Genomic DNA, 72,089 nt, shown 5'->3' on the forward strand with positions numbered 1-72,089 from the left:
CCCTTTTCAATTCTGAAAAGGGGGCAGGCCACAAACAGCCAATCAGATTTATTTATTTAGTTATTTTATTTATTTATTGTATTTATAAAGCGCCAACATATTACGCAGCGCTTAACATATTACGCAGAATTGTTTAATTTCAGTGGGAAATTGCAACTTATTGATGCCAAGGACCTCAAAGCTCATAAACTTGGTCATTGAGTGACTGTATGTCTAGGTTACAAATAGTGGGTGGAGCCAAAAACAACTAACTTTTTAGGAAAATATAAACTGCAGGCATTCTTACACTGTTAATGGCAGGGTTCTCAAACTTGACACAGTTGGTCACTGAGTGACTGGGATTGATATTCAGAAATGTGGGTGGAGCCTACAGCAGCCAATCAAAATTCATCTATTGATTTTCATACAGAATATTTACATTGCTACCATTCTTACACTGTTAATGCCAGAGACCTCAAACCTAAAACAGTCATTGGGTGACTGGGGTCCAAATTCACTAAAGGGGGTGGAGCCATAAACAGCCAATCAGATTTTTTCGATTGATTTCAGCCATTCAGTTATTGGCAGGGTTTTCAAACTTTACACAGTTGGTCACTGGATGACTGGGATTAATACTCAGGAAAGTGGGTGGAGCCTACAACAGCCAATCAAAACTCACCTATTGATTGTTAAGGGGAGTAGTTACATTGCTGCTGACAGAGGCCTTAAACCTGGTACAGTCAATCACTGGGAGACTGGGGTTTAAATTCTGAAAAGGGAGTGGGCCACAAACAGCCAATCAGATTTGTTTAACTTCAATGGGAAATTGCAACTTATTGATGCCAAGGACCCCTAAGCTCATAAACTTGGTCATTGAGTGACTGTAAGTTACATGGGAAAATATAAACTGCAGCCATTCTTACTCTGTTAATGACAGGGTTCTCAAACTTACTGACTGGGATTAATGTTCAGAAAAGTAGGTGGAGCCTACAATAGCCAATCAAAATTCACCTATCGATTTTCAAGGGGAATATTGAAACTGCTGCCATTCTTACACTGTTAATGGCAGAGGCCTCAAACCTGCTACAGTCAGTCATTAAGTGACTGGGGTTCAAAATCACTAAAGGGGTGGAGCCACAAACAGCCAATCAGATTTATTTGCTGGATAAAATGCTTCCATTCACACCATTTTGATGCCAGGGACCTGAAAGTTCACAAACTTGGTCATTGTGTGTCAAGATTACAAAAAGTGGGTGGAGTCAAAAACAGATTTCCCTGGGAAAACGTAAACTGCAGCCCTTCTTCACTGTTAATGGAAGGGTTCTCAAACTTTGCATAGTTGGTTACTGGGTAACTGGGATTAATATTCAGAAAAGGGGGTTGAGCCTAAAAAAGCTAATCAAAATTCACCTGTTTTTTTTTAAGGGGAATATTGAAATTGCTGCCATGCTTGCCCTGTTAATGGCACAAGCCTCAAACCTGGTACAGTTGGTCATTGGGTCACTGAGGTTCAAATCAGCAAAGGGGGCGGAGCAACAGCCAATCAGATTTGTTTCATTTCACTGGGAAAATACACATTTTTGATGTCAAGGATCCCAAAGCTCACAAAATTGGTCATTGAGTGACTGTGTGTCCAGGGTACAAAAAAGTGGGTGGAGCCAAAACCACATTTTACTCAGAAAATATAAACTGCAGCCATTCTTACACTGTTAATGGCAAGGTTCTCAAACTTTGCCCAGATGATCACTGGGTGACTGATTAATATTCAGGGAAGAGGGTGGAGTCTATAATTGCCAATCAAAATTCATTTGTTGATTTTCAAGGGGGATATTTGCATTTCTGCCATTTTTACACTGTTAATAGCAGATGTCTCAAACCTGCTACAGTTGGTCATTGGTTGACTGAGGTTCAAATTCTGGAGAGGGGCGGAGCCCCAAACATCTGATTTGTTTGCTTTCTATATACAAATTATTGATGTCAACGACCCCAAAGCTCACAAACTTGGTCATTGAGTGTGTGTGTGGTAGGGTTTGGAAAAGTTAGCGGAGCCAACACCAGCCATTTACATACCCGGGACATTTACATAACGCTGGGTCATTAGCTAGTATATATATATATATATATATATATATATATATATATATATATATATATATATATATATATATATATACAGAGAGAGAGAGAGAGAGAGAGAGAGGGAGGTAGTGTAACTATCTATGAGTATGCAACTGGTAAAACCTGCCGTGTAATTATAGGTCACATGACATGATAGCTTTTACATAGAAATCTAACACACTCCTACGCCATCCAGTGCTGCAAGTTGTGAACTCACACACACAAGTCTACATACTGTATAAGTTTCTATTTTCAAACAAAAGGTATATGCAAAAATTCCTCTCTGCCCCCCCCCCCCCTACTGCCGCACTATAGCCCCCTTCCCCCCGCAATTTGCGATAATATTTGTTGTTATCTCATCAGAGGATAATAGAAGGAGAGGGATTCCCTGCTCAAACGCCCACTAGGGGCATTCCTGTAGGCTTTCCAGAGCTGCCATTGGGCAGCTCTCTCTCACTGGCCATGCCCCTGCTGCTCCCCCGCCTCCCTGCAAGAAGAGATCTCTCTCCTTCCAGCATTGTGACGCAGAGGTCACAAAAGGGAAAGTGGGCCCTAGCAGGCCAACGGAGCGGCGGAGAGTGGCATGGTGGCTACCTGATCCGCTCTGCCCCTCAGATCAGGTAGCCTAGGGTTTTTTTTTTTAATTATATGAGCCCACCTTGGGATCTCTTTAAGTGAGCAACTGTGGCTTCTGACAATGCATCACTACTGAATATGCACATTTTATCTTTTTGCCCCTAAAGCCAGGCTTACATCCAGAACCGCTGGTGTATAGCAAGCCTAAAGCAGAGCTCTCCAATACTGTCCTCAAGCTCCACCAACCAAGCGTGTTTAGCGGGAAACCACAAACATACACAGGTGATGTAATAAGTGTCTCAGCAGAGCTGATTACCTACCTCCAGGGGGGTAACTAGAAATCACTGACCCCCCTGCAAAACTTTGGATGGGGCCCCCCTCCCCCCCCCCTCGCTTTCTGCACAGGTAATCTGAGCACCAATGCATGGTGTGCAGAAAACACATACTTAAAACCGACAGACGAGTGTGCTCCCAGCCTCAGCTTATTACTCACTCTGTCCATCTCTGATGGAGCAGAACTGGCTCTGCAGACTTCTCCAGCATCACTACGGGACACAGCACTTGGGGAGGGTAGAGAGGGTGGGGGCTGGGCGATGTACACAAGAGCCTGATGCACACTGAATAGAGACTGTCTAGAAATCTTTGTCTACAAAACTTTGTATGATTCCTTATCAGTGGCTGAACAGATGAAGTCATTAGAACAATTGTGCAGCGAGCAGAAAGTGTTTTCTCTTCGTGCCCTTAGTTGTCAGTCTCTCAGGACAGGGAAAAGAAACTTCACCCCCTCACGGGGTACCCTGAGGCTTCTGGGCCCCTCTGCAGTTGCATCCCTTGCAGGGTCTATTGTTACGCCCCTGCCTACCTCTGTGGATTTCCACAAAACATGCACTGTCGGCGGGCCTTGAGGACAATGTTGGGGAACACTGCTTAAAGCCTATAAATCTTACAGAGCCTACATTTTTTACAGAGCCTACAAGTCTACATAATGAGTAAAGAACTACTGCAGGAAAACAAATAAGAAAAAGGGAAAAGTACATAAAACAAGAAAAAAAAACAGAAAGGGGAAAAAAATGACATAGTAGAAAATGGCCTAAACGAATTGAGCAGTCAAGTGTGTATAGTGATGCAAGTCATGGGAAGCCAGTTATAATTATACCTATACTGAATCACATCTCCGCACCTCTGTATCTAATGGACTGCCATGCCACTGGAACAGTTCAAAGTCAAAAAGACAGTGCTAGAGATGGCCAATAGAGATGCTAATAATTTAGGATTGATGCAAATGTTATTCAAATTAATGTAGCTTGGAAACTGCCCTTTCGAATGCAGTTTGATCGATCAGTTCCTAAAGTGGTCTGAAACTCAGCATTACCTCTTTACTCTAAGAAAATTATTTACAGCCTTAAACCTACTACCACAAAAAATTGTAGCAGAACAGCATTCAAACAAGTTAAACACAGCACTTTGTTCTGCGGTGGAAAGCTCCTTCAGCTTATGATTGGCATCTGAAGAGGAGATTACGTTATCTTTTGTTTACATTCCTCTGTAGTTACATTCCTAGCTGTGCTTAAAAGGAGCTGCCTCTGCTTCTAGCATGCACACGGTTCAGAAATAATCACTAGAATATTTTTTTGATATATAATAAAAGCAGCTATAAAATAAAATGCAATGGCAGCTTTCAGAGCAGATAAACTGTACTTTGTAACTTGTAATGTGTAAACAGACAATAATACTTTTGCACAAAAGCAAATATGGTAACTGTATGAGTAATAAAAAGTAGGAAAACACATGTTTATTGACTGTTATGTCAGAGTTTCAGACCACTTTTAATGCATTCATTTAAATTAGGCCCACTAGCTCCAAATTTGGCTCCATTTTGGCTCCGTTGCCCTTACATGAAAAGTACAGCCTCTTAATTTCAAACGCTGAAGGTTGGCATACAAATTGCATCAACTTAGAATTATTTGCAGCCCATTGACCATCCCTAGACAGTAGTAAGAAAAGGCCTAACTTGCGTTAAGTGGTGCGTTACCATAGCAATGCATGCGTTACCCAGGTAACGTGGTTTGCATTAATAGCATACTCCCTTGGCATTGGTACCAGTAAAACTGCCATGAGCTCACTGCACAAGGCAGTTTTACTGGAATGTGGGCCTAGCTAACTATGACCAAAAACGTGATCCTGAGGATAACGTGTTGCTGTTTTCCACTCTGATTGGCCAGACGTTGCTGGAAATGTCTTTCTGATTTCAGTTGTAACTAGCAGTGGCATATCACAAATGGACCAGCCAGGGCCTGACTTCCAGAAGGACATGTAGTTCTTGGTAGCATGTGTTGCTTCAATTTTTGTGCCTGAAAATGTATATCTATGCCCTATACTACTCAAAATCGGAATTCAAATGAATTAAGTCTAATGACCTCACCTGTGACCACGGGATAGGGGGGGGTAACTTACCCAGAAGTGTTCGGGACGTCGGTGTTTCATTATGCATCATAGGTGTAATGAAAGCCGTTTTCCAAGACTCACTTCCGCGTTTCCTTCTTCTGGCTTGAAAGAGGAAGCGCAGAAATGAGTCATGCAACGAGGCTTTCATGACGCCTATGATGCATAATGAAGCGCCAATGTCCCGAAGACTTCTGGGTAAGTTAACCCCCCCATCCTGTGGTCACAGGTGAGGTCATTAGACTTCATTTGAATTCTTATTTTGAGTAGTAAACTACTCGAAAGCCCATCCCTGTCTATGCCAAACTCCAGTATGCAGGGGCGTAACTAGAGGGGAGCAGCCACTGTGACCGCAGGGGGCCCAGAGCTGTAAGGGAGCCCCAACTAACACTTCACTCCCTCTGATAAAGAGGTCCATCCTTCAGATTAGCTGTTTCGTAGCTACACTTGTTATGGGTATGAGGATTACCATGGCCACACTTTTATGACCCTTACGAGATTACGAGATGCACCACCAGGTTGTGAGGGTCACCAGGGGTAGGCAAGAGAAAAGGTGTGAACAGTGGGAGAGTTTTGCTGGGGTCCTCGTGATTTGTAGGTATGCCCCACATTTGGATTTTGAGTCTTTTCACTTCTTAAAGTGATATCTAACAATTTTTTTTCTTTTTTAAGACAGGGCTGCAAGAACGCATTGTGGTTCTCCATGTAGGATCATGCACAAATATGTAAAGGCGCATACACACACCTGATTTCTTCAAACGACGGGTCTTCAGACCTGCCCTCGGGGCGGCCGTTCTGATGACAGTTCCCCTGTCTGTACAGTCTGTCGGCAGGCTGATAAGGCTAGTTTTGACTGATCCGCTCGGATGGAATGGAAAAATGGAAATCGAAAAAAGAAAAGAAAAACGAGCGGAGGATAAGGCTTACTGCAGCCTTTCCTAGTTGCACAGTGGCTGTGTTATCTCTGTTATATGATCTAATCTTCTCTCCTCTGTCGGCTCTGCTGGGCTCAGGCAGTCAGGCTGGAATGTGCTGTGCTGCTTGTGATTGGATAGAAGCTATACACACCCTCTCCAGGCCCCCTGCAGTCTCTGTATGACTCACACACTGAGCTACTCTCAGCGTATCACTTGCTATGTCTTTTGTTTGTAAACACTGCATAAAAATGGCAATTACAAGCCAGGATTGCAGCAGGGAGTGGCAGAAACAGCACAGAGGGGCCCAGGAGAACATAATGAATAGAATGGTATGCTTTTTATTGTAAGAATTTTAGAGTACAGATTCTCTTTAAACGCAAAGCCAGTATAACATAATTTTGTTTATTAAATACACACTGCTTCATAAACATAGCAATGATATTTTGTAGTTTTCTGTAAACAATATATATACAGTATACTGTATAAAAAATGAAAAATTTTACATTCACACATGCTATATAATAGACTCGATATTATACAAATATCCAGTAACAAATGTAGCCCTCAATCAGTGCCCCATAGTTAAATAATAAAAAAGTGCATCTGCTGTTGCCAGCATTAAAAAGGCCCTGTAGTGACGTTCAGTGGAATTCAGTAAATTATTCTAGATACCCACTTTTAATTCAACTATACTGGTTTCAGCATCAGGAACGCCTTCTAATGCTATATATATTGCTAAGTATTTGTTTGCAGACCCGCCTTCCCAGTTGTACTTAGCCTAGGCTGTTAAGCTTTGCAGAATGCTTCCTCCCAGAGCATTTTGAGCATTCTGGGATACCAGGTGTTGCTCCTACTCACTAATACTGGCTTTGGACCTATCAGTAAACAAACATTCTGCAGAAATTAGGGAAAGGAAAGATTTTACAATGGAAGAACAGTGAACAGATAATTTATAATGTAATGCTGTCAAAAATAAGAAATTTTATTAGTAACATTATTTTCACTTCAGTTCCTTTTAAAGCAGGGGTGTCGAACTCAAATACAAGGTGGGCCGAAATTGTGCTCTTGGACCAAGTCACGGGCCGACCTCAATGTCTAGTGGCCACCTCTCTCCCTTATAAAAATCCCTGGTGTCTAATTGCCCCTCCATCCCCTATAGAGTTCCCTGCTGTTATAGTAGTCCTCCCTCCCTCATCTATACAAATCCCTGATGTTTAGTTTTCCTCCCTCCCCTATACAGTTCCCTGGTGTCTAGTGGCCCCCTTCCTCTCTATCTATTGTTGCCCACCTCCCCATATGGCTTCCCTGGTTACCTAGGAATTACCCTCCAATATAGCTTCTCTGGTGGTGTAGAGTGGGCCAAATATAATGCAAAGTGGAGAAACCACCTGAGGGCCAAATCTGATGGATCCGAGGGCCAGATTTGGCCCACGGGCCAGAGTTTGATATGTATGTTTTAAAGCATCTTATTATTTTTGGGGCTTATGAAGTTCCAAATAGCCATCTCATAGAGGCCCACCACTACTCTTTTTGCCTCAGCTTTTCCTACTTGAAAACTCCAGACTTCTGGCACAAGCAATAAAGGGCTGTTGATTGTATTATAGTGGTCAGGTGTGCAGTTCTTACATTGCAAGGCATGGTGGGAGCTGAGAATCTAGGCAGCAGTGTTTTCTATCAGACTATCAGGAAGCCATACATCTAGCAATGATGGGCAGATTGGACCAAGATGTGGGATCACGTTAATCCGGCAACCACGTGGGGCACGTGAATGCATGTGTGGAGCCAGCGGTAGACACACGTACAGGTAAACTATAGTGCACTGGGCACCATGGGGGGCAAATTCATCATCGAGGGGACAGCGCCAGGGGTTTCGTCATGTTCATTGCTCGTCCCAATATCGCTTGCCATTACAGCCACACACTCGATCAACCATGATGGCACAATCTACATGCTTGGCCAAAATGGTTTGCATTTTCAATACGCATGCACTTGGCGGCACCAATTTTCATCCGATTCTATAATAATTATCAAATCGGATGGTTGATCAGCGGACAAGTTGCTAGATGTGTACATTAAGCTATGCAAAAACTGCATTTACTGTTTACATTGTTGCCACCATTTTACAATAGCCCATTTTGGAAAATCAGTGCACCTGGTGTCTTCTGATAAAAATGTCCATAGAACACTACCTCTTACGATGTATTTCAAGACATAAAGAAACTGTTGAATCATGAGTGAGGTAGTGTTAAATCAGTTATTTCCTTGTTCCTTGCTCAATTTAAATAACCTGCTTTACAACTCAGAGCCTGAGTCACAGCTTGAACTTCAACCATTGTTTTGTGTGGTCCTCATCTCCGCCTTTATCAAGTTGACTAGCGACAATCGTGAGAATTGTTAGCAGACGTCAGGACACCATTGACTTGAGTGTAGTCACTGCTGTGTCAAACGTTTATAGAATACTGTCATAATCGTAGATGTTCTTTTAATCTTTTCTTAGTGCTGAGAAGATCTGTATTCCTGCTTGTTGGATTATGCAATGGACACTTGCGGTCTTTGTATCTTTATCTGAATGTGAAAAGAAAAAACAGAGTTTGATGAGATTTAACCATGGCTTTCAATTTAAGCAAAACCAATTGACGAATTACACAAAATTGATTGAGTTTCCTAACCTTAATTACTTGTGGCCGTAATAAAAAAAAAATTATGCAAAATTTCAGATAATCATAATGAGCAGATTACGAACATTACTTATCTATCCACCTTCAAACCTGGGACTCTTGCACTGTAAGGAAAGACCAATAGCTACTGTTCTAACGATTTTGAAAACAGGTAAGAGGAGTTAGATGAAGGTTTGCATACCTGGATTTCTGTGTTCACGTTCTCCAATGTTGGTATAAACCTTTCGCCGGTGGGCTGATAATTATTGGGAGAATCTAAGAAGTAGAAAAACAATACATGAATCAAACTACTCTAGAAATACCTTTAAAGTTTCTTGATTAGACAATCTATTTTATGGCAAAAGAAAGCCATTTAAAGAGTCCCAGAGATGAAGTAACAGAATAGATTTATACATACATGGGGCTTCCTCCAGCCCCATCCCCACGGATTGCTCCCACGCCGGCGTCCTCAGCCTTCTCTATCACTGGTACCGGGTCCCGTAACCTCGGCCAGACAGGAGGGCTAGTCTGAGCAAGCACAGTGCGCTCCCTCCTTACTGCGCGGGTGCATGCGTAAGGCAGGTGCCGGAGAGACGGAGGGAGTCACTACGCATGCGTAAAACTGCCTGCAACTGGCCGAAGTTACGGGACCCGGTACTGACGCTGCAAAAGGCTGAGGATGGCGGTGTGGGAGCGATCCATGCAGATGGGGTTGGAGGAAGCCCCAGGTATGTATCAATCTATTCTATTACTTCATCTCTGAGTCACTTTAAGGTGCCCATACTTTGCTCAATTTTCCTGTTTGATCGACTGTTCAAGTCGATCGGATTGGGGAGAATCGATTATGTTCCATTCTGCTTGATCGATAGAAATTGGCTGATATCTGCTTGAATTGACCAATTTACTAGAACGGCCAGGATGGGGAATATTAGTCGATCGTAAAGAAATTGGCTACTGCTCACATGATTGTGATCGATACAGAATAGATTTTAGGTTTTAGAGCATGGACGCACAATGTTGATCAGCTTAGTAAAGGAGAATCACTTGCAGTGTGTGGGCCACTAGTCGATTGACTTTCGATCAACCATACTGTTGTTGATGGCCCAATAAAGTTGATTGCTTAATCATTTCGATGGACATACGAGTAATATATGAGCACCTTTACACAGCTGTCTTCCAGCATTATTGAACTCCTGTTCAGCTGTTTATATGACTGATCAATGTGCCCCAATTGCTTAAAGTGGACCTGAACTCAGACCTCCTCTCTGCTCTAAAAGATTAGCAACAGCATAATAACTGTTAAAGAAAAACATTTCTTTATTACAGCTGATACAAATCCTGCAATAAATCTGCACTGTTTCTACTTCCTGCTATCATGGAAACAGACGTATTGTTAACATCCTGTGCTTTCAAATGAGCTTACTCCCCCATCTCTGCCATGGCAGTCATGTGACACAGGGGAGAGATCAAATTACAATGTGTGTTTAGACACAAATGTGGGGGGAAATTAAACAGGCTAAACTGTCGAGCAGGAAGTACATTTTTTTTCTTTTTACAAAAAGAGGTGGGATTAAGACATGCAGGCTATCTGTTATGTATTGGTAAAATACCGGCACAAACAACCTCTGATTTTAGGGGGTAATTTACCACTTCAGGGCCGTAGGCTCAAACCCCCCTAGTGACCAGGCTATTTTTTACAAACTGGTGCTCTGCAGCTTTAATTGCTAGCTGCAGAGCCATCTAACTTAGCACACAAATAATTTCCCTCCTCTTTTCTGCCCACCAACAGAGTATTCTGTTGGGGGGCTCTGATTGCTGCCATTACGTTTTTTTTTTTTTTTTATTAATTTTATTGTGATTATTTTAATGAAAAATTGACATTTTTCTTTAAATGTATTTACCCACTCTCCCTTCCTCCCATGAGAGAGCCAATCAGTGTGATCGGCTCTCATAGGCATCAGCCTATGAGAGCCAATCATTGTTTGAGCCAAGGGAGGGGACTGCTCAGTGTCAGAGCTGTCCCTGCACAGCGCTGCACTAGATCGATCAACTTCTATTATTATTTTTATTTTTATGGCGCCAACATCTTCCGCAGCGCTGTACAGAGTATATTGTCTTGTCAATTTCACTGTCACTCAGAAGGGCTCACAATCTATTCTAGTCTCTACCATAGTCATATGTCGTCAGATGAGATTAATATAGACAGAAAAGTGGAGCTTTCAGTTAGGCATGGGTGCAGAATGCATAAAAAATGGTAAAGATGGAATTTAGAAAATTACTGAAATTCCACCTAAATTCCATCTTCCCAAATTACTTGAATGCACTCCAATTTAAATTCCAAATGTTGCCATCCTCATTGACTTTAAGTTCCAAATTCAACCACTCATCCCTAGTACGTGTGACACTATGGCCCATATGCAATAAACTTTTTCTCCTGAGTTTTCCCCTTGGTGATATTTTTAAACTTGCCTTTTAAAATCACCAACAAGCAAGAAGACACTCAAAATAATTTTGATAGTACTTTCTCAAATTACTTTTTAGTACGTTTTCATTTGCAAGGTGCCAAAAAATTACTTTTAATAGAAGAGGAAAAATTAACTCCTAGGAGAAAACTCAGGAGAAAAAGTTAATTGGATATGGCCCTAGAAAATCTTGTGACAAGTCGCATGACCAATCCACATCACTTACCAATATCTGCTTGACTTTCCATATTATTTATGTTGACAATGCCTTTCTGAGTTTTCCATTCATCTTCCTTGTCATCTTCAAACCAGCTGTCAACCTCATCAATGATTGCATCCCTGAGAAAAGAAGCGTGAGAGGTTAGGCCTCCAGTCAGATATAAATGAATGTATATTTGCTATCAATTCACACAAAGGCCACATCAATGTAGTTCTACCATCATCCAGCATTGTTTACCCCTCTTTGCTTTCTCTCTCGGAGCCCTTCACAGAGAAGTTGAGTTTGGTGCTCACTGCCATACAGTTATGGCGGCTTGCACCCAGACATAATGTGGTGATTAGTTTGAGCATCTTTTAATAAAGTTGTTGGGTGGTGCCAGACACTGCAAACCAAAGCTGGTGGCACTACATAAGAAGTGATGATCTGAGATAAGTATTTCTTAGACTTACTGGCTATGGTTAGACATCACTTAGAAGACTTAGCGTCAGAGGGTACAGAAGTTATAGAAGTTAGTTATACGGATGAGTTAAGGTATTAGGAAGTGGTTAACCGTTGGGGTGGGGTGAGGAGATAGAAGTAGGCACCACAAAGAGAGGGGAAAGTTGAGGTAAAGAATTAGAAAGAGGTTATATTACGGGGAAGGTTAGGGTTAGGAGACAGGATTTCGATCTAGCATTAGGGAAGATTAGAAATCAGGAAGGGGATCTTACATTAGGAGAGAAGGTTAGGGTTCAGAAACCTGACCTAGCATTAGTGTAGAATGTTAAGGTTAGTTTTCAGGAAGAAGAACATTAGGGTCAGGTTAGGTTTAGGAAGTGGATTTAACACTTGTGGGACCTAGCATTAGGGAAGGAGGCTTGGATTATGAGTCAGGAAGGGAATCTTGCTTTAGAGGAGAAGGTTAAGGGTCAGAAACTTGATCTAGCATTAGTGTAGAATGTTAAGGTTAGGATCCAGAAAGGGAGACATTGGTGAAAGAGATTAAGATTAGAAGTTAGAAAGTGGATTTAACACTTGTGATATCTAGCATTAGGGAAGTAGGCTAGGATTAGGAGTCAGGAAGGGGAACTTGCATTAACTGGTTTCCCTCCCACGGGATGAGTATCTACATCCCTGACAACTTCACTTGAGCTCCCAGGGACATAGACACTTGTCACGAGTGGCACGTTGGTGAATGGAAACATTTTCACAAAGTCAAACAAAGGGCCATATGCAATTCACTGTTTCACCTGAGTTAAGTAGGAGATCATTTTTAATCTTCAGATTAGATTAACTTTTTAGCACTTTGCAATGGAAAAAGTAATAAAAAGTAGTTTGGAAACTACTGTCAAAGTTATTTTGTTTATTTGTTTGCTTAAAGGTGGTGTAAAAGGCATTTTATTTACAAGTTGTGAAAATGTCACCTAGGAGAAAACTCAGGTAAAAAAGTGAATTGCATATGGCCCAAAGTGTCTAATGTATAAATGATCACTGTTACAATGAGCAGCAGTGATCATTCCATTGTGAAAAAAAAAAGAAAAAAGAAATAAAGAAAGCATAATCTCCTGCTGGCTAGAAAGCAATTCAGCATTTTAACCAGACAGGAGACTGTGTGGGGACATCTAGTGGCCAAAAGAAAAAATACAATAAAATGTATTACAAAATAAATGTTCTATCCCTATAACAAGCTTATTAATCCCTGATTGCTTGATTGATTCCCAATAAAGAAAAAAAAAGCTAAAGGGATGAAATAAAAAAAAAAAACAATACATAAATTGTTACCTCAGAGACTTTTTAAATATGTATGCCATTAAGTATGTATGCCTTAAAGAGACACTGAAGCGAATTTTTTTTTATAATATTATGATTTGTATGTGTAGTACAGCTAAGAAATAAAACATTAAGATCAGATACATCAGTCTAATTGTTTCCAGTACAGGAAGAGTTAAGAAACTCCAGTTGTTATCTCTATGCAAAAAAGCAATTAAGCTCTGCGACTTTCAACGTCATGGAGAGGGCTGTCTTCTGACTTTTATTATCTCAAGTGTTGTTGAACTATTTACTTTTTCTCTGCCAGAGAAGAGGTCATTAGTTCACAGACTGCTCTGAAAGAATCATTTTGAATGCTGAGTGTTGTGTAATCTGCACATATTAGAGAATGATGCAATGTTAGAAAAAACACTATATACCTGAAAATAAAAATATGATAATATTTTCTTTGCTGCTAAACTTCTAGTAATTATTCATAGTACACAACCAATTAATTATATCATATTTTTTTTTTCGCTTCAGTGTCTCTTTAAGGGTGTATTACTGTTATTTTTACAAGTAAGGGCTTGTAATTATTGAGTACAATGAGAAAATCAAAAACACAAAATGGAAAAATACACCTTTATTTCCAAATAAAATATTGTCACCATACATTGGTTGGTGGGTACATACTTTTTAACTGCATTAAGTACAGGAACGTTAGCGAAGCAGCAATAAAATTGATTTTTCCATTACATCTCTGCTGAAATCTTATTGATTTGTAATTCAGCTGCTTACTTGGTGCAGCCATGACTTCTCAATTAATCTTTATGATTAGGGAGTGAAGGAACTTTCTTCTAACTATGCCAGAATCAAACAATGTCTAGCCACCATTCCACAGAAATTATCTGCAGGATAGGATGAACCAGGCCTGTGGAGTCGGTACAAAAATCATCCAACTTCTCGACTCCAACTTCACAGCCCTGGGAAGAACTACAGGACTATAACTCTCTAATCTACATATGGCACTCACCTGTTATTTATAAATCTCTTTGTAGATCTTTTATATCTGCAGCAGTAGAACGTGATCACACCAATTATGACAACCAGGACAGCGATAGCTGCTCCAATGCCCCCGTACAAGCCGTCCTTCAGAATTTTTCCTGTACAGTCAGAATTCATGTAGATGTACTTGTTTATTTTTGGACATCTGCAAAAAAGAAACAATAATTATCGCAATCATAAGCGCTGGATATGTTAACAATTTTTGCATAGAAACCCCAAAATTTCTAGGAGCCCCCCAGAACAAAGCTGGTGCTTCCATAGGGGTTAACTGGGCAATTTACCAGACCCCGGGTGCTTCCAGACCCCCAAGTTCCCCCCCCCAACTTTATGTTAGTCCTCAGGGCCCCTGCAAGTTTTTCAGCAGTGTAGCGATTCACCTGTCCTGACCAGCGCACCCCTCCTTCAATCTGTGCATTCCTGTCTTTATCTCCACTAGAGGCATCTTTTCAGTGACCTTGTTGCCTGTTATTATGTAATAACATAGGGCGGGTCATGGATGAGTGGCAGCCCCTAGAGGTTGAAGACGGGAATATGCGGACTAATGGAGGAGCATGACAGCCAGGACAAGTGAGTCACTACACTGCCGAAAACTCTGCAGGGCACCAAAATAAACTTGGGGGGGGGGAGACATGACAGAGCCCAGCAGCCATCTTGGAGGGCCCTAGTAGTGAAACTTGTCAGACATAAAGGGCCCTTGATGCATCTTATGGGAAGCACCATGTTAGCCTATGGAACTGAAAGTGATTGTAGACCGAAAATTGTGTTGATAAGAACAGAGAACAACTGTTGGGCAGAAATGGGAGGAGTCAAAGAATACAGGTGAACTATTTAAATCTTTGGGAACTTACTTTAGCATCCCCTCTTCCTCCTCTGCCACTCGTGCAGAAAGGTATCATAAATCCAATTTTGTCTTGCAATTCACACAATAAACTAAGTCAAATACGTCGAAATACAGAGCATAAAAAAGTGTTAGAAACAATGCATGTATTTCATAAGTTACTCACAGGCAATGGGGTCCAGTTTTGACTTGGAGTTGGCAAGTTCCTTCATGGCAGTCAAGATATTCAGGGGAGTCAGTGTGACAATGAGATGCACAGAACAAGCCACCAGATAAGACCACAGGGGTGTAAAATTCTTTAAGATCTCCTGGGACTTTCTCCATACAGATTTCTGATAAGACAAGAAATGTTACACTATATTGTGTGACTATTATCAGAACAGGAGTTTTACTGTTGGTCATCTAGGCCAGTTTTCTTGTGCTAGCTCCCCCACACACTTAATTTTGTTTTAATAATAATAATAATATATGGTAGGACTTTAGACTTTGGCCTCAATTCACTAAGCAGTTTAGACTAGTCTACTGATGGGTTTTAGTCTACTGATGGTTTGGTGTAATGTTTTAGACCTGTTTTTAGACCTGGTCTAAAACATTCGGTAATTAGGTCGATGAAGCAGGGGAAATGATCAAAAGATGGAATTCACAATGGCAAACAAGGAGTAACCACACCCACTTTTCTGACTGAGATTAGACCAGCTGATTTCTGTTGGTAAAGTTATTCTGTGAGGTAATTTAGATGTGAGGATGGAACCTTTTGAATCAATTATGCAGAGGTTTAATGGTATCAAGGGGAGCTCCTCAGAGGAGAAGGGTGTCAGTCAAAGCTACTCGTTTGTGAATTGCATCTTTTGATCATTTCCCCTGTTTTACCCACCTAATTATTAAATGGTTTAGACAAGGTCTAAAAACAGGTCTAAAACATTTGGTAATTATTAGTGAATTTCCTCTTGATGCAACTGATTTACACCAAACCATAAGTAGACTAAGAACCATCACTAGACTAGTCTAAACTGCTTATTGAATTAAGGCCTATAACTATGGTAGGAGTTAGATTGTGAGGTCCTTTGAGGGGCAGGTAGTGACATGGCAATACATTTGATTCAATTAGTGATTAGAGATGGTCCGAACCTCCGATTTTCGGTTCGCAAACCAGATTCGCGAACTTCCGCGAATGATTCGGTTCGCGCAAACTTTCGCGAACCGCAATAGACTTCAATAGGGAGGCGAACTTTGAAAACTAGAAACATTTATGCTGGCCACAAAAGTGATGGAAAAGATGTTTCAAGGGGTCTAACACCTGGAGGGGGGCATGGCGGAGTGGGATAGACGCCAAAATTCCCCAGGAAAAATCCGGATTGGACGCAAAGCAGCGTTTTAAGGGCAGAAATCACACTGAATGCTAAACTGCAGGCCTAAAGTGCTTTAAAATATCTTGCAATCAGGGAGTGTAATTAGAGTACTGCTTCACACTGACACACCAAACTCACTGTGTAATGCACCGCTAACAGCTGTGTAGTGACGGCCGTGCTGGACTGGTGCGCACCATGGCAAGAGTGCAGGCCATGGCGGTTTTCAAGCCCATATGGTCGCCAGGCTGAGGTAGCTCAACGATAGAACAACAGTGACTGTCCAGATGATCAAATTTGGTCTGTCCACAATGAAGCGACGACCTTATTATCTTATTGGCTACAATGTGCCTGCTGACTGTGATGTAGAGGGTCAAAGTTGACCCTAATGGCGCACTATGGGGGCGAACCGAACTTCTGGAAAAGTTTGCGTTAGATGGCGAACCGGAAGTTCGCCAGCGAACCGCTCGGGCCATCTCTATTAGTGATGATCGTAATCAACAAATTATGATTTCGCTAAATTTCATGTACATTTTCGCAATTAGGCTTATACGTAATTACGATTTGAAAATGTAATTGATTTTGTGTAGTCATTCATAATTTCGCATAAAATTTCACAGAATTTCACATAATTTCTTGCTGATTTTGGCAGTAAATAACAAAGCCCCCACACATGGTAATGACACCAAGATTGCTACATATGTTAAGCAGAATAGTGGGGTACAAGTCAAAAAAGAATTTTGCAAAAAGACCTTGTAGTTTTTGAGAAACTTGATTTTAAAAATGCAAGTAAAAAATGTTTTTTTAAACAGACAAATGACAGTTTAAAAAACATTTTACTTTGCATTTTTAAAATCGAGTTTCTCAAAAACTACAAGGTCTTTTTGCAAAATTCTTTTTTGACTTGTACCCCACTATTCTGCTTAACATATGTAGCAATTTTGGTAGCAATAGCATGTATGGCGGTTTTGCTATTACCTTTAAAGTCGGCACAAAATTATGTGAAATTTCGCAAAAATTCAGCAAAATTTTAAAATACTACGATTACATACAAAATTAATTACGATTTTCTCCGAAATTTCACATTAAAATTACAATGCGTAATTGCAAATTTCGATGCAAAATTTTGCATATAAGAAATTTCGGCACACCAATGGATTCCATTGACAATGGTGACAAAGATACAAATCTCATTAGGAATGTATTTATATGCAAAGCTTAAAACCCTCCTGGCGGTTAATTCATTCTGCCAAATAGGCAGAAATGCATTTTTTTTTGTTTTTTTTTTGTTTCATGTAAATGTACCAGAGTGGTAGCTACATGAAACAACACTAGAGGGCGCATGTGTCCCTCTAGTGCGATCGTCGCGGGCATCAATAGCAAACAGGGGAAAGCGTATAGCTCAGCTCGGGCTTACCGCCAGGAAGGTTAACAAAATTTTCACCGTGAATTCAAGTTTGTCTAAATTGTTTTGTACAGCACTAGTTACCGCCAGCAGCAGAATTGTTGCTTACCTTCTTTACGTAGTGGGAGTGGTCCTTGAGTAATATTGGTACTAGACCCATTGATGCAAAGACCACCCGTGCCTAAAAGGAACAGAGAGAAACAAGAGGTTGTTTCGGGTTTTTGTTTTATCTGCATTGCATTGAGATGCAGCTCAGTGGGGACAAAGCAGTGGATGCACTAGGATGATGTGTGCATTTAAAGGAATACTTAAAGAGACTCCGTAACAAAAATTGCATCCTGTTTTTTATCATCCTACAAGTTCCAAAAGCTATTCTAATGTGTTCTGGCTTACTGCAGCACGTTCTACTATCACCATCTCTGTAATAAATCAACTTATCTCTCTCTTGTCAGACTTGTCAGCCTGTGTCTGGAAGGCTGCCAAGTTCTTCAGTGTTGTGGTTCTGTGATGCATCTCTCCCCTCCAGGCCCCTCTCTGCACACTGCCTGTGTGCTATTTAGATTAGAGCAGCTTCTCTCTGCTCTCTTATCTTTTACAAGCTGAATAAATCCTCCTCTGAGCTGACTGGGCTTTAACATAATGAGGAATTACATACAGGCAGAGCTGTCTGCACTCTGCAGGAAGAAACAGCCTGACACTTCAGTGGAAGATAGCTGCAAGGGGAAAGAAACACACAAATGATCTCTTGAGATTCAAAAGGAAGGGTGTATACAGCCTGCTTGTGTATGAATGTATTTTCTATGTGTGGACATACTGTACATCAACCTACTTCCTGTTTTGGTGGCCATTTTGTTTGTTTATAAACAAACTTCTTAAAACTGTTTTTAACCACTCTTAATGCGGCGAGGAGCGGCGAAATTGTGACAGAGGGAATAGGAGATGTCCCCTAACGGACTGGTATGTTTACTTTTGTGCGATTTTAACAATACAGATTCTCTTTAAGTTTGCTAAAAAAAAATGACTTTTACTCACCAGGGGCTCCCCTCATCCCCCTGCAGCTGAACAATGCCCTCGCCGTGTCCCTCTGATACGTCTGGACTCGCTGGAGGCCACTTCCGGTTTGGCCGTCACCGGCCGACAGGCCGGGAACGTGTCTGATTAGCCGCGTTCCCAGCCTATCGGCCGGTGACGGCCGAACCGGGAGTGGCCGCCGGCGAGTCCAGGCACATTGGAGGGACACGGCGAGGGCATTGTTCAGCTGCAGGGGGCTGAGAGGAGCCCCGGGTGAGTAAAAGTCATTTTTTTTTAGCAAACTTAAGTATTCCTTTAAATAGGAAGTGTGTCATGCCTTCATTGTACAGTATGCCTCACTGTATGATTGCTTTTGAGCAATGTGACGGTGCAATTGAAAAGCAGAGTTGCCACCTCATCCCTTTAAATACCGGCACATTTGAATTACATATGCCTTGTGGCTAGTTAGATGCAGTTTATGCACTGATTATGTGTTGAGTAATCCCAGAACCAGTATAATTCATATGTGTCAGTATTTAAAGGGATGAGGTGGCAACCATATTAAAGAGTGATCACACCACAACTGATTCAATGTAAGTGCTTGTTCATCTTAAAGGAAACCAGAGATGATTAATAAAAAAACATGTAAATACCTGGGCTTCCACAAGCCCCCTTCAGGCTGGTCACTCCCTCGCCGAACTGCGCATGTGTGACCAGCCATGAGCACCACATCGCCTGCACCTGCGCAGTACTACTGAGCAGGCACACGCAGAACGCTCCTGGCTACGGGAGCGTGATGGGGAGCATGCACGGCTGGACTGCCTGCACCGAATGGACCCAACTGGCAGATTTACTGGGTCGCCTAGTGGAGGATTTTTGACAGCCTGGGAGGACAGTGAGGGAGCGATCAGCCTGAAGGGGCTGGAGGATGTCCCGGGTATGTATATAATATATTTTTTTAATCGTCTCGGGTACACTTTAAAGTGGATCTGAGATAAACTTTTACTCATTGCATAATTGTGTTCCTTTCATATAGTTTATAGGGCATTCCTCAAGCCAAATACTTTTTTTGTTTTGTTTTAATACTCTACTTCCCTATAAAGTAAACAAGCCTCGTCCACAGCTTTTCACAGTGCCTTGGTAGTGTAGCAAGGGCTTATGGGAGCTCAGTCTGGGCAGGAGGAGGAGGTGTTACTAGCCATTGATTTCAGAGGCAGAGGGGAGTGGGGAGGAGGTGAGGGGATTGAATTTACACACAGGCAAGCTGTTAGCATCTCCAGCCCTCAGTCTATGACAATGTTACAAACATAACATGGCTGCCCTCATTGTATCACAGGAATACATAATCATATACTGTAGAAGCTGTTTGCAGCTAGATATGCTGTGTAAACTATCTAAACTTTAGATAAGATATATATAGACAAGTTATTTGTTACAATTAGTTCATCTCGGGTCCGCTTTAAACCGCACACTGAAGCCTCTGTGGTGTACAACTCCTCTAAAGGTGTCCATTAATGGTGCAACCTTTATCGAACAATCTTTCTTTCTTCAAGACCAATCGGATTGAAAGTAAAAATTGTATTTAATCAATTCACAAAATTAAATAATCCAACTTGCAATTGCATCATTTACCATAAAAGAAGTTTTGGAAGCAATTTAAAGGCCATTCGTGATTACGACTTGTGATTCCAAATTCTATGCCTAATTATAAGGTGAATGCGAATTCGAATTGGTTTGCGTGGTTGTGATCGAATCCAAATTTTCGCAAAACCCGAATTCGCGACGACTCAAATAGCAAAAGGGGGTATTCGAGTATCCCTGCTTGCAGTTTGTTTGCTACAAGGGAAAAGGTTATGTGGTTATACAGACCAGACTAAACAGGTGGCATTTCAATTTTGATTTAAATGCCTCCGGGGTTGGAGCTGCATTGATTGGGTGTAGCAAGGCATTCCAAAGGGTAGGAGCAGCATGACAGAAGGCTCTGTCTTCTAAGGCTTTGAGTTGGACTCTGGGGGTGGCCAAGCTATTAGATCCTGTTGATGTGAGGTTGTGCAGGTCTTTATTTGGAAGGCCTGCATAGAGGGCCACATTGCAGTAATCTAGTAATAAAGGCACGAACTAGGGTTGGAAGATCCTCTGATGGATAAAGTACTGCTGACAAGTAACTAAGTACAATCTGAAATAGTAGCTTCACATATATACTGTGAAACCTGACTATAAGTTCAGCGCTTGCATTGAGATTATACTAACCATTCAATGTACACTGGTTTTCTGCAAGGGTGTCAAGTTTATTTTCTAATTCTTCACATGCTTTGTAGTACTGCTCAACTGCATCCTCATCCTTCTTGTAATCCATCTCCACAATGACATCATGGTCCACAAGAACACTGCCTTGCCTACAAGAAATACACATGGGAAACCATCAGGAACTGCACCTGCACTGCACAGATTTGAGATTGCCAGCAACTTTTTGTCTCTTTATTTTCATAAATAAAAAAAAAAAAATATATTATGCAAATAGAAATGAGCTATTGATCTGTGCAAAGTACTTCCAAAGTTTACCTTTACAGATTCCACAGTTAAAGAGACACTAAAACGGGAAAAAAAATATATAATGAATTGGTTGTGTAGTACGGATAATTACTAGAACATTAGTAGCAAAGAAAATATTCTCATATTTTTATGTTCAGATATATTGGGTTGTTTCTATAACATTGCATTATTCTCTAATATTTGCAGTTTACACACTACTCAGCATTCTAAATGATTTTACAGAGCAGCCAAGTGAATTTTTGAACTGTCCTCTGCAGAAGAAAAAACAATACAGTGACTGACAGTTGAGATAACAAGCTTCAGAAGACAGAGCTCTCTGCGACTTGGAAAGTCATGGAGCCCAATGGCTTTTTTGCATAGATAACAACTGGAGTTTCTTAACTCTTCCTGTACTGGAAACAATATTAGACTTATATCTCTGCTCCTAATGTTTTATTTCTTAGCTGTGCTACACAAACAAATCATTATATCATATTTTTTTTTCCGCTTCAGTGTCTCTTAAAGCCAGTGCAAGTTTCAGCAAAGCCTAATAAGTTAAACACTATGCTTTAAAATATTGTCAATACCTGATGTCCCGAATGATGACATCTTTATAGCCAGAGATGTTAGAATAAATTCTACCCATCTGTCAACAAGAGAGGCAAACGTTTAATACATGTAAAGTTAAAGTTTGCACTACCAGAGAAAGAGTCGAGAAACACAGATGTGTACCAGGTAATACAATGAGATGTAGAATAACAATTACCATGAAATGCAATCGAACTTAGGTGCAGAAATAGCCACGAAGGCTTCTATAGGGTCCAAGAATTTTCCTCCTCCCTGTAACCACCAGATAGGCTCTTGTACTAAAATTGAGTAGACTGCCCGTGCATCTTTGAGAGCCATAAATGGAGGACACCGGAAAACTGCCAGGAGCCCACTAGGAGCTGCAGGATGTCCTCTGAAGGCCGAAACCTGGTCAGGAAGGCGAACGGGCATTCTCTAAACTACAGTCTGGTGACTTTCTCAGCACCCGCCACTTTACTGGGCTGGCTATTGTGCAATAGCGTATTGATGCATTTTGAAGCAAAAGGGTCCAATGTGCATGGACCCATGATGTGAGTTTGTGTTTTATTTTAATGATTTTGAGTTGTTGCAATAAAGTGTACCCCCCTGTGTATGAACTTAGCCCTGACTCCTGCGTATATATATTTTTTGGTGACGGTCATTTTCTCCAATATTCAGGGTCGGAGTTACCATAGGAAAAAATGGGCAATTGCCCCAGGGCCCCAGAGCCTATAGGGGCCCTCAAGGTGTCCCTCCCCCATCTTAACTGTTGCTCCCTAGGGACTCTGCAGAGTCTGTTAAGTTGGGAGGTGATTGGGGGAAGGTCAGCAGCCAGCTCAGGGCCCAGGAGGGAAATTTGGCTGCAACAAAGGGCCTCTAATGACGCTTTTTGGTCGGGGGGTGTCTGTTGGGGGGCCCCCAGGCTAATTTTGCGCTAGGGCCCAATTGTTACTTGAACCGGCCCTGCCAATATTGGGCGCAAAGTGCTGGATACTGGGGACTCTTGACCCCTTCCCTTTCCATATGAAGCCACCCTACTGCTTATCTTTGTTCCAGTCCTCATAAACTAATCTCAAATGTATCAATTGTTCTTAAACGGCAAGGGCGCCCATACTTGAATCAGTTTTGCAGGCCGATAAACTTTTGAATCCAATAATTTTACCGAATTGGAGGAAAATCAACATGGCCACTCAATCAAATTTCAGCTGAAATGCATTGAATGGATCAATTGGTCATGCCGTCAAATCTCTGTCAGGAGGGCTTGATTATAGCATTATAATTATAGAGTTCGCTTTTCCAAGGACTGACGGGTTTCTGGGGGAAGATCATGTGATGTATGGCCCACTTAAGATTTTTTGCTATCATTTCAAAAAGCATGGCTTAAGACAATTGCTTCAAGTTGTATCGGTTTGTGGCCAGCATTAGGACAAAAAGATGCATTTTCTGGAACAAGGACGTGAACATTTATGTCAGCGATCATTCCAGAAAACTAATCAAGATTCCGCTTAAATCTCATCTAATGTAACAAACAGAGATGGCAAACAACTAGCTCAGTACAGCACTATATTGTCAGCATACAGAAGCACACAACAACATGTTTCGGGTGTTGCCCTTCCTCAGGTGTAATTCTCATCTACTGTAAGTTGGACTGCAAGCCTCCGACCTCTTACCTCTAGTTTAAAGGTGACTTCAAATGACTTGTAATCCTCGGTGGAGTTATCTGTCAGACTCACACTGAAATTCACATTGATGATTTTCAAGGCCACATTCACAGAGACAGAAAAGCTTTTGCCTAGACAGAGTAATACAATAGATATTAACCCATTCTCGTTCCGTCGTTTTCACTTGAGCAATGTTCACCTCCCATTCATTAGCCTATAACTTTATCACTACTTATCACAATGAACTGATCTGTATCTTGTTTTTTCCGCCACCAAATAGGCTTTCTTTTGGGGGTACATTTTGCTAAGAGCCACTTTACTGTAAATGCATTTTAACAGGAAGAATAAGAAAAAAACTGAAAAAAATTCATTATTTCTCAGTTTTCAGCCATTATAGTTTTAAAATAATACATGCCTCCATAATTAAAACTCACGTATTGTATTTGCCCATATGTCCCGGTTATATCACCATTAAAATTATGTCCCTATCATAATGTATGGCGACAATATTTTATTTGGAAATAAAGGTGCATTTTTTCCGTTTTGCATCTATCACTATTTACAAGTTTAAAATAAAAAAAATATAGAAATATTTCATCTTTACATTGATATTTAAAAAGTTTAGACCCTTAGGTAAATGTTTACATGTTTGTTTGTTTTTTATTGTAATGTTTTTTTTTTTATGTTAAACATTTTATTTGGGTAGTTTTGGGAGAGTGGGATGTAAACAATAGGTTTATAACGTAAATGTGTGTTGATTTTTATTTTTTTTTAGTTTTAGTTTTAGTATTACTTTTTGGCCACAAGATGGCGGCCATGAGTTTGTTTACATGACGTCACTCTAAGTGTAACATACGCTTAGAGAGACACATGGGAGACGCTACAGCCAGAAAAAGCGAAGCTTCCGAGAGAAGCTGTCGCTTTTTCAGCGGGGGAGAGGAATCAGTGATCGGGCACCATAGCCCGATTCACTGATTACCTGGCTAACGAACTGCGTGCCGGGAGCGCGCGTGCATGCGCGTGATCGGCCGCGGGAGCGCGCATGGTTCCTGGATGTAGTTTCTACGTCCAGGAACTAAAATAGATTAAATCCTTAAAGAGAACTTCCAAAAGATGATAAAACAAAGAACACAATTTCAAGTAGCTCTGTTCTAGTTTGCCTGAAGTACAGGGCCGGATTTCTAGAAAAGGCCACAGAGGCCGGGGCCTTGGGTGACTGCAGCCCGAGGGAGCGCCTGATTATGATAGAGGGAATGTTACAAATAAAAGAGGAGGCTGACAGAGCAACTCATAAAAGATGGCCAAGGGAACTGTTCCAGAAAGATAGGGGCTAGAGTATATGGATGATACACATAAAAGGGGGGTGCGCTGCTGCACATGTCGACCAGCTTCCAGGGGTCCCAGTGCTGGAATGGTGAGGGGGCCTGGCAGGCTCAGACTTACCTCACAGAAGCCTATAGGCAGAGATGTCCTGGCACCTTAAATGTCACCCTCCATGAATCGACAAACCCCCACCAAACTGCACCGCAAGTGTGTTGGCTGGCCCAGCTGTCACTTCTCCCTTACTTCCCTTTCCCATCATAGGCAGCTACAGGTGCCCCTTAGTATTAGGTATCCAGAGGTATCATCAGTATTAAGTAGCTAGAGGTGCCCCTGACTGAAAGGAGATCTCGTCAGTGGAATGCCAAGATTCTCGTCAGTGGAATGCCCAGAGCTGGGTGAGTAACCTCTCATTTATTCTCTCATCAGGACTTTGCATAGGGAAGGAGGGAGGAAGGCACTCAGGGATGGGATTGAGCTGCTTTTCCATCAACAGACGCCTGTAGGCACGTGCCTACAGTGCCTTATGGTAAATTTGGTCTTGTGGATTGGGGATTACGCTGAGACTTCTCATAATTTAGGTAAGTACCCAATTGGGGCAATTTGTTCCCTTCTGGTGCAATGTAAGTAATAAACAACTTGTGGTAGCCGGTTGAGGATCGTGGGCTTACGCCCCCTAGTGACCAGGCTATGTTTTCCTAATTAGGCCACTGCAGCTTTAAGGCCTTGCTGCAGGGTTGTCCAATTCAGCACACAAGTGATTCCCTCCTCCCCCTTTTATGCCCACCAACAGAGCTTTCTGTTGGTGTGCTATGCTCCCACAATGTTTTTTTTATTTTATTATAAATATTTAAATATGGGGTTTTGTTTAGAAATATTGTTATTTTTTTCCCCCAGACCTCGCTCCTTCCCCCTGCCAGCCAATCAATTCGATTAGCTGTCGTAGGCTTCGGCCTGCGACAGCGGATCACATCCCTGCCGCCCAGGGGGATAGCCATGTCACATGGCTGTTCCCAGTACAGTGCTGCTGTATATAGCTGCGCTGTACAGAGTAAATAGACGGTGGTCTCGTGGTCTAACAGTCTCCTAGTGGTGATCGCTGCTGGGAGACTGATGACATTCAAGCGGAGATGCATGCCTATTGGCGCACACGATCTCCTGCAAAACAGGACTGCACGCAAATTGGCGTTAGGTGGTCCTGAGGCTGTCGCTGCACTTCACTCTGATTGGCATGAGGCGGTTCTTTACAGGTTAAATAAATGTTACATGTCTTTCATTGCACCCTGACAAAGCTCGTGACGGGTGGGTGCAATGTGTAGGTGGGTGGGGCTACATGCCGCACCTGCATCTGAGCGTCTCTGAAGCTGCAGCCCGGACTGGACATTTGCACCCCCACTTCGCTCCCTGACATGTGGATTTTCTGGTCAGGTTAAGCAGCTAAGCAGGCACTGCCATCCTGCCCTGCACAGCGATACTGCACACAGCTGGAGAGGTCTTCTGCCGCCTACAGTAGGAGTGGTGAGACCCCACATGAGGGTAGTACCTACAGTAACACCTACTGCTTGTGCATACATTACCACATGGCTTTAAGCTTATCCTTGACTTCTGGCTTCTAACAACAGTTAACCGCATCCACTGCGCTTACATGCTTTGCCATCCTACCCTGAAGAAAAAACGCTGGTGTGTGGTGCCCGTACCTTGTGTGAGGTGTGACATGAATATTTGTGCAGGTGGTGAGTGTGCAGAGTGCTCTGCAGCTTGTTATTAATTGTTTTTAGTGGGCTGGACTTGGCTAATAAGGTTTTTTTGTTTTTTTTTGCCATTTTGAATAAAGCAATTTTGATACGAGGTATCCCTTGACCAGAGCCGTGACAAAGTCCTCCAGCACCCGAGGCTCAGACACCAAAGTGCGCCCCTCCATCCCTCCCACCCCAGCCATCACACACTGATTGCTATTAGACTAAGAGGCACCCCAGGGCCCCCAACACCTTCATCTCTAGTTATCTGGCTTGCAGTCACTGTCATGTAACCCCTTTTCTTATTTCTCTTTGCATCAAACACAATAGGGGAATGATAGCTGAATGAGTTGTGTGCCCCCTCCTACACTGCGCCCTGAGGCTGAAGCCTCTCTCGCCTCAGCCTAGCCCGGCCCTTGAGTGATGACACTTTATTTTTTGAATCTGTTACTTTCTTTACTCACCTACTGGCACTTTGTTGACAACAGATTCACATAAGTCTCCTTCGTAATTGTCCGTGCAGATACACTTCCCTTCCACATTGGTACCTCCATTCTGACACCCTGATGAAGTATGAAAAAAAAAAACATACAGGCTTAATATCTAAAAAGGCAGTTTTAAATGCAGTGAACTAGACTTTTCCATCCAGTTGTTCATAGCTAGATTTGGTCAACGGCATGCAAATAATTTGGCTTCCACCTAAATTTTATGCAAATGGTATACAGCAGGGGCGTAACAATAGACCCTGCAAGGGATGCAGCTGCAGGGGTGCCCAGAAGCCACAGGGGGGCCCCATCCCGAGAGACTGACAACTAGGGGTAGGTAAAATAAACTTTCTGCTCTCTGCACGTTTGTTCTAATTACTGCATCTACTCAGCCACTAACAAGGAATCATACAAAGTTTGCAGACACGTATTTTTAGACAGTCCCTATTCTGTATGCAGCAGGCTCTTGTGTACACTGCCCAGCCCCCAACCTCTCTACCCCTCCCCAAGTGCTGTGTACTGTAGCGATGCTGGAGCAGTGTGCAGAGCCAGTTCTGCTCCATCAGAGATGGTCAGAGCGAGTGTAATAAACTGAGGCTGGGAGCATACCGTCTGTAGGTTAACTGTATGCATTTTGTACACACCATGTGTGTCTGTATGTGTGAAAACATGCACGTTTTATCACAGAAGCTAATGTAATTGATAGAGAAAATGTGTGCAGTGCTTCACTGCTGTCTGTTTTTATCTGCATGGAGAAAACACATTCAAGTGTGCACTAGCCAAGTGTTTCTCAACATTTTATTGGTATGTACTCCTTTTAAAACCCAGTACTCACCAAGTACCCCTAGCATAGTACACATTATCACAAGTACCCCTTGACAAATATATATTTAATCGTAGTACATGATAATTACTTATAAACAATTTCCATGCATTTACTATTGCTTTTAATTTGCTAAAACACAGATTTGGTGGTGTTTAAATAAGATGTATCATTTTCAAAAACTCTAAATTTGTTATTCTTGTTTATGTATATCAAGCCTGAGTACCCCCTGGAGCCAACAGAATTACCCCCTGGGGTACGCGTACCTGACGTTGAGAACCTAGGCACTACCCAATTGAATAACATTGGTTCTCAGTTTACCTGTGCAGAAAGCACGGATGGGGGGGGGGGGGGTGTTGGGAGGGGGCCCCATTTAAAGTTTTGCAGGGGGGCCCAGTGATTTCTAGTTACTCCCCAGGTATACAGCTTGCAATGGGGCCAATTAAAGCCTCAGCAGGAGTTAAAGCAGAACTGAATTCACAACACAGTCATGTGACACAAGTGAGAGATCAAATTACAACTTGTGATTAGACACAAATGAAGGGGAATCAAACCGGCTAAACTCTCTAAATACACACAGGGTGCAAGTCACTATGTTTCCTTCTGTCCTGTGCAAGAGTTCAGCTCCACCTTAATTTCAGTTTAAATAAGTGTCCTTTAGCTGGGTGTTTTTACAAACTTTTTTTTTAATCAGTGCACTACAGTGTAGGTCCACTTTAATTATGTATAATGCAACACTACTACTCTATTAAACCTAGAAATCTCATTTGAGGCCTCTTGCACACTACATGCGACTCTGATTCCAATTTTGATGCGATTTACTTGCAATACCAATTTGTGATTTTTAATCAGTACTGCATGCTGCAATTTGTCTGCGTTTTTCTTTTCGTTTTGATGGCATCCAGGGAAAATCAGAATTACAAATCGGAATTACAAAGCGGAATCGCTAATCGGATTTGCAGTGTGAAGTTTGATTGTTTTACAAAAATTGTGTTTTATGCATTGAATGGTCAGAGAAAAAACGTCAGTATTTTTTAAAGATAGCTTTTGAGGGCATATTAAACGCTATTTAATGTGCTATGAAACTGAAAATGTAATGTTTGCTATAAAACATTAACAAAATACAAAACTGTATATAAAACATAACAAGTTGGGTCTAAAGTCACTTAAAGACATATATACATTTACAATTTATATTTAAGAACTGATAAGATTGCAGGTTGCTAGACTTGTTAGCAGATAGTGTCTGTAAATGTATTGTCTTGTAATTAACTAATTACTGTGCAAATAAAGCAGAGAAAGTTCTCTGCTTCTTTCCATGGATAAAGCATACCTTTTACTGCTTAGTTTTTTTCCCTCTTATGCCAGGTTAAATGCTTTAGACTATAGATTAAATAGGAGTTTTATACCACTTAAAGTGACTCCGAGCTCATAAAAAAAATGAAAGTTGTACTCACCTGGGGCTTTCTCCAGCCCAGTGCTGGTCGGGAGGTCCCACGCCGGCGTCCTGGCTCCTCTCCTTCTCCCCGCTCCGGAATGGCTGACAGGCCGCAGCCCGGGCGACACTCTCCCGAGTGTCGGGCTGCTCCTTCCGCATATGACGCGGATTACGTCACACGCCGGCCGCCTCGCGTCATCACGGCGGCCGGCGCTTTAATCGCGCATGCGCAGTACTTTCACACCGGCCGCCGTGATGACGCGAGGCGGCCGGCGTGTGACGTAATCCGCGTCATATGCGGAAGGAGCAGCCCGACACTCGGGAGAGTGTCGCCCGGGCTGCGGCCTGTCAGCCATTCCGGAGCGGGGAGAAGGAGAGGAGCCAGGACGCCGGCGTGGGACCTCCCGACCAGCACTGGGCTGGAGAAAGCCCCTGGTGAGTACAACTTTTATTTTTTAGATGAGCTCGGAGTCCCTTTAAGCAATATATAACCCTACCTAATAATAGACAAGTGTCTCTGCATGCCATGTCCCTGTGTCAGTGCTTTTGCGCTACTGCGCATGTGCCGCACTGACAGCCAGTAGGACGAAGACCTGCCAGGGGGCCGGGCAGGCGGTGTGTGTGTGTGCACCTGCGCGTTGACATGCGATGGTGACAGACCTAGAGCCCATTTTTAAATGTTCTTAGGTCAGCTAGTATAATATAATATGTATTTAGCAATATATAAAAACATACTTACGTATAGTGGTCTCAGTAGGGTGTGTAATGGTTGTCGTAGCAGGTGTCATGGTCATTTCTACTGTAAAGATGTCCTCTGTGGGGGTTAGCACAGCTGAAGTTTTTTCTTGTGATGTTGTTTTTGCTGGGGCGGTTGGTGCTGCAGATGGTGTTTCTGCTCTGGCTGTTGTGGTTGGTGTTGCAGATGATATTTCTGCCTTAGCTGTTGTAGTTGATGCTGAAGATAAAATTTCTGCTCTAGCTGTTGTGGTTGATGCTGCAGATGATGTTTCTGCTGAAGCTGTTGTGGTTAATGCTGCATATGATGTTTCTACTATAGGTAATGTTGTTGATGCTACAGATGACATTTCAAGTGTAGCTGTTGTGGTTGCTGCTGCAGATGTTTCTGTTGTAGCTTTTGTGGTTGGTGCTGCAGATGATGTTTCTGCTGTATTTGTTGTGGTTGGTGCTGCAGACAATGTTTCTGCTGTAGCTGTTGTGGTTGAGGCTGCAGATGATGTTTCTCCACTAGCTGTTGTGGTTGATGATGCAGATGATGTTTTTGCTGTATCTGTTGTGGTTGGTGCTGCAGACAATGTTTCTGCTGTAGCTGTTGTGGTTGAGGCTGCAGATGATGTTTCTCCACTAGCTGTTGTGGTTGATGCTGCAGGTGATGTTTCCCCACTAGCTGTTGTGGTTGATGCTGCAGATGATGTATTTACTTTGGCTGTTGTGGTTGGTGCTGCAGATAATGTTTCTGATCTAGCTGTTGTGGTTAATGCTGAAGATGATGTTTCTGCACTAGGTGCTGTGGTTGATACTGCAGATGATGTTTCAACTGTAGCTGTTGTGGTTGATGCTGCTGCTGATGTTCCTGCTACAGGTAATGTATTTGGTGTTGCAGATGATGTTTCTGCTCTAGCTGTTGTGGTTGATGCTGCAGATGATGTTTCTGCTTTAGCTGTTGTGGCTGGAGCTGCAGATGATGTCTCTGCTCTGGCTGTTGTGGTTGGTGCTGCAAATGATGTTTCTGATCTAGCTGTTGAGGTTAATGCTGAAGATGATGTTTCTGCACTAGGTGCTGTGGCTGATACTGCAGATGATGTTTCAACTGTAGCTGTTGTGGTTGATGCTACTGCTGATGTTCCTGCTACAGGTAATGTATTTGGTGCTGCAGATGATGTTTCTGCTCTAGCTGTTGTGGTTGGTGCTACAGATGATGTTTCTGCTATAGGTAATGTGGTTGATGGTGTAGATGATGTGTTTGCTCTGGCTGTTGTGGTTGTTGCTGTCGATGATGTTTCTGCACTAACTATTGTGATTGGTGCTGCAGATGATGTTTCAGCTCTAGCTGATGTGATTGATGCTGCAGATGATGTTTCAAAAGTAACTGTTGTGGATGATGTTGCAGGTGATATTTCTGCTGTAGGTAATGTGGTTGATGCTGCTGCTGATGTTTCTGATGTAGCTGTTTTGGTTAGTGCTACAGATGATTTTTCTGCTGTAGCTGTTGTGATTGGCACTGCAGATGATGTAGTTGTAGATGATGTAGATGTAGGCACTGTAGTTGCTGTGGTTGGTGCTAAAGATGGTGTTTCTGCTCCAGCTGTTGTGGTTGGTGCTGCTGACGATGTTTTTGCTATAGGTAAAGTTGTTGGTGTTGAAGATATTTCTGCTCTAGCTGTTGTGGTTGGTGCAGCAGATAAGGTTTCTGCTCTGGCTGTTGTTGGTGCTGCAGATGATGTTTCTGCTCTGGCTGTTGTTGTTGGTACAGCAGATAAGGTGTCTGTGCTAGATGTTGTGGTTGATGCTGCAGATGGTTTTTCAGCAGTAGCTGTTGGGTTTGATGCTGCAGATGATGATTCTGCTATAGCTGCTGTGGTTGGTGCTGCAGTTGATGTTTCTGCTCTAGCTGTTGTGGTTGATGCTGCAGATGATGTTTCTGCTCTGGCTGTTGTGGTTAGTGCTGCAGATGATGTTTCTGCTCTAGCTGTTGTGGTTGGTGCTGCAGATGATGTTTCTGCTCTGGCTGTTGTGGTTGGCGCTGCAGATGATATTTCTTCTCTAGCTGTTGTGGTTGATGCTGCAGTTAATGTTTCTGCTCTAGCTGTTGTGGTTGATGTTGCAGTTAATGTTTCTGCTCTAACTGTGGTGGTTGGTGCTACAGATGTTGTTTCTGTGCTAGATGTTGTGGTTGGTGCTACAGATGATGTTTCTGCAGTAGCTGTTGGGTTTGATGTTGCAGGTGATGATTCTGCTCTAACTGTTGTGGATGGTGCTGCAGATGATGTTTCTGTTCCAGCTGTTGTGGTTAGTGCTGCAGATGATATTTCTCCTATAGCTGTTGTTGTTGGTGCTGCCGATGATGTTACTGCTATAGGCAATGTGGTTGAGGCTGCAGACAATGTTTCTGCTTTTGCTGTTGTTGTTGGTGCTGCAGTTGATGTTTCTGCTCTAGCTGTTGTGGTTGATGCTGCAGATGATGTTTCTGCTTTAGCTGTTGTTGTTGTTGGTGCTGCAGATGATGTTTCTGCTCTAATTGTTGTTAATGCTGCAGATGATATTTCTGCCATGGGCAATGTGGTTGATGCTGCAGATGATGTTTCTACTTTAGCTGTTGTTGTTGGTGCTGCAGATGATGTTTCTGCTCTAGCTGTTGTGGTTTGTGCTGCAGTTGATATTTCTGTTCTGGCTGTTGTAGTTGGTGCTGCAGATGATGTTTCTGCTCTACCTGTTGTGGTTGGTGCTGCCGATGATGTTTCTCCTATAGCTGTTGTGGTTGATGCTGCATTAGATGTTTCTGCTTTAGCTGTTGTGGTTGGTGCTGCAGAAAATGTTGTGGTTGGTGCTGAAGATGATGTTTCTGCTCTGGCTGTTGTGCTTGGTGCCGCAGATGATGTTTCTGCTCTGGCTGTTGTTGTTGGTGCTGCAGATGATGTTTCTGCTCTACCTGTTGTGGTTGGTGCTGCCGATGATGTTTCTCCTATAGCTGTTGTGGTTGATGCTGCATTAGATGTTTCTGCTTTAGCTGTTGTGGTTGGTGCTGCAGAAAATGTTGTTGTTGGTGCTGCAGATGATGTTTCTGCTCTGGATGTTGTGGTTAATGCAGCAGATGATATTTCTGCCGTGGGCAATGCGGTTGATGCTGCAGATGATGTTTCTACTTTAGCTGTTGTTGGAGCAGCAGTTGATGTTTCTGCTCTAGCTGTTGTGCTTGGTGCTGCAGATGATGTTTCTGCTCTAGCTGTTGTGGTTAGTGCTGCCGATGATGTTTCTCCTGTAGCTGTTGTGGTTGATGCTGCATTAGATGTTTCTGCTCTAGCTGTTGTGGTTTGTGCTGCAGATGACGTTTCTGCTCTAGCTGTTGTTGTTGGTGCTGCAGTTGATGTTTCTGCTCTAGCTGTTGTGGTTAGTGCTGCCGATGATGTTTCTCCTGTAGCTGTTGTGGTTGATGCTGCATTAGATGTTTCTGCTCTAGCTGTTGTGCTTGGTGCTGCAGATGATGTTTCTGCTCTAGCTGTTGTGGTTAGTGCTGCCGATGATGTTTCTCCTATAGCTGTTGTGGTTGGTGCTGCGTTAGATGTTTCTGCTCTAGCTGTTGTGGTTTGTGCTGCAGATGACGTTTCTGCTCTGGCTGTTGTTGTTGGTGCTGCAGATGATGTTTCTGCTTTAGTTGTTGTGGTTAGTGCTACAGATGATGTTTCTGCTTTAGCTGTTGTGGTTGGTGCTGCAGATGATATTTCTGCTGTAGCTGTTGTTGTTGGTGCTGCAGATGATGTTTCTGCTTTAGCTGTTGTGGTTGGGCCTGCAGATGATGTTTCTGCTCTAGTTGTTGTGGTTAATGTTGCAGATGTTGTTTCGGCTATAGTCAATGTTGTTGATGCCGCAGATGATGTGTCAACTGTAGCTGTTGTGGTTGATGCTGCTGATGAAATTTCTGCTGTAGGTAGCGTGGTAGATGCTGCAGATGATTTTTCTGTTCTCGCTGTTGTTGTTGGTGCTGCAGATGATGTTTCTGCTTTAGCTGTTGTGGTTGGTGCTGTAGATGATGTTTCTGCTTTAGCTGTTGTGGTTAGTGCTTCTGATGATGTTTCTGTTTTAGCTGTTATGGTAAGTGCTGCAGATGATGTTTCTCCTATAGCTGTTGTGGTTGGTGCTGCATTAGATGTTTCTGCTCTAGCTGTTGTGGTTGGTACTGCAGATGATGTTTCTACTTTAGCTGTTGTCGTTGGTGCTGCAGATGATGTTTCTGCACTGGCTGTTGTGGTTGTTGCTGCAGATGATGTTTCTGCTCTGGCTGTTGTGGTTGGCGCCGCAGATGATGTTTCTGCTCTGGCTGTTGTTGTTGGTGCTGCCGATGATGTTTCTGCTCTAGCTGTTGTGGTTGGTGCTGCAGATGATGTTTCTCCTATAGCTGTTGTGGTTGGTGCTGCAGATGATGTTTCTATTCTAGCTGTTGTGGTTGGTGCTGCAGATGATGTTTCTATTCTAGCTGTTGTTGTTGGTGTTTCAGATGATGTTTCTACTCTAGCTGTTGTCGTTGGTGCTGCAGATGATGTTTCTGCACTGGCTGTTTTGGTTGGTGCTGCAGATGATATTTCTGCACTGGCTGTTGTGGTTGGTGATGCAAATGATGTTTCTGCTTTAGCTGTTGTGGTCGGTGGTGCAGATGATGTTTCTTCTCTAGCTGTTGTGGTTGATGCTGCAGTTGATGTTTCTTCTTTAGCTGTTGTGGTTTGTGCTGCAGATAATGTTTCAGCTCTGGCTGTTGTGGTTGGTGCTGCAGATGATTTTTCTGTTCTGGCTGTTGTTGGTGCTGTAGATGATGTTTCTGCTTTCGCTGTTGTAGTTGGGCCTGCAGATGATGCTTCTGCTATAGCTGTTGTGGTTGGTGCTGCAGATGATGTTTCTACCCTAGCTGTTGTGGTTAATTTTGCAGATGTTGTTTCTGCTATAGTCAACTTGGTTGATGTTGCAGATGATGTGTTAACTGTAGCTGTTGTGGTTGATGCTGCCGATGATGCTTCTGCTGTAGGTAGTGTGGTTGATGCTGCAAATGATGACCCTGCTCTAGCTGTTGTGGTTGGTGTTTCAGATGATGTTTCTACTCTAGCTGTTGTCATTGGTGCTGCAGATGATGTTTCTGCTGTTGTGGTTGGTGCTTCAGTTGATGTTCCTGATGTAGCTGTTGTGGTTAATGCTGCAGAGGATGTTTCTGTTGTAACTGTTGTGGTTGATGATGCTGATGATGTTTCTACTCTGGCTGTTGTGGTTGGTGCTGCAGATGATGTTTTTGCACTGGCTGTTGTGGTTGGTGCTGCCGATAATGTTTCTGCTTTTGTGGTTGGTGCTCCAGTTGATGTTTCTGCTTTAGCTGATGTGGTTGATGCTGCAAATGATGTTCCTGCTGTAGCTGTTGGGTTTGATGCTGTAGATGATGCTTCTGCTCTAGCTGTTGTAGTTGATGCTGCAGATGATGTTTCTGCTTTAGCTGTTGTGGTTGATGCTACAGATGATTTTTCTGCTTCAGCTGTTGTGGTTAGTGCTGCAGATGAAGTTTTCGCTATAGGTAATGTGGTTGTTGATGCTTCTGCTGATGTTTCAAATGTAGCTGTTGTGGTTGCTGCTGCAGTTGATGTTTCTTTTGTAGCTGTTGTGGTTGGTGCTGCAGATGATGGTTCTGCTCTTGCTGTTGTGGTTAATGCTGCGGATGATGTTTCTGCTGTAGCTGTTGTGGTTGATGCTGCAGATATTGTTTCTGCTTTAGCTGTTGTGGTTGGTGCTACAGATGATTTTTCTGCTTCAGCTGTTGTGGTTAGTGCTGCAGATGAAGTTTTCACTATAGGTAATGTGGTTGTTGATGCTGCAGATGTTTCAACTGTAGCTGTTGTGGTTGCTGCTGCAGATGATGTTTTGACTGTAGCTGTTGTGGTTGGTGCTGCAGATGATGTTTTGACTGTAGCTGTTGTGGTTGGTGCTGCAGATGATGTTTTGACTGTAGCTGTTGTGGTTGGTGCTGCAGATGAAGTTTCTGCTGTAGTTAATGTGTTTGGTGCTGCAGATGATGTTTTCACTGTAGCTTTTGTGGTTTGTCCTGCAGATGTAGTTTCTGCTGTAGGTAATGTGGTTGATGCTGCAGATGATGTTTCTGCTTTAGGTAATTTGGCAGATGATGTTTTTACTGTAGCTGTTGTGCTTGTTGTTGCAGACAATATTTCTGAAGTACTGGAAGTACTGGTATCTGTTGCAGTTGGTGCTGTAAATAATGTTTGTGCTGTTGTGGTTGGTGCTGCAGATGATGTTTTGACTGTAGCTGTGATTGGTGCTGCAGATGTAGTTTTTGCTGTAGTTAAGGTGGTTGGTGCTGCAGATGATGTTTTCACTGTAGCTTTTGTGGTTTGTCCTGCAGATGTAGTTTCTGCTGTAGGTAATGTGGTTGATGCTGCAGATGATGTTACTGCTGTATGTAATTTGGCAGATGATGTTTGGACTGTAGCTGTTGTGCTTGTTGTTGCAGACAATATTTCCGAAGTACTGGAATTACTAATATCTGTTGCAGTTGGTGCTGTTGTGGTTGATGCTGTCATTTTAAAAAGTATGAAACTTAGTAGGAATTGCACAGCCAATAAATATATTTGTAAGGAAATTTAAGTGATAAAAAAAATAATAATAATAGTAATAATAATAAAAAGAAAATTAACAAAACTATACAAGTCATGCATTAAGTAAATTGGGGTCAAACTTTAAGAGACTGGGGAGGGGGGAAAAAAGAATTTCAATGTATCAAATATAGTAATAATGTAAATAACACACAAAAAAGTGAGCACATTGGACTGTTTTTAAGAGTGATATTATAGGAAAGCTCTTACTAGAGATTTACCTTATTTTGTTTTTAAAAAAGCTATTCATAATAAAGAGTGTTGTTCATATCTATGTACCTGGGAAAAAAGCCAGCATTTGCCACTGTAATAGTAATAATGAGAAATACGGGTTCTTTCAGTTCTTTAGGGTAATGACCAGAGACAGAAATGCTTTAGGCAGTTCAGAATTAATTGTATTTCTATTAATGTTATATATATGCTGGAGCATACTTGTGGCTTACAGTATATCAAAATCAGTAATGGGTGGTGGTGGTGGTGGTGGTGGTGGGGAGGGATCCATGGATCCTACTTGCAGCATGACATGCTTTTCTCCTGCAGAAATATGTCAGTGGAATACCCCTTTAAAGTGAATGGGAATTGATAAAAAATAAATCAAACAGATACTTACCTAAGCAGAGGTAAGTATCTGGGCCCTATAGAGCCTTCTCGCTCCTCTCACAGTTCTCCCGTTACAGAGCTGCTTTCCCCGGAAGCAGTATTCGATCAATTGGTCAAATACTGCTTTCTGCCACTGAAAGAGCCTTTAGAAGTCTTCTACAGCCCGAGTGCTCCCGAAGACAGGTGGCTCGGCTCCATACTGCACCTGCGCTAGCGCGCTCTCTCCCACACTCACACATGCACAATATGGAACTGCTCTTCTCTGGGAGCACTCGGGCTCCCGATGACTTCCGAAGCCCATCATGGCGGGGGATTCAAACGGGGAACTGGCACTTAAACCAGAGGACAGAGAGAGGAGCATGAAGGCTATATAGGACCCAGAGCCTTCCCTCTCTTTAGGTAAGTATCTGGTTGATTTTTTTTTTTTAATTTCCATTAGCTTTAAAACTATCCAGCAGGGCAGTGTTGTTTGCGAATTTTCACCAAAGTAATTTTTGCATCCAAAAATGCTACTTGAGAAAATATTTACATTAACGCGTACATTTTTGCAATGTGGTCAAAGGAAACATAACTAGAAATGACTGAACCCTCTAGCAAAATTTTGGCTGGACCCTTTGTCATCCCAGCTGAATTTAGTAGTATTAAAGAGAACCAGAGTCAAACCTTGGGTCAAGAGACAAATACTAACCTAAGGAGAAAGAAGCCTCTCCTGCAGGGGCTTTCCATGCTGTCCTCTGCACCTCGGCCACAGCCAAGAACCCTCCCTTAGGCAGGGAGGGCTAGTGTTAGTGTAGGGGGAGCTTAGCATTAGGAAGCAATGGTAACTAGTGATGGTCGTAATGTGCTAATTACAATTCTGTGAAATTTTGCATCATTTTCGTAATTACAATTGGAATCATGTACAGTATACACAACATTTTCTAATTGCGATAATTTTTATAAATACAATTATTTTTTGTGGAAAAAAAATTGTGCAAAAAGAAAGTAAAAAAGGAGAGAAAGAAAGAAAGAAAGAAAGAGAAGAAGGAAGGAACGGTGAGTTTTGCATCTGGATTGAGTCTGAATTGTTGAGTCTGAATTTGGAATAAAATTAGAATCTTTTACATCCCTGTCCCTCGAGCACCTTAACCATTTCAGCCCACGGGTATTTTTCACTTTATGCATCAGTGCAATTTTCACCTCCCATTCATTTGCCAATAACTTTATCACTAAATATCACAATTAATTGATCTATATCTTGTTTATTCTGCCACCAATTAGGCTTTCTTTGGGTGGTACATTTTGCTGAGAATTATTTTTTTCTAAATGCATTTTAACAGGAATATTAGGAAAAAATGGCAACATTTCATTATTTCTCAGTTTTTAGCCATTGTAGCTTAAAAATAGTGCATGGTACCATAATTGAAACCTATGTATTTTATTTGCCCATTTGTCCTGGTTATTACATCATTTAAATTATGTGCCTATCACAATGTATGGCGACAATATTTTATTTGGAAATAAAGGTGCATTTTTTTCAAATTTGCGTCCATCACTATTTACAAGCTTATATTTTAAAAAATGTTTGCAATATACCATATTCATATGCATATTAAAAAAGTTCAGACCCTTAGGTAACTATTTATGTGTTTGTTTTTTTATTGTATTGTTTTTATTTTTTGGGGTAATTTTTGGTGTGGGAGTTAAACAGTTGATTTTAAATGTAATAACGTGGGTTTATTTTATTAAAAAAATGTATGTAGATGTAGTTTTACTACTTGGCCACAAGATGGCCACAGTGAGATATTTTCTTTTGCCCTGAAAGTGAAATGCTCGATTCCAGGAAGCATATAGAGGATGGGAAACTTTTATTTTGTCAGAAAGACCACGGCCTCTGATAAGAAGCCGTTGGTTTTTCTGCCGGGGACTTAGATCAAAGAAAGGAAACTATGTTCCCATTCATTGATCTCCGGGCTGCCAGTGGGCGGCACAGGCGCACGCGGGTGCGCGATCTCGTGTGGTAGCGGGCAGATGCGCGCAACAGCAAGTCAGCAGCCGCCTGGACGTGACAATCATGTCCAGGTGGCCGGAATGGTTAAGTAAGCATTATTTTCAATAATTGTTGCACGTTGATCATGAAAAAAGTCTGCTGAGAATGCTCAAGTGACATGAATGAAAATTGTAAGTGTAAATGCAAAAATTATCAACAAAATTGTAACCTATTAAAATATATTTTTGCAAAATTCACACTAACCCTATTTAACCTTACAGTTTGTGCAAAAATATATTCAGAACAAATTAGAAATGTTACATTTCAACATACAAGAATTTCATGCAAAACTTTAGAATTTGGGCAGTTTCAGAATTTTACAGTTCCATCCATCCTTAAATGGAGGTTTAGCATATCTACCATTGAAATAATTTAAAATCAACCCAAAGTAGTTATTCTTTCTTACTATTATTATAACTTTTTGTAGACTTTGTTATTATCATTATTATTATTATATACAAACAAACAAAATAAACAGCATACACCAAAACTTCTAAAAAAAACCCATGCAAAAATATCTCACATATATAGCTCAGTCAATGAGAATGCACTACTTGGCCCAAACCACAGAGAGGGTGAAGCATGCAGAACACCAGTACCCGGAATACCACAGGAAATCCAATAGAACATATTTGTTGAACTCCGCACAACTTCATTTGTTAATCTTAATTTATTGTAGCATAAAAATGACAAACATTAAAAAAGAACTATAGGGTAAAACAGTCATTTCTTCAAGTTGCCCAGTTCTGGGGCAACTTGTAGAAGGGCAGGAGTCCAAAACAGTGGACAGGAACCCAAAACAGTGGACTGCTTTGTCCTGCAGTTCTATTTAATTGTAATGTTTATGCTTCATTAAATTAAGATTAACAATTGAATTGGTGTGGAGTTCAACAAATACATTCTAAAATATATCACACAGTCATAAAGGAATGCTTGAATACGGACTTTACCTGTTACTTTAGTGTCCAAAATGACCAAACATAGAGTCACAATCACTGGTGTCAGCTTCATTGTTGCAGCTGTCCAGTGAAACCGATTCTGTTTTCATTAGTAATAGGGAAAGAGGAGCAAAGCATCCTTTTTATACAGCACCAAGCTTTATGTCAACCTATCCAGCACTGCGTAGAAATAAGCATTTATGGTAGGCTTGATTGGAGTCATATGTACAATAACGTCAATGGATGAAAAATAATTTCCCTCTGTAAGATAAATTTGCATATGAACACTTCAGAGGAGTTCAGAGTCCTTGTCATATAGTTAAGGAAGATCAAGTGACAAGACTATATATTCTGTACAGTGCTGCAGAAGATGACAGCGCTATGTAAATACTTAATAAAAAGAATAATATACAGTATAATTAGATAGTATAAACTTTCTCCAAAACAGTGAACACAACCCAGGAGCAGTGGCCAGTTAGACTGGTGCACGGCAGAGGGGAGGGAAACAAAGGAGGAAGAAGCCAGGAAGCCTTTGCTTGTACAGAGAGGACCTGCTTCCTGCTCCCGGGGTCACAGCTCCACTTTTTTAGCTGCTGTAATATATCTTGAAACTGAAGAAGCAGGAGGCAGAGAGCTTGAAACGGGTAGGGATGCTCACCGAGTTCAGAATTCCGCAATTCCGATCGGAAATTGGCAATTCCGTTCCATCGCATCGGAAAGGAATTGCCATAGCGCTAAATGGTAATTCTGGAATTGCTATGCGGAATTCAATCGAAATGCGGATTTTTGAAGCCAATCAGAAGGAAGACCCTAGACAGAAGCTTAAAAGTGAAAACAACAGGATTTCTGCATGAAAAGAGGAATTTCAGCACCAATTAGAGTCTTAACAAAAAACAACCAATCCTACGTTATTAACCAGCTCCCTAGCTACCTATCATCAGCTATCCCACCCATTTTGTATATAAGAGAGGTGTGCAGTCACAAAGCTTGTGGGTTTCAGTCTGGTGTTTTGGAGAGAGGAGAGACAAACCCATATTAGTTGTTTCAACATAAAACAAAATACTTTTTAAAAACTGTATATTAAACAAAAGTCTTTTTAAAGACTGTGAGAAAAAATTAAATTGAGTGTGAACTATATTAGTAGTAGTAGCTAGTAGTGTTGGGCGAACATCTAGATGTTCGGGTTCGGGCCGAACATGGCCACGATGTTCGGGTGTTCGAGCCGAACTCCGAACATAATGGAAGTCAATGGGGACCCGAACTTTCGTGCTTTGTAAAGCCTCCTTACATGTTACATACCCCAAATTTACAGGGTATGTGCACCTTGGGAGTGGGTACAAGAGGAAAAAACAATTAGCAAAAGGAGCTTATAGTTTTTGAGAAAATCGATTTTAAAGTTTCAAAGGGAAAACTGTCTTTTAAATGCGGGAAATGTCTGTTTTCTTTGCACAGGTAACATGCTTTTTGTCGGCATGCAGTCATAAATGTAATACAGATGAGAGGTTCCAGGAAAAGGGACCGGTAACGCTAACCCAGCAGCAGCACACGTGATGGAACAGGAGGAGGGTGGCGCAGGAGGAGAAGGCCATGCTTTGAGACACAACAACCCAGGCCTTGCATGAGGACAAGAAACGTGCAGATAGCAATTTGCATTTTGTCGCCATGCAGTCATAAATGTAATACAGATGAGAGGTTCAATAAACAGGGATCGGAAACGCTAACCCATCACAGATGTTCATTGTTCATGTTACTTGGTTGGGGTCCGGGAGTGTTGCGTTGTCGTTTCCAATCCAGGATTGATTCATTTTAATTTGAGTCAGACGGTCTGCATTTTCTGTGGAGAGGCGGATACGCCGATCTGTGACGATGCCTCCGGCAGCACTGAAACAGCGTTCCGACATAACACTGGCTGCCGGGCAAGCCAGCACCTCTATTGCGTACATTGCCAGTTCGTGCCAGGTGTCTAGCTTCGATACCCAATAGTTAAAGGGTGCAGATGGATTGTTCAACACAGCTATGCCATCTGACATGTAGTCCTTGACCATCTTCACCAGGCGATCGGTGTTGGAGGTGGATCTGCACGCTTGCTGTTCTGTGTGCTGCTGCATGGGTGTCAGAAAATTTTCCCACTCCAAGGACACTGCCGATACCATTCCCTTTTGGGCACAAGCTGCGGCTTGTGTTGTTTGCTGCCCTCCTGGTCGTCCTGGGTTTGCGGAAGTCAGTCTGTCGGCGTACAGCTGGCTAGAGGAGGGGGAGGATGTCAATCTCCTCTCTAAAGTCTTCACAAGGGCCTGCTGGTATTCTTCCATTTTGACCTGTCTGTCTCTTTCTTCAAGCAGTTTTGGAACATTGTGTTTGTACCGTGGATCCAGAAGGGTATAAACCCAGTAATTGGTGTTGTCCAGAATGCGCACAATGTGTGGGTCGTGTTCAATGCAGTCCTAGGCCGAAGAGGTCATAGCCTAGGGTCACAAAAACCTGTTTATTTGGGCAATTTCAATGGTAGTGATGCTGACGTACATAAATCTCAGCCATGGCCGTTAGCAACGTCTGAATTGCAGGTAGAAGACATATTGTTAGACTTGGATTCCGAAGATGGGGTCCCTACATCTCTGCAAACCAGAGTTACAGGGGTCCAAAATTGGTAAAATCCCCCATAGGCTTTCATTGCCTCCATATTTCACTTTCCAAAATCTCACATCTTTTCAAAGGGCAATTGCTCAGCAGTGGCAAATTTTCTAGCATTGTAGGGACCCTTAGGGGGAACATGACTGGTGAGTTTTGGGCCCCTAGGCCGAAGAGGTCATAGCCTAGGGTCACAAAAACCTGTTTATTTGGTCAATTTCAATGGTGGCGAGTCTGACGTACATAAATCGCAGCAATGGCCGTTAGCAACATCTGAATCTCACAAAATGTCTCATGCAGGTAGAAGACATATTGTTAGACTTGGGCTCCAAAGATGGGTTCCCTACATCTCTGCAAACCAGAGCAGTGGTGCTCAAATACCCCTTTTCAAAATTCGAGTTTGGTCGAATTCGAATAGTAAATTATTCGAGGTCAGTCGAATATTCGAGTCGAATAAATTTTACTATTCGATTCGACCTCGGACTTCGAGCTCACTATTCGAGTCGGTATTCGAGCTCATTATTCGAGCTGACTATTCGAATTGGCCTTAAATAGCTTCCTACACTTGTTTTGAGGGTGAATGATGCAAGAAACATCTTTTTTTCCAAGTAACAACAGCAAGTGATTATGTGGGGATGTTCCTTTAAAAAAAAAAGGTGAAAAGAGAAGTTGTGTCCAGAATTTTGTTCAGTACTGTATATACTTCTTCTTCTTCTTCTTCTTCTTCTTCTTTATCTTCTATATCTTCTTCTTCTTCTTCTTCTTCTATATCTTCTTCTTCTATATCTTCTTCTTCTATATCTTCTTCTATATCTTCTTCTTCTTCTTTTATATTGTCTTCTTCTTCATCTTCTTCATCATCATCTTCTTCTTCTTTATCTTCTTTTTCTTCATCTTCATCTTCTTCATCTTCTTCTTCTTCATCTTCTTCATCTTCTTCTTCATCTTCTTCATCTTCTTCTTCATCTTCTTCATCTTCTTCATCTTCTTTTTCATCTTCTTCATCTTCTTCATCTTCTTCTTCTTCATCTTCTTCTTCTTCTCCTTCTTCATCTTCTTCTTCTTCATCTTCTTCTTCTTCATCTTCTTCATCTTCTTCTTCATCTTCTTCATCTTCTTCTTCATCTTCTTCATCTTCTTCTTCATCTTCTTCATCTTCTTCATCTTCTTCTTCTTCATCTTCATCTTCTTCTTCTTCTTCTCCTTCTTCTTCTTCTTTTTCTTCTTCTTCTTCATCTTCTTCATCTTCTTCTATATCGTCTTCTTCTTCACTTATTTCTCTTTTCAATTTTTTTTTTAAAGAAATGCAGCTATTTTTGAGCGTAACAAATAGCTGGTGGCGCACGCATGTTGGAAGCGCCATTGTATGTGCTCCCTGGCAGTGGAAACACACAGACAGCAGGAGGTAAATTCAGCAGCAGGAGGAGGAGGATGAGTGTGTGGCAGCAGGCAGTCAATGAGGCAGGCAGCGTGACATAATAGCCCTGGTACCTAGCGGTGATACCAGGGCTGTAAATAAAAACAGCAGGCAGGAGGTCCCAGACAGCGGTCGTGCAGCCCACATCGTGTCCAATACACAACTGGGACAACACAGTTTTCAACCCGGGCACCTCAGAAAAATTAAACCTTTTTTTTTATGGTTTTTTGGTTTTGTTTGTAAAACAAATTACACAGATATATAGCTATTGTTTGACGTAATAGCTGGTGGCAGAGTGGCAGCAGAATGTAATTCTGTGTACCCTGGCAGTGGGAAACACAGACCGACAGCAGCAGCAGCAGGAGGAATGGAGGAGTAATGTGAGCAGCTATTGTTTGACGTAATAGCTGGTGGCAGACTGGCAGCAGAAGGTAATTCTGTGTACCCTGGCAGTGGGAAACACAGACAGACAGCAGCATCAGCAGGAGGAATGGAGGAGTAGTGTGAGTGTGGCAGCAGGTAGGCAGCGTGACATAATAGAACTGGTACCTAGCGGTGGTACCAGGCCGTAAATAAACACAACAGGAGGTCCCAGACAGCGGTCGTGCAGCCCACATTGTGTCCAATACACAACTGGGACAACACAGTTTTCAACCCGGGCACCTCAGAAAAATTAAACCTTTTTTTTGTAATGGTTTTGTAGTTTTGGTTTTACAACCAATTACACAGATATAGCTATTTTTTGACGTAATAGCTGGTGGCAGAGTGGCAGCAGAAGGTAAATCTGTGTACCCTGGCATTGGGAAACACAGACAGACAGCAGCAGCAGGAGGAATGGAGGAGTAATTATGTGAGCAGCCATTGTTTGACGTAATAGCTGGTGGCAGAGTGGCAGCAGAAGCTAATTCTGTGTACCCTGGCAGTGGGAAACACAGACAGACAGCAGCATCAGCAGGAGGAATGGAGGAGTAGTGTGAGTGTGGCAGCAGGTAGGCAGCGTGACATAATAGCCCTGGTACCTAGCGGTGATACCAGGCCGTAAATAAACACAACAGGAGGTCCCAGACAGCGGTCGTGCAGCCCACATCGTGTCCAATACACAACTGGGACAACACAGTTTTCAACCCGGGCACCTCAGAAAAATTAAACCTTTTTTTTTGTAATGGTTTTGTAGTTTTGGTTTTACAACCAATTACACAGATATAGCTATTTTTTGACGTAATAGCTGGTGGCAGAGTGGCAGCAGAAGGTAAATCTGTGTACCCTGGCGTTGGGAAACACAGACAGACAGCAGCAGCAGCAGGAGGAATGGAGGAGTAATTATGTGTGCAGCTATTGTTTGACGTAATAGCTGGTGGCAGACTGGCAGCAGAAGGTAAATCTGTGTACCCTGGCAGTGGGAAACACAGACAGACAGCAGCAGCAGGAAGAATGGAGGAGTAGTGTGAGTGTGGCAGCAGGCAGGCAGCGTGACATAATAGCCCTGGTACCTAGCAGTGATACCAGGCCGTAAATAAACACAACAGGAGGTCCCAGACAGCGGTCGTGCAGCCCACATCGTGTCCAATACACAACTGGGACAACACAGTTTTCAACCCGGGCACCTCAGAAAAATTAAACCTTTTTTTTTGTAATGGTTTTGTAGTTTTGGTTTTACAACCAATTACACAGATATAGCTATTTTTTGACGTAATAGCTGGTGGCAGAGTGGCAGCAGAAGGTAAATCTGTGTACCCTGGCGTTGGGAAACACAGACAGACAGCAGCAGCAGCAGGAGGAATGGAGGAGTAATTATGTGTGCAGCTATTATTTGACATAATAGCTGGTGGCAGACTGGCAGCAGAAGGTAATTCTGTGTACCCTGGCAGTGGGAAACACAGACAGACAGCAGCAGCAGGAGGAATGGAGGAGTAGTGTGAGTGTGGCAGCAGGCAGGCAGCGTGACATAATAGCCCTGGTACCTAGCGGTGATACCAGGCCGTAAATGAACACAACAGGAGGTCCCAGACAGCGGTCGTGCAGCCCACATCGTGTCCAATACACAACTGGGACAACACAGTTTTCAACCCGGGCACCTCAGAAAAATTAAACCTTTTTTTTGGGGGGGGGGGTTTGTTTTGTTTTTACAACAAATTACACAGATATAGCTATTTTTTGACGTAATAGCTGGTGGCAGAGTGGCAGCAGAATGTAATTCTGTGTACCCTGGCAGTGGGAAACACAGACCGACAGCAGCAGCAGCAGGAGGAATGGAGGAGTAATGTGAGCAGCTATTGTTTGACGTAATAGCTGGTGGCAGTGTGGCAGCAGAAAGTAATTCTGTGTACCCTGGCAGTGGGAAACACAGACAGACAGCAGCAGCAGGAGGAATGGAGGAGTAGTGTGAGTGTGGCAGCAGGCAGGCAGCGTGACATAATAGCCCTGGTACCTAGCGGTGATACCAGGCCATAAATAAACACAACAGGAGGTCCCAGACAGCGGTCGTGCAGCCCACATTGTGTCCAATACACAACTGGGACAACACAGTTTTCAACCCGGGCACCTCAGAAAAATTAAACCTTTTTTTTAATGGTTTTTTGGTTTTGTTTGTAAAACAAATTACACAGATATATAGCTATTGTTTGACGTAATAGCTGGTGGCAGAGTGGCAGCAGAATGTAATTCTGTGTACCCTGGCAGTGGGAAACACAGACCGACAGCAGCAGCAGCAGGAGGAATGGAGGAGTAATGTGAGCAGCTATTGTTTGACGTAATAGCTGGTGGCAGTGTGGCAGCAGAAGGTAATTCTGTGTACCCTGGCAGTGGGAAACACAGACAGACAGCAGCAGCAGGAGGAATGGAGGAGTAGTGTGAGTGTGGCAGCAGGCAGGCAGCGTGACATAATAGCCCTGGTACCTAGCGGTGATACCAGGCCGTAAATGAACACAACAGGAGGTCCCAGACAGCGGTCGTGCAGCCCACATCGTGTCCAATACACAACTGGGACAACACAGTTTTCAACCCGGGCACCTCAGAAAAATTAAACCTTTTTTTTTTTTAATGGTTTTTTGGTTTTGTTTGTAAAACAAATTACACAGATATATAGCTATTGTTTGACGTAATAGCTGGTGGCAGAGTGGCAGCAGAAGGTAAATCTGTGTACCCTGGCAGTGGGAAACACAGACAGACAGCAGAAGGGCAGTACACAGCAGCCCACTGTAGGTGTAAAATGTGTGGCTGCAGGCGACGTAATAGTCAAAGTGAACCAGGCTGGCTTAGTGAGCAGGAGCCAGGAGGTGGTAAAGGGTGGTAAGGCACATTAACGATGGTTCTTAGCCAGTTCATGTCCCCCTCTCGCCGACAACAGGGGCCAGGAACTCGCCTTCCACCCATGCCTGGTTCATCTTGAGAAACGTCAGTCTGTCCACAGACTTGTGAGACAGACGTGAGCGTTTCTCGGTGACCACACCACCAGCTGCACTGAAGCAGCGCTCGGACAGCACGCTGGAAGGGGGGCAGGACAGCACTTCCAGGGCGTGCTGCGCCAGCTCGCTCCAGATCTCCAGGCGCTTGACCCAATACTCCATGGGATCAACAGGGGCATCGCTGTCAAGCCCGCTGTAGGACCCCATGTAGTCAGCCACCATGCGGGTCAGGCGCTGGCTGTGACCGGAGGAGGATGCTGCTGCATGCACCTCCTCTCTAGTCACTGCTGCCGGAGCCTCTACAGTCCTGTAGAGCTCGTGGCTGAGAGACAGCAGGTCTGTGGGGCGCTTGCTGCTGGATGCAGGCGCCTGCTGCTGCCTCTGTGCTGGCTGCTGGACAGTGGGGGTGGAAGGCTGGGGGAAGGCTTCCTCCAAGCGCTCAACAAGGGCCTGCTGCAAGCTCCTTTTTTGTTGCGCTGGGTCTCCTCCTGCAGGCGGCAGGAACTGGCTCAACTTCCCCTTGAGGCGTGGGTCCAACATCATGCTGATCCAGATGTCCTCCCTCTGCTTCATCTGGATCACCCTGGGGTCCCTGCGCAGGCACGTCAGCATGTGCGCTGCCATTGGGAAGAGGCGGACAACGTCTGCTGGCACATCGACGGCAGTGCTGCTGTCCTCATCCTCCTCCTCTGCCTCGTCAGCCTCATCCTCTCTCCACCCCCGCACCAACTCAGCTGCACTGTGCTGCTCCCCCTCATCAGCAGCAAGGTCAGGGACCTCCACCAAGTCCTCCTCCTCCTCCCCCTCAGAGGTGGACTGTGCAGCTGCTTGCCGCTCCTGCTGGTCCAAGGCTGCCGCTCCCTGTTCCAGCAAAGCATCGAGGGCCCTGTTCAGCAGACAAACCAGGGGCACCCACTTGCAGACCATAGCATGGTCCCTGCTCACCATGTTAGTGGCCTGCAGAAAGGGAGCCAGCACTAAGCACACCTGCTGCATGTGCCTCCAGTCATCATCGGGGACGATGGACGGGATGTTGCTGGTCTTGTCCCTTCTCTGAGCGGCGGAAACAGTGGCCAGGGCAAGGTACTGGTTGACAGCGTGCTTCTGTTCAACCAGATGCTCCAACATCGCCAGGGTGGAGTTCCAGCGAGTCGGAACGTCAAGGATCAGCCGATGGCGTGGCAGATCCAGCTCCTTTTGCACGTCTTCCAGGCTCGCACAGGCTGCAGCCGAGCGCCGGAAGTGACGCACAACGTTCCTTGCCGTTTCCAGCAGTTCGCCCATCTCCTGGTAGGTGCGCAAGAACTTCTGCACCACCAGGTTCAGCACGTGGGCAAGACAGGGGATGTGGGTCAGGTTTCCCCTGTCTATTGCGGCAACCAGATTGGCCCCATTGTCGGCCACCACCTCTCCGACTCTGAGGCCTCTGGGGGTCAGCCAAATCCTCTCCTGCTCCTAGAGTTTGGCCAACACATGGGTTGCCGTCAGCTTGGTCTTCCCAAGGCTGACCAAGTGCAGCAGCGCTTGGCAGTGGCGGGCCTTCACGCTGCTGCTGAGGCGGGGGGTTTGGCCAGGTGTGCCGGAGGATGGCAGAGGATCGGAGGAACCTGCTGCAGTTCCCCTGACCCTGCGGGGTGGCACCACCCACTGTGTTGCTGCTGCTGCTGTGCCCGCTGCTGCTCTCCCATCCTCACCCCTTTCCACCAAGCTGACCCAGTGGACAGTGAAGGACAGGTAGCGGCCTGTCCCGAAGCGGCTGCTCCAGGAGTCCATGGTGACGTGGACCCTTTCACCAACCGCGTGCTCCAGCCCTCGCTCCACATTGGCCATCACAAAGCGGTGCAGTGCAGGAATGGCCTTGCGGGCAAAGAAGTGTCTGCTGGGGAGCTGCCAGTCTGGGGCTGCGCAAGCAAGCAGCGCACGAATGTCGCTCCCCTCCTGCACGAGCGTGTACGGCAGGAGTTGGGAGCACATGGCCCGTGCCAGCAAGCCGTTCAGCTGCCGCACGCGACGGCTGCTGGGAGGCAGAGCCCTAACCACCCCCTGGAAGGACTCGCTCAAAAGGCTCTGGCGTGGCCTTTTGCTGGCACGGGAATCAGCAGACACAGCGGAGGAGGCCACTGAGGACTGGCTGCCAGAACAGGCCTCAGTGTCGGCGGCAGGAGTTGCAGAGGGGGGAGGAGCAGTGCGTTTCCGAACTCCTGCTGGTGCTGCTGGAGGAGCAGGAGGGCGGGTGGCTGCTGTTGCTGCTGCTGCTGCAGCTGAAGGCTGTGCAGTGATGGGTGTGGTGCCACTGCCAGCACCAGATGCCTTCAGCCTCTGGAACTCCTCATGCTGGTGGAAATGTTTCGCAGCAAGGTGGTTGATGAGCGAGCTGGTGCTGAACTTCAAGGGGTCTGCACCTCTGCTCAACTTCCGCTGACAGTGGTTGCAAGTGGCGTACTTGCTGTACACAGTGGGCATGGTGAAAAATCGCCAGATTGGTGACAGAAACATCCCCCTACGGCATGGAAGCGCTGCTGCCGCCTGTCTCCCTGTGGTGGTTGGGGGGGGGGGGGGGCTTGGGTGCAGCTGGTGGTGGTACTGGCAGATGCTGCTGCTGCTGCTGCTGAGCCTGAGACACCAGCAGGCTGTGGGACCTGCCTACTGCTGCCAATGCTTGCAATGATGCGCCTCCTTGCAAGGCCCACAAGCGCATCCTCCTCCTCCTCCTCAGAGCTGCTGAGGACGACATCCCCTGGAGGTGGTGGCACCCAGTCTCTGTCTGTCACCGGGTCATCATCATCCTCCCCCTCCTGAAACATGTCCTGCTGGGATGATGACCCCCCAAACTCCTCTCCTGATGCATGGATGGGCTGCTTGACTGTCGCCACAGTCTTGCTGTCCAATCCCTCATCCCCCAAAGTGCCCATCAGCATCTCCTCCTCCAAATCGCCAACAACAGCAGACAATACCCTGATGGTGCCTGGGGTAAAAATACTGCTGAGTGACAGGTCGCCAACTTGTGACGGTGAACTGGCCTCCTCCCCAGACCCTGCTGGGCGGCTGCTGCGAACAGGGGTGGTGGTGGTGGTGGTGAGGGTGGAGGCCTCGGATGCAGAGCTGATGGCGGGCTGCTCATCCTCCGTCATGAGTTGCACCACAGTGTCTGCATGCTTTTCCTCAATGGGACGTTTCAGACCCGGCTGGAGGAAAATCGGAGCAGGTGCTACACGCTGCTGCTGCTGTGTCTCTGCAGCGTGAGTTGCAGATGCTCCTGCTGGGCGGCGCCCAAGGCGTCCACGGCCAGTGGCTATGGGAGGAATGTTAGCCACTGACGCTGCTGCTGCTGCTGCGGAACTGTGCATGGTGGCGCGGCCGCGGCCTGCCACAATGCTGCTCCCTCTCCTCCTGATTCCCTTGCTGCCCTTCCCCTTGCCCAAACCGCGCTGGCTGCCACTTCCAGACATCTTCGATGTTTTGGGCGTAAAGACAAATGTTTTTTAAAAGGGCGGGTTAAAAGTGGGGTACTTTAATGGAGTGGGTTGGTGGGTGAGGTGACTGAGTGAGTGTCCCTAGTACAGTAAGTAAGTAGTAACAGTCAGTAAGTACAACTAGAAGTTACAATAATCAGTAGTAATCACAAGGAAATTTAGTGTGTGTACACTACAGACAGTGAGTGCACGCACGCGCAAACACGCGCAGGAGCTAGCCTATGAACAGTGACTGAGTGAGTGTCCCTAGTACAGTAAGTAAGTAGTAACAGTCAGGAAGTACAACTAGAAGTTACAATAATCAGTAGTAATCACAAGTAAATTTAGTGTGTGTACACTACAGACAGTGAGTGCATGCACGCGCAAACACGCGCAGGAGCTAGCCTATGAACAGTGACTGAGTGAGTGTCCCTACTACAGTAAGTAAGTAGTAAGAGTCAGGAAGTACAACTAGAAATTACAATAATCAATCAGTAATCAGAAGGAAATAGAGTGTGTGTAGTGTGTACACACTACACAGACAGTGAGTGCACACACACATGCAGGAGCTAGCCTATGAACAGTGACTGAGTGTCCTAGTACAGTAAGAGTAAGTAGTAACAGTAAGTACAACTAATTACAATAATCAATCAGTAATCAGAACTTCAGAAGGAAATAGAGTGTGTTGTACACAGACAGTGAGTGCACACACGCAGGAGCTAGTAGCCTATGAACAGTGACTGAGTGTCCTAGACTCCTAGTACAGTAAGAGTAAGTAGTAACAGTAAGTACAACTAATTACAATAATCAATCAGTAATCAGAAGGAAATAGAGTGTGTGTGTACAGTACACAGACAGTGAGTGCACACACGCAGGAGCTAGTAGCCTATGAACAGTGACTGAGTGTCCTAGACTCCTATAGTACAGTAAGAGTAAGTAGTAACAGTAAGTACAACTAATTACAATAATCAATCAGTAATCAGAAGGAAATAAAGTGTGTGTGTACACTACAGTACACAGACAGTGAGTGAGTGCACACACGCAGGAGCTAGTAGCCTATGAACAGTGACTGAGTGTCCTAGACTCCTATAGTACAGTAAGAGTAAGTAGTAACAGCTAGTACAACTAATTACAATAATCAATCAGTAATCAGAAGGAAATAGAGTGTGTGTGTACACTACAGTACACAGACAGTGAGTGAGTGCACACACGCAGGAGCTAGTAGCCTATGAACAGTGACTGAGTGTCCTAGACTCCTAGTACAGTAAGAGTAAGTAGTAACAGTAAGTACAACTAATTACAATAATCAATCAGTAATCAGAAGGAAATAGAGTGTGTGTGTACACTACAGTACACAGACAGTGAGTGAGTGCACACACGCAGGAGCTAGTAGCCTATGAACAGTGACTGAGTGTCCTAGACTCCTAGTACAGTAAGAGTAAGTAGTAACAGTAAGTACAACTAATTACAATAATCAATCAGTAATCAGAAGGAAATAGAGTGTGTGTGTACAAGACAGTGAGTGCACACACGCAGGAGCTAGTAGCCTTAGCCTTAGCCTATGAACAGTGACAGTGAGTGTCCTAGTACAGTATAACTACAATACTAAATACAGAATCAATCAGTAGTAAAGGACAGCACAAATACTGGTATAGATGAGAGAAATATACTAACAGAGGACAGGAGAGAACAGCTGCCCACACAGGCAGGCCCTGAGGCCTAAAGCTGCAAGCTTGCCTGCAGCAGCTGTCTCTGTCTCTGTAACACAAAAGCTACTAACTAAAATACAATGTCTATCTAACTAACAACAATATAGGTGTGTATAGGAGGTGTATGTGAGCAAAAACGCTAGGTAAATGACCACAATAGAGCTCTTGCTAAGCCAAAGCACAAAGGAGCAACTCTCTCTCTATGCAAGTCTCAGGCAAGGACGGAGAAACCTAACATGGCGGCCGCTATTTATAGGGTAGGGGCTGGCCAGGGTCCCCCTCTGTGATTGGCTGCCGTCAGAGGGCCTGGGAGCCCTCTGATTGGCTCTAAGGACATCAATCTGGGCTATGACGCTATTCGAGCTCGGTACCCGAGCTCGAATAGTGCCGTTTGCTCGAATAGCTCGAATAGTGAATGGGCTATTCGCGTTTACTCGAATAGCCCATTCGAATAGCTGCAGCTATTCGGAGCTCGAATACCGAGCTCGAATAGCTGAAAAAGAGCTCGAATATTCGAGCTACTCGAATATTCGAGCTCTGCTGAGCACCACTGAACCAGAGTTACAGGGCTCCAAATTTGGTAAAATCCCCCATAGGCTTTCATTGGGCCTCCTATTTACAGTTCCAAAATCTCACATCTTTTCAAAGGGCAATTGCTAAGCAGTGGCAAATTTTCTAGCATTGTAGGAACTGTTAGGGGGATCATAACTGGTGAGTTTCGGGCCCCTAGGCCGAAGAGGTCATAGCCTAGGGTCACAAAAACCTGTTTATTTGGGCTATTTCAATGGTAGTGATGCTGACGTACATAAATCTCAGCCATGGCCGTTAGCAACGTCTGAATTTTACGAAATGTCTCTTGCAGGTAGAAGACATATTGTTAGACTTGGATTCCAAAGATGGGGTCCCTACATCTCTGCAAACCAGAGTTACAGGGGTGCAAAATTGGTAAAATCCCCCATAGGCTTTCATTGCCTTCCTATTTCACTTTCCAAAATCTCACATCTTTTCAAAGGGCAATTGCTCAGCAGTGGCAAATTTTCTAGCATTGTAGGGACCCTTAGGGGGAACATGACTGGTGAGTTTCTGGCCCCTAGGCCGAAGAGGTCATAGCCTAGGGTCACAAAAACCTGTTTATTTGGGCTATTTCAATGGTAGTGATGCTGACGTACATAAATCTCAGCCATGGCCGTTAGCAACGTCTGAATTTCAGGAAATGTCTCATGCAGGTAGAAGACATATTGTTAGACTTGGATTCCAAAGATGGGGTCCCTACATCTCTGCAAACCAGAGTTACAGGGGTGCAAAATTGGTAAAATCCCCCATAGGCTTTCATTGCCTCCCTATTTCACTTTCCAAAATATCACATCTTTTCAAAGGGCAATTGCTCAGCAGTGGCAAATTTTCTAGCATTGTAGGGACCCTTAGGGGGATCATGACTGGTGAGTTTTGCCACTGCTGAGCCATTGCCCTTTGAAATGGTGTGAGATTTTGGAACGGTGAATAGTAGGCCCAATGAAAGCCTATGGGGGATTTTACCAATTTTGGAGCCCTGTAACTCTGGTTTGCAGAGATGTAGAGACCCCATCTTTGGAATCCAAGTCTAACAATATGTCTTCTACCTGCATGAGACATTTCGTGAGATTCAGACGTTGCTAACGGCCATTGCTGCGATTTATGTACGTCAGACTCGCCACCATTGAAATTGCCCAAATAAACAGGTTTTTGTGACCCTAGGCTATGACCTCTTCGGCCTAGGGGCCCAAAACTCACCAGTTATGTTCCCCCTAAGGGTCCCTACAATGCTAGAAAATTTGCCACTGCTGAGCAATTGCCCTTTGAAAAGATGTGAGATTTTGGAAAGTGAAATAGGGAGGCAATGAAAGCCTATGGGGGATTTTACCAATTTTGGACCCCTGTAACTCTGGTTTGCAGAGATGTAGGGACCCCATCTTTGGAATCCAAGTCTAAAAATATGTCTTCTACCTGCAATTCAGACGTTGCTAACGGCCATGGCTGAGATTTATGTATGTCAGCATCACTACCATTGAAATTGCCCAAATAAACAGGTTTTTGTGACCCTAGGCTTTGACCTCTTCGGCCTAGGACTGCATTGAACGCGACCCACGCATTGTGCGCATTCTGGACAACACCAATTACTGGGTTTATACCCTTCTGGATCCACGGTACAAACACAATGTTCCAAAACTGCTTGAAGAAAGAGTCAGACAGGTCAAAATGGAAGAATACCAGCAGGCCCTTGTGGAGACTTTAGAGAGGAGATTGACATCCTCCCCCTCCTCTAGCCAGTTGTACGCCGACAGACTGACTTCCGCAAACCCAGGACGACCAGGAGGGCAGCAAACAACACAAGCCGCAGCTAGTGCCCAAAAGGGAATGGTATCGGCAGTGTCCTTGGAGTGGGAACATTTTCTGACACCCATGCAGCAGCCCACAGAACAGCAAGCGTGCAGATCCACCTCCAACACCGATCGCCTGGAGAAGATGGTCAAGGACTACATGTCAGATGGCATAGCTGTGTTGAACAATCCATCTGCACCCTTCAACTATTGGGTATCAAAGCTAGACACCTGGCACGAACTGGCAATGTACGCAATAGAGGTGCTGGCTTGCCCGGCAGCCAGCGTTATGTCGGAACGCTGTTTCAGTGCTGCCGGAGGCATCGTCACAGATCGGCGTATCCGCCTCTCCACAGAAAATGCAGACCGTCTGACTCAAATTAAAATGAATCAATCCTGGATTGGAAACGACTACGCAACACTCCCGGACCCCAACCAAGTAACATGAACAATGAACATCTGTGATGGGTTAGCGTTTCCGGTCCCTGTTTATTGAACCTCTCATCTGTATTACATTTATGACTGCATGGCGACAAAATGCAAATTGCTATCCGCACGCTTCTTGTCCTCATGCAAGGCCTGGGTTGTTGTGTCTCAAAGCGTGGCCTTCTCCTCCTGCGCCGCCCTCCTCCTGTTCCATCACGTGTGCTGCTGCTGGGTTAGCGTTACCGGTCCCTTTTCCTGGAACCTCTCATCTGTATTACATTTATGACTGCATGCCGACAAAATGCAAATTGCTATCCACACGCTTCTTGTCCTCATGCAAGGCCTGGGTTGTTGTGTCTCAAAGCGTGGCCTTCTCCTCCTGCGCCGCCCTCCTCCAGTTCCATCACGTGTGCTGCTGCTGGGTTAGCATTACTGGTCCCTTTTCCTGGAACCTCTTATCTGTATTACATTTATGACTGCATGCCGACAAAAAGCATGTTACCTGTGCAAAGAAAACAGACATTTCCCGCATTTAAAAGACAGTTTTCCCTTTGAAACTTTAAAATCGATTTTCTCAAAAACTATAAGCTCTTTTTGCTAATTATTTTTTCCTCTTGTACCCACTCCCAAGGTGCACATACCCTGTAAATTTGGGGTATGTAGCATGTAAGGAGGCTTTACAAAGCACGAAAGTTCGGGTCCCCATTGACTTCCATTATGTTCGGAGTTCGGCTCGAACACCCGAACATCGCGGCCATGTTCGGCCCGAACCCGAACATCTAGATGTTCGCCCAACACTACACGTGACCCGTTCGGCCAATCACAGCGCTAGCCGAAAGTTCGGGGAACGTTCGGCCATGCGCTCTTAGTTCGGCCATATGGCCGAACACCATCAGGTGTTCGGTCGAACTCGAACATCACCCGAACAGGGTGATGTTCTGCAGAACCCGAACAGTGGCGAACACTGTTCGCCCAACACTAGTAGCTAGCTGTATTTGTGAGAGAGTGACAGTAGATTGTTAGTTTGAGTGATAGATTGTAGTGTAGTGTGCTAGTAGTTGCTGTGTGGAGAGGGTTAGACAGAGCCAGCCAGGCCGCAGACATTGGCCTCAATTCACTAAGATCATGCTGGAGATAATAAAGCAAGAGAAAACTTACCTCCACACTTGAGAGAGTTATCTTACCTCTTCATTCCTTAAGTTACCTCTCCTGTAGTTAATTTACCCCCTCTGTAGTTAATTTACCTCCTCTGTAGTTAATTTACCTCCTCTGTAGTTATTTTCACACGCAGTTAATTAACAGCCTGTCTTTAACTCTGGAGTTATTTTAAGGATTGGAGAGTTAACTTAAAGACAGAAGAGTTAACTTTAGGCTTGCCTGAGGTAAAATGTTTCCTGAATACTACATGCCTTATCGCCATGGTAACAACTCTAGAAGAGTTATTAAAGACAGGAGATAAGTTTAGTGAATTGAGGCCTTAGTGTTTGACAGAGTGAGAGTGAGGTAGGTGATTGATTAGTTGAGTGTAGTGCAAGTTTTTTTGTTTTTTTTTAAGTTCATTTTTTTGTTTTTTGTTTTTTGATTTCTTTATTTTTTTTTTATTTTTTTTTTATTTATTTTCTTTATTTCACCCCTTTATTTTCTTATCTGTTCTGTCGCTCATACTCCTTCCCCAATAAAGTTTGTGGCCCCAAAACAATGGAGCGAGAGCAGCAGCAATTTCCTGCCACTCCTAAAAGAAAATGGAGCGATGGTGGTGTTGGTTGATCACGTCAAGTACGTGATCAGGTTGAGGGTGGCAGCAGCAGCAGGAAGCGTTCCCCCCTGGTCAGAGATGTCTTCCCTGTGTTTGCACGCAGGAAATTTTTGACAAAGCAGCAGGAGAATAGAGTTGTCGAAGCTAGTTGCAGCAGCACCAGTAGTGGCCAGGTTCCTCATGACCAGAACCCGACCGCAGCTGCTTCTCTTGACGAGGTTGCTTCCTCCCAGTACTCTCCTCCAGAAGTAAAACACACCTACGTTGATGAGAGAGATGTGGAGAAGGTTTGGGAGGAGGCATTGGAGGAGACCATGGGACCAAGCTCCCAAGAAGTGGTGGGTTCTGTGGTGACAGAAATGGCCCCTGTGTTTTCTTCATCCAGTGTCACCAGTCAACATCACCACCAGTCAACTACACAGGTGTTTGGTGGCCAGGTGGAGGGTCCAGAAGAGTTACTTATGGGTTCCAGTGATTTCTTTGAACTGGATGATGTATGTTTTGGATGATGAGGCGCTGATCCAACGTGGTTACTGTCTGGTGGGTTAGGCACTAGCAGGCATGAGCAGCTTGGAGAAACAGAGCAGACGGTTGGTCAGCAGCCTGCAAGTGCTTTCCCATCTGTCATTACCCACCAGTCCAATGCTGAGCATCAAGGTGCTAGAACAGGTCGCACCACTGCTGGATGTGCATGCACGTCCCCTGCATGAAATTATTTTACTATTCTGGAAGAGGATGAATCCAGGGCAGTCTGTTCTGTGTGCCATAAATCGGTGAGCAGAGGCAAATTGGGCAGCGGGTTCGGCACTTCAGGGCTGATAAGCCATCTGCGCAACCACCAAAGATGGGAGTTTGAATATGTAAAAAATTACAAGAAGATAGGTTCAGGAAAAGCAGCAGCAACAGGCCCCTCCTCTTCTTTTTCTAGTCGTCCTGTCCCTATCCAACCTGCTCAGTCCCATGGATGCCCCCAGTATAGATTAGATGGGTATATGCCCCCAGTATAGGTCAGATAGGTAGGTACCCCTCAGTATAGATTAGATAGGTATATGCCCCCAGTATAGGTTAGATTGGTAGGTGCATGCAGTATAGGTCAGATAGGTAGGTAGCCCTCAGTATAGATTAGATAGGTAGGTGGACGCAGTATAAGTTAAATAGGTAGGTACCTTCAGTATAGGTTAGATAGGTATATGCCCCCAGTATAGGTTAGATAGGTAGGTGCACGCAGTATAGGTTAGATAGGTAGGTACCCCTCAGTATAGATTAGATAGGTAGATGCACGCAGTATAGGTCAGATAGGTAGGTGCCTCCAGTATAGATAAGATAAGTAGATGCCCCCCCCCCCCCCAGTATAGATAAGATAGGTAGATGCCCCAGTATAGATTACTGAGGTATATGCCCCTGGTATAGATTAGATAGGTAGGTGCCCCCAGTATAGGTCAGATAGGTAGTTACCCCTCAGTATAGATTAAATAGGTATATGCCTCCAGTATAGATTAGATAGGTATATGCTCCCAGTATAGATTACATAGGTAGGTGTCCCCAGTATAGGTCAGATAGGTAGGTACCCCTCGGTATAGGTTAGATAGGTATATGCCTCCAGTATAGATTAGATAGGTAGGTGCCACCAGTATAGGTCAGATAGGTAGTTACCCCTCAGTAAAGATTAGATAGGTATATATGCCAGAGAATGAGTTACAAATTAACTTTTAATTAAATAGTTTAAAAAAGTTAGGACGAAGAACTACCCAAAAGTGAAGTTAATTTTTATTTTTAACTCTAGTATCCTCCCATAAGGTCATTCTCTGTGTTATATTTAGTCAAATCAGGTGTACACAACGTATGTTCATAGGTATATGTCCCCAGTATAGATTAGATATGTATATGCCCCCAGTATAGATAAGATAGGTATATGCCCCTAGTATAGATTAGATAGGTATATGCCCCCAGTATTGATTAGATAGGTATATGCCCCAGTATAGGTTAGATAGCTAGATGCCCCCAGTATAGTTTATTTAGGCAGAAGAGTGGACATAGAAGTGGGGGAGCAGGCAGAGAGAAGTTTCCACTTACCTGCCTCGATCCTGGACACAGCTTCTATCTTTTTCCTGTCCCGGCGCACGTCGCATTGGTAAGAGCTCCCCCTGTGATGACAATCATGCGGTTACGTCATCACAGGGGGCACTGTTACCATAGCGACAGACGCTGGGACAGGAAGAAGATAGAAGCTGTGTCCAGGATTGAAGCAGGTAAGTGGAAACATCTCTCTGCCCGCTCCCCCGCCACTATGTCCACCCTCTTGCCGCTCCGCCTGGCTCCCTGTGTGGCCGCATCACCTGCACGCCTGCCGCCATCAGCAGAGCGAGGCCCCCATAGTGTGAGGCCCCAAGCGGGGGCGTGGCTCGCCTGTATGCTGGGGGCACCCCAGGCTGGCTCTTCTCCGGGTAGATTTGAGGACTCCAATTTACAGCCATGCTGCTGTAAAGGAAGAAGGACGGGACGAGGCACCACTGGAGAAAAAAACTTGATTTTATTATATGCCTGCAACTTTTACATTCTAGTAAGTGCAATAGGGTTTTATGATTTGAAAATAAAAAAGGTTAATGCACTCCTTATTCTCCTTCTTATTTTGCAGACATCACCCGCTAACTATGATAACTGTCAGAAAGTAAATCAGGGAGAGGAAAGAGTTTGCAGTTATTTAGGTTACAGTTCCTCTTTAAAGGATCACTATCGTGAAAAAGTAGGCAGTTAAAATCTGACAGAACTGACAGGTTTTGGGCCAGTCCACCTCCTCATGGGGGATTCTCAGATTTTTTTTTTTGTTTGTTTTGTTTTCAACAGCATTTCCTGAACAGCAGTTTAACGGCCAAAATAGTAAGATACCAGCAAGCCTCCCTATTCACTCGCACACTATTTTGTCAGTTAGACTTTGCAACTGCTGTTCAGGAAATGCTGTTTGTTGAAAACAAATAAAACCTTGAGAATCCTCCATGAGGAGGAGATGGACTGACCCAAAACCTGTTGGTTCTGTATTTTAACTGCCTACTTTTTTTGCGATAGTGGTCCTATCGACAATCGTCTTATCGACCTAAAGACAAATGTGCAGGTCGAAGAGGAGTTACATTTAATGCAGCTGTACCGTAAAAGGATTATTTGATTTGGGGAAGAAAGGATCCAGTTCTCAGGCATACATTTGAAAATTTGCGGTAATTTGGGTGCCGACGTAATTGAAAAAAAATAACAATTAAGGGAGCATTTTATATGGCAGTAGAATATTGGTAAATTTACTGATATTCTATAACCTAATTGATATGGTAAAATATCGGCAATATTTGCTCAGATACTGCCGCATATTTTTGAGTCTTCATATTGGCCTAAAGTTTCCAAGGTTTTACATTTCTTTGTGGTTCTCTAATTGGTCCAATACTACCGAGTATATCCAATTTTCCGCTTTCCGTTTTACCGTGAAAATTTGGAAAATCAGAAATACTCTGCAGTATTGGACCAGTCTGAGAGTGCAGTAATTTACCGTGAAAATCGGAAAACCTTCGGAAATTTTAGGTCAGAAGACTAAGAAAATACATGGCAGTATCCGAGTCTTTTGATTGGCCTATAATTACCGTGGCAATCCGATTTCCGTTTTAAAAATTCAGCATTCTCTGATTGGTTGAATGCTTCCTTGTTCCGAAGTATAAAGCCAATTTACTGTTTACAACTATATAGTACTGTAAAGTATTGTTTTTTAATGGAATCCGTAATATTTTGCAGATGTCTGAAAAAAATTACGTCTTTCCACGACATATTACGAATATCGTAAAACCTAATACGTTTTCAAAATTCAGAAATCCAATTACTGTTGGTATACCACGGTAACGGAAATCGGCATTTGAAGAAATCAGAATTTCAGCAGAATCGGAAATTGGAATTTCTGACCATCCCTACTGACCAGTGCAATGTGCTCTGTTGTGAATAGACAGCGGAGTTTAGGGGCAAGGGAAGCTCAATAGTGGTGGGTAGTGTTGATCGAACACCCAGATGTTCGGGTTCGGGTCAGCTCGGCCGAACATTGTCCAGATGTTCGGTATATTCGGCCGAACACCGAACCCTATTGAAGTCTATGGGGTCCCAAGCCCAGTAGCATCCGCTACAATTAAGAGGTAATGGGAGGGGATCACTCACCTCTTCCAAGTTCCAGCGTGCGCTCCACTGACGTCACTTCTTGCAATGTCGTCCACTTACAATACAGTGGGCGGCGTTGCAGGAAGTGATGTCAGTGGAACGCACGCTGGAACCGGAAGAGGTGAGTGATCCCCGCCCGTTACCTCTTAATAGTAGCTGATGCTACTTAACTTTTTAAAGCTGGAGGGGAGCGGAGGTCGGGGGACCCAGGTGAGGGAGGGGAGGGTCCGTCTCCCCTCCCCGCCGCTAGGCCCAATACCCCCTTCCTGCCTGCTACCTATCCAGCTAGGGGCCCCAAACAGCGCGGCCGAGCACCATGAGGTGCTCAGATGGGTTCAAGACGAACCCGAACACCGCATTATTCGGGGGATAACGAACAGTGTCGAACACTGTTCGATCAACACTAGTGGTGGGAGACATTGGGTCAGTCCATTGAAATCTATGTTCTGGCAAAGATAAGAAGCTGGAAACTGGGTAAATTTCAATATCCATGTCTGGAAGAGGTTAAGGGACGAGCACGTTAATTGCAGTGCAGGAGAGTTGGGCGCAGCCAGCGCCACCATAGACCATATAGGAATTACGGCTATAGCGGTGCACAGTGAGAAACTTTGGCGCTGTCAGAAGACGGAGCTGAAGTTGCTTTTAAAACATTGTAATTCGTCCTCCAGAAAGAGCTGGAAGCCGAATTACATCATTCCCCACCATCCACGTGGACCTGGAGGGGGGAATAGTAATTAATGCATATGATGGGCGATATAACCGGCTGTATCCTGCGCCTAAGTCTCCCGGCGGCGATTTCTCTTGTATGCGTTAAAGTTAAGTACCTCTGCTCATTCCACGTCTTCTATATCCCAAATGTGGATGTGTCCTCAGTAACATGTTCATTTATAATGATCATCCTCCAAGCCTTGACCTGAGTGTGTAGACTTTCTAGTGTTCTGGTTAATAATCTATGCCCTATCCAACTTAGAGGAAGAGTCATTTATTTTAACCAAACCATTATCCCTTGCCCACTACCTTCCTCATTGACATAGTAAACCAGAGTATTAAAAACATAAAACAGTTAACAGACAACAAAAGATAGATATTAGGCCTACACCTTCCTGCTTCCTGGTTGGGGTTGCAAAGTTCCTATCCAATAGCCCAAATCCAATACTGTTTGGCAAGGTAGTGCTCAACTTACTTAGACTTGAATCGGTTGCAGGTTTCCAGTTTCCACAGCATCTGATACGTCGGCTGATCTGAATCAAGGGAAAGGGGGGTGGTTCATAGGCAATAGGTGGTGGTGGGGCGAGGATTCATTTAGGCACTAGTAGGGAGGAGGATTAGGTATTAGGTGGGGAGTTCAGTTTAGGCACGAGGAAGAGGGCTAGGCATTAGGTTGGGGAGTTTGGTTTAGGCATGATGGAAGTTTCAAGTGAGAATGGGCACCAGCTTTGTTTGTCTATAGTAAAATATTGGTAATCTAAATAACCAATATTTTTGCTATCGTCAACTCCTGTTCATCCAACTCATCAACTCAGCACATGCTACTGTTCCTTCTGCATGTCCACTTGTGACCTCTGTGACCCCTCCTCTTATGCCCCCTCTTATGCCCCTGTGTACAAGTGCAAAGTTGAATTTCGTAAAGATTTGACAAATAAGGCAGTTTGTAAGTAGGTTCTACTGACATTGCACTTTTGCCAAGCCATGTCATTAGAAGGTTAGGGTTAAACTGTTGAAAAATAAGCAGGGAATTACCTGACCTTATCCAGAAACTGCTCCAAGCCTGGATACTTAGTTAGGGAATGTTAAATTACAAGCTACATCATGTGGGCCAGACAAGGGCGACATTTTTGTAATTCTCCTTATGGCCTATAGTGCTGTGCCAAAATTAGCTGATTCAAGACAAGGTGCATCTATGAGCGTTCCCAGGTGAAGGACTGCTAGAAGGTTCAACATGTTGTCATATGGGACCTTGCCTTACTTACTCTGTGGGTTTAGCTTTGGGTAGGCAGGCAGGGTAGTTCGCGCTCCAGCCATGCTAGCCAGGGTCCCCCCAGTCATTGTGTGTCGCTGCTGGGAACAGTAGTACACCGCTCACTCAGCCACACTATATATAGCATTGTTTACTGCCACTGTGTACCTCGCTCAGCCACACTATATATAGCATTGTTTACTGCCACTCTGTGTACACCGCTCAGCCAGACTATATAGCATTGTGTTTACTACCACTCTGTGTACACGGCTCAGCCAGACTATATAGCATTGTGTGTACTGCCACTCTGTGTACACAGCTCAGCCAGACTATATAGCATTGTGTGTACTGCCACTCTGTGTACACGGCTCAGCCAGACTATATAGCATTGTGTGTACTGCCACTCTGTGTACACCGCTCAGCCAGACTATATAGCATTGTGTGTACTGCCACTCTGTGTACACCGCTCAGCCAGACTATATAGCATTGTGTGTACTGCCACTCTGTGTACACCGCTCAGCCAGACTATATAGCATTGTGTTTACTGCCACTCTGTGTACACCGCTCAGCCACACTATATAGCATTGTTTACTGCCACTCTGTGTACACCGCTCAGCCAGACTATATAGCATTGTGTGTACTGCCACTCTGTGTACACCGCTCAGCCAGACTATATAGCATTGTTTACTGCCACTCTGTGTACACGGCTCAGCCAGACTATATAGCATTGTTTACTGCCACTCTGTGTACACCGCTCAGCCACACTATATAGCATTGTGTGTACTGCCACTCTGTGTACACCGCTCAGCCAGACTATATAGCATTGTTTACTGCCACTCTGTGTACACAGCTCAGCCACACTATATAGCATTGTTTACTGCCACTCTGTGTACACCGCTCAGCCAGACTATATAGCATTGTGTGTACTGCCACTCTGTGTACACCGCTCAGCCAGACTATATAGCATTGTGTGTACTGCCACTCTGTGTACACCGCTCAGCCAGACTATATAGCATTGTGTTTACTGCCACTCTGTGTACACCGCTCAGCCATACTATATAGCATTGCGTACTCTGCCAGTCAGTGTGTATATTGCTGGGATCAGTAATACTCCACTCACCGCCAACCACTATATGAGCTCACCATGAGTTCCTCAGAGACCTCCGCTGTGAGCAGCACTCCCAACAACAGCAACAGCCAACGCCCCACGCAAGCTATACCATCCACCCCAGCAGCCAGTGGTCAGCAGCAGCCCTCCCCGGAGGAGAACGTTGTGTCCATCGGTCCGTCGCTAGAGCGATTAATGAGGGCTGCCATTGAGGAGATGATGGGGCCTGATGTGGAGGAGGAGGTCTGGCTCAGGCCAGCATCCCAAGTTAATGTTGAGGACGATGAGGGGTCTGTGTCTGGGGATGTTGGGGTGGCAGAGGTGGTGGGTGGGTCAGACTCAGGAGAAGAGTTGTATGATGAGGATGATGATCGGGACTAGTGTTGGGCGAACAGTGTTCGCCACTGTTCGGGTTCTGCAGAACATCACCCTGTTCGGGTGATGTTCGCGTTCGGCCGAACACCTGGTGGTGTTCGGCCAAACTGTTCGGGTTCGCCCGAACGGCTCATTGCCTGGCCGAACAGGGCCCCTGTTCGGCACGAACAGGGCCCTGTTCGCCCGAATACTGGCCCCCTATGGGGTCGCAGGCATAAGGGGGGAGCATGCCCCGATCGCGGGGGGGGTCGGAAATTCCCCCCACCCCCTCCGCTAGCGCTCCCCCCTCTGCCCGCTTCCCCATTCAAAAGTTAGGAAGTGAAACTGTACCTGTGCGGCCGGTAGTGGGTGACTGGCAGTGGGCGGCACTATGGAGAGACTGAGGAGGAGGAGGAGTCCGGAGAGTGACGCGTTGAGGGAGGCCGGGCAGTGGGCGGATCAGCAGTAGTACGGTACTACTGCTGATCCGCCCACTGCCCGGCCTCCCTCAACGCGTCACTCTCCGGACTCCTCCTCCTCCTCAGTCTCTCCATAGTGCCGCCCACTGCCAGTCACCCACTACCGGCCGCACAGGTACAGTTTCACTTCCTAACTTTTGAATGGGGAAGCGGGCAGAGGGGGGAGCGCTAGCGGAGGGGGTGGGGGGAATTTCTGACCCCCCCCGCGATCGGGGCGTGCTCCCCCCTTATGCCTGCGACCCCATAGGGCCCCCAAAAGCGGGATGTTCGGGGAGTTCGGGGTTCGGCCCGAACATGCCGAACATTGCGGCCATGTTCGGCGAACTTTCCCGAACCCGAACATCCAGGTGTTCGCCCAACACTAATCGGGACCATCTGTATGTGCCTCAGAGTCCGACCCCGGAAAACATGTTGTATCGTGTGTTTAGGTACTAAAATCTGCGTTCCCAGTAGTGTTGGGCGAACAGTGTTCGCCACTGTTCGGGTTCTGCAGAACATCACCCCGTTCGGGGTGACTATATAGCAGACTATATAGCATTGTGTTTACTGCCACTCTGTGTACACGGCTCAGCCACACTATATAGCATTGTGTTTACTGCCACTCTGTGTCTGCTGGGAACAGTAGTACACCGCTCACCCGCCACTGTATAGCATTGTGCTCTGTGTCGCTGCTGGCAATAGTGGTACACCGCTCACCCACCACTGTATAGCATTTCTGTACTGCCACTGTACTCCTGCCAGTCAGCGTGTACATTAAGGATAAGTGAAATGAGGAAGAAATCCGGTGAAAGAGGTAGGGGCAAGGGAAGAGGTGTTTCCCCTGACGGTTCACGTACAGGCCACAGGGGAGCACCCAAGAAAACCCACTCAATACCGCCCATGTTGTCCAGGACAACCACCCTCACAGATCCAAAAGAACAGGACCAGATAATTACTTGGATGACCTCTCAAGCATCCAGCAGTGGGTTAAGCAGCACCAGCACATCACGCACGAGGTCCGAGCCCTCAGCCAGTTACAAGGATCCAGTGGGCACAAAGCTGACACAACCGACAGCGACACCACGCACACAACTGCCAGATAACCAGACGACGTTGGAGTGAGCTGCGCAGAGGTTGTTCTGGGGAGCTCTACTCCACGGCGGCGGCCCCCCACAATGACATATGACAAGTTTGAGGAGATGGAAGAGGAGGTATGGACAATGTGGTCATAGACCCAGATTTTGTTTGTGAACGAGAACATCGTCGTCATAGCAGCAGCACAGATGAGTCTGTTGAAGAACCCACTGCTGCACGAGTTCGCCTTGTGCCACAAGGTAGGCGGCGCGCAATTTCAGGCACCACAAGCGTGGAAGTTCAAGTGAGAGGCAAAAGAGGAGCAAACAGAAATCGCCAGCAAGGCAGGTGCTCCAAAGTCTGGGCTTTCTTTGAAGACTGCACTGAGGATGTTACCATGGCGATTTGCAAGGTGTGCAAGACCCGCCTGAGCAGGGGGAAAAGTAATAACAACCTCTCCACCACCAGCATGAGCCGCCACATGCTATCCAAACATCCCACTCTGTGGGCAAACGCGGCAGGACAGGGTACCACCAGCAACACTGCCTCCCTTGGGTTCACCAGACTCACCACCAGACCCGCCTCAGCAGCAGCAGTAGCCCAGCCATTGCGTGGTTCACAACATTCACAAACATCAGACGACGCTGACACTGTCACTTTCCGGAGTAGTGCTCTTGAGGTCTCCCCGTGTTCATCAAACACAACAACCAACAGCCCTTCGGTGTGCAGCCCTACGGTTCAGTTGTCTGTCTCGGAGATGTTTGAGCGCAAGAGGAAATTGCCAGCAAATGACCCCCGGGCCGTGGCAGTAACAGCCAGCATAGCCAAGCTTCTGGCCTGCGAAATGCTGCCATATCGAGTGGTGGAGACAAACAGCTTCAAGGGCATGATGTCAGTGGCCATCCCACGTTACGTGGTTCCCAGCCGCTACCACTTTGCGCTCTCTGCAGTGCCTGAGTTGCATGAGCACGTGGTCAGCAAAATAACCCGAAGCTTGAAGAATGCCAATGCCTGCAAGGTTCACCTCACCACTGACACCTGGACGAGTGCGTTCGGCCAGGGTCGATACATCTCCCTTACCGCGCACTGGGTGAACCTTGTGGAGCCTGGCAGCGATTCCTGAACTGCTACGGCGCGGGTGTTGCCCACGCCGCAAACAGCTGCACCGCCGTCCCTCCCACTGGATAACAACAGCAGCACCTACCTCTCTGACTCCTTCTCCTCCAACGCATCTCAAAGCTGTACCTCATCTGGAAACGCTAACCCAGCACCAGCAGCAGTAGGATCGTGGAAGCAGTGCAGCACAGCTGTTGGCATGCGTCAGCAAGCGTTGCTGAAGCTGATCTGCCTTGGGGATAAGCAGCACACAGGGGAGGAAATTTGGAGGGGAATAAAGGAACAGACGGATTTGTGGCTGGCACCGCTGGACCTGAAACCGGGCATGAAGCTAGACACCTGGCACAAACTGGCAATGTACGCAATAGAGGTGCTGGCTTGCCCGGCAGCCAGCGTTATGTCGGAACGCTGTTTCAGTGCTGCCGGAGGCATCGTCACAGATCGGCGTATCCGCCTCTCCACAGAAAATGCAGACCGTCTGACTCAAATTAAAATGAATCAATCCTGGATTGGAAACGACTACGCAACACTCCAGGACCCCAACCAAGTAACATGACCAATGAACATCTGGGATGGTTTAACGTTTCCGGTCCCTGTTTATTGAACCTCTCATCTGTATTACATTTATGACTGCATGGCGGCAAAAAGCATTGCTGCTATATCTGCACGCTTTTTGTCCTCATGCAAGGCCTGTGTTGTGTCTCAAAAAGCATGGCCTTCTCCTCCTGCGCCTGCTCCTGTTCCATCACGTGTGCTGCTGCTGCTGGGTTAGCGTTGCCGGTCCCTGTTTATGGAACCTCTTATCTTTATTACATTTATGACTGCATGGCGGTAAAAAGCATGCTATCCGCATGCTTCTTGTCCTCATGCAAGGCCTGGGTTGTTGTGTCTCAAAAAGCGTGGCCTTCTCCTCCTGCGCCTCCTCCTGTTCCATCACGTGTGCTGCTGCTGCTGGGTTAGCGTTGCCGGTCCCTGTTTATGGAACCTCTTATCTTTATTACATTTATGACTGCATGGCGGTACAAAGCATGCTATCCGCACGCTTCTTGTCCTCATGCAAGGCCTGGGTTGTTGTGTCTCAAAAAGCGTGGCCTTCTCCTCCTGCACCTCCTCCTGTTCCATCACGTGTGCTGCTGCTGCTGCTGCTGGGTTAGCGTTGCCGGTCCCTGTTTATGGAACCTCTTATCTTTATTACATTTATGACTGCATGGCGGTACAAAGCATGCTATCCGCACGCTTCTTGTCCTCATGCAAGGCCTGGGTTGTTGTGTCTCAAAGCGTGGCCTTCTCCTCCTGCGCCTCCTCCTCCTGTTCCATCACGTGTGCTGCTGCTGGGTTAGCGTTGCCGCGTGGTCCCTGTTTATTGAACCTCTCATCTGTATTACATTTATGACTGCATGGCGGTACAAAGCATGCTATCTGCACGCTTCTTGTCCTCATGCAAGGCCTGGGTTGTTGTGTCTCACAAAGCGTGGCCTTCTCCTCCTGCGTCTCCTCCTCCTGTTCCATCACGTGTGCTGCTGCTTGTGCTGGGTTAGCGTTACCGGTCCCTTTTCCTGGAACCTCTTCTCTGTATTACATTTATGACTGCATGGCGACAAAAAGCATGTTACCTGTGCAAAGAAACATGACATTTTCCGCATTTAAAAGACAGTTTTTCCTTTGAAACTTTACAATCAATTTTCTCAAAAACTATAAGCTCTTTTTCAAATATTTTTTTTCCTCTTGTACCCACTCCCAAGGTGCACATACCCTGCAAATTTGGGGTATGTAGCATGTAAGGAAGCTTTAAAAAGCACGAAAGTTCGGGTCCCCATTGACTTCCATTATGTTCGGAGTTCGGCGCGAACACCCGAACATCGCAGCGATGTTCGGCGAACGTTCGTGAACCCGAACATCTAGGTGTTCGCCCAACACTACCTACTCCTGCACTGTGTAAATCTAAGTTTACCTCAGCGCAATATGGATAACAGTTACCCGTACAATCAGGGTGGCTCACAGTACCTGTTCTTGTAATTCCCACCTCTGGAGATATACGGAGTGTAAGTATAAGGAGTCTGATGTCTTGCTGTAATCCCGACAAACCCAGATCAACTCTGTCTGACTGCAGAGTGATCGCGCTAGACGGATTTCCGGATTCCCTGGTCATATGATCCACGTGGTATCGCGCGGACTGCCCTCTCTGCGTTCCACCGGCATCAGCTGCGTCCCGTTGGTACTGAAAAAGATACGCAGACACAATAGTGCACACCGTAGGGGCCAATCAACACCAAGCGCAGGATTCCACTTACTGGATAAAAGCTTTTTTATTAGCAGTATTGCAGCGTTGTAACGTAGCCTCCACTTCCCGACTCGAGTTTCGGCTCTCGCCTTCGTCAGGGGGTGGGGCTACATACACAGGAGGTCATTTTTATTTACATAACTCCTCCCTCCACATGACGGAGGAATTTTAAAACAGTCACAATCAAATATCAAATTCACATAAAAGTACAATGCTTGTAAAACAGCACGGCCATTTGCCACATAAACTTCAACCAGAGTTAATACACCAATAATAAAAACTAATAAAATTATAAACTAATAAAAATAGGAAACATTGTCTTATATTCTTAAAGGGACAGTCTCTCATTTTTACTCATCTCGTATAAAACAATTTTACTCATCTCGTATAAAGCAATTTAAATCAATATTGGCATTTAAGCCATGAGGTGCCAGGCTCTGTAATTGGAAAATCCAGCGAGTCTCCAGCTGTGATAGCCCTTTAATCACACTACCACCTCTCCAGTGTGGTTTGATCAGGTCTATTCCATAACACCTTATACCTGCTGGATCTTTATTATGATGTTTAGAAAAATGTTCTGGGACACTATGCGCCTTTTTATCTGGGTGTCCGATGTTGTATATATGTTCTGAACATCTTTTCCTCACACGTCTGCCCGTGCGGCCCACATACTGCAGGCCGCACGGACATTCCAGGACATACACAACATTTGTAGATGTACATGTGATGAATTTATCAATCACAAATCTTTTGCCATTAGAGGTGGAAGTGAAAACAGTCATTCTCCGTCCTCCATATTCACAGATCTTGCACACTTTAGGTTTTCTACACGGGAAAAAGCCTTTTAGAGTGGGAAACATAGGTGGCCTTATTTCTTTAATACAATTTTTCACAATTTTATCTTTCAAATTCTGGGGTCTCCTATAGATTATTTTAGGTTCCTCCGGAAGAGCAGGCCCCAAAACCGGATCCTTCTTCAAAATTCCCCAACTATCAGTTAGTATTTTCTTTATTTTCTTATGGTCACGTGAATAAGTGGTGATGAAAGAGAACTCCGATTTGTCCTTTCCAGGTTTATGAGTTTTAGTTACTAGTCTAACCTGTCTTCCTTCTTTCAAAACCTTTAACCTTTCTTCCTCAATGTTGACTCTGTCATAACCTTTTTCTACAAAACGGTCCACTAGGATTTTAGATTGACTCCAGTAATCATCATCTTTACTACAGTTCCTCCGGACCCTACAAAACTGGCCCCTGGGAACATTCTTTAGCCAGGGGGTGTGATGACAGCTCTTTGAATCAATATAGGAATTACGATCACTTTCTTTAAAAAAACATCTGGTTAACAGGGAATTTTCCTCAACAAATATATTGAGATCTAAAAAATCAACAGCTGTTTTGCTATACGTGACAGAGAATTCCAAGTTCCATTCGTTATTGTTAATGGAATTGATGAAAGTCAATAGGGAGGTTTCGTCACCTCTCCAAACAAACAGAGGTGACGAAACCTCCCTATTGACTTTCATCAATTCCATTAACAATAACGAATGGAACTTGGAATTCTCTGTCACGTATAGCAAAACAGCTGTTGATTTTTTAGATCTCAATATATTTGTTGAGGAAAATTCCCTGTTAACCAGATGTTTTTTTTAAAGAAAGTGATCGTAATTCCTATATTGATTCAAAGAGCTGTCATCACACCCCCTGGCTAAAGAATGTTCCCAGGGGCCAGTTTTGTAGGGTCCGGAGGAACTGTAGTAAAGATGATGATTACTGGAGTCAATCTAAAATCCTAGTGGACCGTTTTGTAGAAAAAGGTTATGACAGAGTCAACATTGAGGAAGAAAGGTTAAAGGTTTTGAAAGAAGGAAGACAGGTTAGAGTAAACCTGTAGTAAAGATGATGATTACTGGAGTCAATCTAAAATCCTAGTGGACCGTTTTGTAGAAAAAGGTTATGACAGAGTCAACATTGAGGAAGAAAGGTTAAAGGTTTTGAAAGAAGGAAGACAGGTTAGACTAGTAACTAAAACTCAGAAACCTGGAAAGGACAAATCGGAGTTCTCTTTCATCACCACTTATTCACGTGACCATAAGAAAATAAAGAAAATACTAACTGATAGTTGGGGAATTTTGAAGAAGGAT

General features: G+C 44.5%; 1 protein-coding gene across 1 annotated transcript; it reads right to left on the bottom strand.

Moving 5' to 3' along the window:
• Positions 1 to 8,323: 8,323 nt before the first annotated feature.
• On the bottom strand, positions 8,324 to 30,717 carry LOC137562082 (mucin-17-like). The gene is made up of 11 exons (XM_068273418.1): positions 30,066 to 30,717; positions 27,045 to 27,143; positions 23,534 to 23,655; positions 21,884 to 21,942; positions 21,015 to 21,160; positions 17,863 to 17,934; positions 15,169 to 15,334; positions 14,133 to 14,309; positions 11,378 to 11,490; positions 8,892 to 8,965; positions 8,324 to 8,597 (listed from the first exon to the last, which is right to left on the bottom strand). The coding sequence occupies exons 1-11, from the start codon at positions 30,409 to 30,411 to the stop codon at positions 8,562 to 8,564; spliced, it is 1,410 nt and encodes a 469-aa protein (XP_068129519.1). The 5' UTR covers positions 30,412 to 30,717; the 3' UTR covers positions 8,324 to 8,561.
• Positions 30,718 to 72,089: the final 41,372 nt, after the last annotated feature.

The sequence above is a fragment of the Hyperolius riggenbachi genome, chromosome 3, assembly GCF_040937935.1.
Source record: "Hyperolius riggenbachi isolate aHypRig1 chromosome 3, aHypRig1.pri, whole genome shotgun sequence".
Lineage (NCBI taxonomy): Eukaryota > Metazoa > Chordata > Amphibia > Anura > Hyperoliidae > Hyperolius > Hyperolius riggenbachi.

Excerpts from the sequence above, each read along its gene's own strand:
- LOC137562082 (XM_068273418.1), bottom strand. The coding sequence starts at position 30,411 with ATGTCATCTGTAGCATCAACAACATTACCTATAGTAGAAACATCATAT. Across the intron at positions 27,144-30,065 it reads CCCTACTGAGACCACTATAC|GGTGTCAGAATGGAGGTACC; the intron begins GTAAGTATGTTT and ends ATACTTCATCAG. Across the intron at positions 8,966-11,377 it reads GGAAAGTCAAGCAGATATTG|ATTCTCCCAATAATTATCAG; the intron begins GTAAGTGATGTG and ends TCTACTTCTTAG.